The sequence below is a fragment of the Lichenostomus cassidix genome, chromosome 9, assembly GCF_008360975.1.
Source record: "Lichenostomus cassidix isolate B80296 chromosome 9, HeHo_3.0, whole genome shotgun sequence".
Lineage (NCBI taxonomy): Eukaryota > Metazoa > Chordata > Aves > Passeriformes > Meliphagidae > Lichenostomus > Lichenostomus cassidix.
The window spans coordinates 21,775,472-21,835,459 of NC_139490.1; the positions used below are offsets into that span (position 1 = coordinate 21,775,472).

The following is a 59,988-nucleotide window of genomic DNA, read 5'->3' on the forward strand; positions in this document are numbered from 1 at the left end:
CCCAACTCTGAAAGAACTTCAGACAGAGCTCTGTACTTGAAGGTATTACTGGAGGATCACTTTTCTGAGTGCTTACTATGAAGTATCAGTGTAAAACCAAATCAAATGAAGAAATGAAGCAAAGCTGACATAGAAACATCTTTTTTAAGTAGTAGTAGTAGGAGGTAGAGTTAAAAAAAAAAAAGGTAGATTTATATAAAATATTCATATTGTTTACCAGAAGTGCCTCAGTTTAGGGGTTACTCCAGTACCATGATTAACAAGACTGACCAGGAATGGGAACTCCTCCTTTTCCCTTCTAGCTTTTCAACAGGATCCCAACACCTGCATACAAGAAGTGAAAAATGCACTCCAAGAAGAGCATTAAAACCTCAGTTATCTGCCCCAAAGCAATCAACAGGAGAGACATGGGTAAAGGACAGCAGGGGTTTTATTACATTGGATCTTCTTGTTGCCACTGTACTGGGAAATTCACTGTAATCTCAGTAACATTCAGTAAAGAGAACTCCCAATACCTTGGGTCACTTTGATGCCACACAGAGTTTGGAATATTCTTGAACAGATTACAGAAGATTCAGGTAAAACCAGTTCATAATTTAAAAAATGTTTTGGTTTCTAAGACTGTGACTGGGTATTTACTGCTTTGTACATGTCCCTGTCATTTTCCTTATAACCCTACAGAGCTAAATGAAATCTTAGAGTCTTATTTCTTTGCTATTTGCTTTTTAGCAAGGCAGTGAAAGCTTCCTTTTGAGATAAAGTACAGGGCATTTCCCAAGTGTGAATTCCTCACCAAGAGGTCAAGCTGCTTGTTGCCAGAGATGGAAATAAATGTCATCACTTTGCCACAGAAGTGGTTTTCCTAGTCTGAGGGATCCAAAACTACATTGTGACCTCTGCAATCCCCATTTTCTAATGATCATCAGTCTCACTGGTTACAGGCCCAGGCCATCAGTGATATGATCAGCAGCAGCTCCATCTCATTAAGCAGCTCACTCTAAGATGCTTTCTAGATGGGAGTGTCAAACTCTTTGTCTTTCAAGGCCCCACTGAGCATCTAAGAGCAAACATATGCACAAATGCAAAATTAGTGATTATTCTTTTTGATTGTTATTCTTGGGTGGCAGTAAATAGTGGCTTCTCAGGAACAATGGGAGTAGTTCACATTCAGAATGATCAGGACCATGTGCATTTTGTATTGCACTTGAGAACAACTACAGGACTCTTATGAGTACTGCAAAGGTACAGAATCTCACAGGATGTTTCTGGCTTCTTTCTGTATCAGTTTTGAGTTAGATGAGTTTTATTTCTTTATAGGAACTGAAGAGAAGAGCATGGCCTCTGTTAACTAGAGGCAACAAAAATATCCTCCATAGCTAGCTAGATCTTATAATTTTATAAAGATACAGTGTGGTGGGTGTTCAAGTACATACATTAACTATCAGAATGAAGGAGCATAATTTTAAATTAAATGCCAGTTAAAAATTTTTTTTTTAAGTATTTTCTTACTGGGCTCTAAACAAGGCATTGTAAATGTGCTAAATTTAAGAGGTTGCTTTATTCTCAGTCTTGTGGCTCCTAATATAATTTGGGTAGAAAAATGAAGCCAAATATGGTTCTAGATAGGAAAGAGCCTTGTTTTGCAGGAAGCTGCTCTTGTTCTGAGGGCTTGGGCACATTCCTTCCCCATCCATCCCTGGAGGGAATGGTGGTGTTGAGCTGCTGCCCACTTCACCTTCACATGCTCCAGCAAGGCTGAAGTGGTTTGCAGCTGAGCACAGAAAGGACAGTCTACCCTGTGTTGTCTAAGCTGTTCAAAAAAGGTTAATTGACATAGTATGTAATTAATTTGTTGGGAGGCCCATTGTTTTCTACACTAAAGTCCTCCTACTGTAAGTCTGCTTTTCCTTAAGTGGATCACTTCTGAAGGGAAGCATAAGGCACCTCACCTGTAATTTCCAGAGCCACCAGACACACTATTTGAATTTAAAACCCCACCAAGTGGGGAATACCTAAGCTGATAAACTCTGTAAGGCTGCTCTCCAGCCCCCCATGTTTGCATAGCTTTCCCTCAGGAGAGAGGGGTTATAAACCATCCTCTCCCAAACCTTGCCAGAACTGCCCACTGATACCCACAAGTGCCTGGGCAGCACCACAGGCCAGCAAGGTGAGCTGAGGGACCCCAGGAATGGCTTTTTAAAGAGTCTGGAGTGGTGGTTTGGGCCTTTCCTTGAGCTGCCTGGAGAAGAGCTGCTTTTCTCTAAGTCACAATATTGAACAGTTAAACACTACAACTGGTGTCTTCTTTCAGATTCCTCCAAAACATGATAGGATTTATAACAATAATTCCAGAAGAGTATCTTAAGTCAGGATTATCATTGGGTTGATAATTCCAGAAGAATATCTTAAGTCAGGATAATCATTAGGTTAAACAGCACAAAACCTTTACCTGTATAAAAACAGGGGAGGCACAAAACCAAAAAAAGCTTGGATTTCTGAAGATGGATAAGTAACTATATTTCATACTAGATATCTCCTTTTAGTTCTTACATTTTAACTCTTCAACTCCTCAGTGTTACAGGGAGCAGACTATTAATCCTACAGAATGAGGGAAATGGGGTTTGAGGGTTTTCTTGAATTGGTATGTTCATGGCACAGAACTATGGCAGCATCATCTTTAAAAATGAAGGCATGAATATGAATGATAAAACTAGCCCAGGGTAATTAATCCTTGCAAGAAGGTATTTTCTTGTCTGTGCACAGAATGAAAGCACATGCAAGTGAAATATCCAGAAACCTCAAAACCAAAATAGGCCTGTAATGTGTGCAAGGCAAAAGGATGATCAAAGGACTGAGTGGGAACTAAAGCTTAAGACCTAAGAACTCCAAAGTTTTTATTGATGTGACAATATCTCTGTTTGAAGAAAAATAAAGTTAATGAAATTTACATGATGATAAACTTCCAAGCTTCCACAGATTTTTCATAAACAAAAAAACATTCATGAATCAGTGAACCACAGCAAGAGTAAGGCCCTACCACTTTTGCAGATTGATTTACACTTGGAGCAGGAGGAAGGGAGGGCACTTTGATTCAAGTCAGATAGGCTAGGACGAACTCAGCTGCCAAATTTCATCTTCTGCTCACTCTGTAAGCTTAGGCATTTGCATTTGGATGGGCATTCAAATAGATTGTGGTAGCTTTACATTAAGCCAAACCATCAAAAGTTGGGCAATAAATGAAGACAGGAAATACAAAATCAAAATAATGCTGGTTTTGTTACAAAATCAAGGGCAGAAGAAATCCAAGAAGTATTTTCAATCATTCGAAAACCTGCAGATGAAGCAGTGTCCCAAATCCAAGGCATAATTTAGAGCCTTATAATGTTACCTGGAAAAAGTATCTCCATCAGACGAGGTCACGATGTATGTCTGCCATTCCCAGACTCTCAAGGTAGATCTGAGGTCAACAGGAGCTTCATCAGTGGTGGAGGCAGCAACAGCTGAAGGAACAGGCTGGGGGCTTTTCCAGTGGATTTTGAAGTTTTGCTTCTGAAACACTAAATTCCATCATGGGGTCTTTCATCTCCACCACAGGTGCAAAAAACCAGCAATGCTAGTTCCAGCAATCCAGATTCTAATTCATATGCAGAAATTAACCCAAAGGCAAGTAACAGAAATGCATACATCATCCCATTCAATTATTCAGCAGTTTTGCAGACATACCGGAAAAAACCTAGCTTTCAATATAAAAATTGTCTATGAAAGAGTCTAACTTGACTTTGTCTCCATGGATCATAACTCCACATGTGCTGCTGGATCTGTAGAAGAGGAGAGAAAAATGAGCACTCAGTTTCAGCTGCCTCAATTGGTAGATTGATTTGAAAATCAGTACAGCCCTCTTTGCAAGGTACCAGAGACTGAAAAACAATTCTCAGCCACAGCATGGAGCAGCACTTCTTTAAGGGTTAAGATAAGGCCAAGCTCATAAAATGGCAGGAACAGTGAGGGGCTTTTACAGAACTGGAATAAGTCTGTTCTGTGGCTGTCAGAATTAGGTGAAGTTACACCAGCCTCGCTCAGCAAGGTCCTTCCATCCCATTACACTCCCTGATTATTTAACTGGCCCTCATTCAGCCCTGTGCATGGCACAAGCTCACAGTGAGGGAGGACACAGCACCAGACCAACAGGCACTGAGAAAGTCACAGGAGTACAGAAACAATTACCGTGTGTGTGTTGTCCTGGCATCTCAGCTGGTGTTCCCATTTCTTTTTCCTTCTGGAACTGACTCTGCAGCAGTTTGATTTCTTGATCATAGTCCTGCCATTCTGGAACTATCCGCATGGCTGCCTGCAGCTTGGGCTCTTTGGTCATTGGGTTGTTACACTGCAAACAGAACAGACAGGCTACAAGAGGTTTCTGCACTCAGCAGAGCTGTGCTTCCCTCTGCAGGGGTTCATCTGCTGCTGGGGAACAACAAATGCCTGTACTTTAGCTAGAGAACAGTGCAAAGTCTCTTTCCAAATTCATAACAATGCCACTGCTCCAGGTAAGAGAAATACAGAAGCTAATGGAAAAAACTTGAGTGCTGAAAACATGCAAATACAGGCTGAGGTAGGGAAGTGCCTCTAAACTGGCTGGTCACTGTATTTTAGTGTGATGTAAGAGGGAGGGAGTCATCCTGCACTCACCAGATCAATGGTTTTTGCTCTCTTCTTCGAGGAATCGTCACACCATGTTTCACACCACAGCCACTCCTGGGGCAGGGACTTGATTGGTACCTGGTGGATCATGTTGTTTGGCAAATCCTGTTGTGCAGAATAAGAGTTACTAGCTGTTCCCACAGGGTGCAGGATGGGAGGAGCAACCCCTCTCCCAAACCAACAGCATTGCAAAGGTCAACTTTTTTGGAGAGTTTTCTTTTTTCCCAATGCAAATATAAAGTGATGAATCAACATTTCATCCCATTCCAAACAAAGTCCTTTGGAAAAATCCTGCATACTGTAACTGTTAATCTTACTTTGTTGGATTTTTTTTATTTAGCAAACATTATTAAAGCAGTAATATGAGTCCAGTATCAAACCTGTACTGGACCAGTTTGGAAGACTAGTCTTAGCTGATGAAGCCACAGTGTTATTTTTTTCCATCTACTACAGTAAAAGGCTCATTTCCAGGTTATTAGTTAATGCACAGTAAAACACTCAGAGCTGGGCAGCTTGAGAAATAAGTGCCCAGCTGTGTTAGGTATTTGACTTGGGGTATACTGGAAAATCTGGCAGCCTTAGAAGGAGAAGATGCTGTTTCCACTCCCCAGTTATATTTGATGCTATCAATATCTGTCTGGGTGTAACAGGACTGCCACTAGTATCTGCCTGTGAGGGAAGTCTGGACAAGGAAGGACAGGTCCCAAGCTGTCACCATAGCCCAGTAAAACAAAACAAACACAATAAAACACACCTGATCAAGGTTGGACAGACTGTTTGGATCCTGACTAAGGCCCTGATATTGTCCTCTGAGTCGATCTCCAGCTGCTATCTTTCTGAATTTCTTCAGGTCCACAACATACAGAGCACTACATAGAGATGATGCAATTAGTAATGACATTTCACTGGTGGATAATTCACTGCAGCCCCAGCAGATCCCTGAGACACAATACACTAAAACAATCTCACAGTGGCAGCACATCAGATAATGTATTACAAGACAGGAAAGCAGTTCTAACAAGGAATTCTAAAAAGGAATTTTCAACAAATCTATCTTAGCTTTGCTGTCATGCACTCCCTTGTTCCAGCATTTGTTATTAACAAAGGAAGATGTCTGTTAGTTAACACTTCAGTTCTTCACCTGTAGCACACTGAAAATAACCTCAGTGTCCCTAGTGCTTCCAAGGGACCGTAGGCCATGGGACCTTAAAGAGGCAACAGTGAGCAAAAAGTGGTTCATGCAGAGCTGTATACCTCAGCTAGTCTTTTGCTAAGTCTAAGTAGCAGCAAAAACTTTATCCCTTTATTTTGAAAAAAAGAAAATAGAATTCTTCAGTACCTGATGTGGTATTTTCTTCCAGCTAAATGACTTGCCCAGTATCCTGATTTCCAGAACCTGTAGCCATCCATCTCTCTTCGGCTGTCACAGAATGGAGTATATCCATAAGGAGCACCATCGAGATTGAAATCTCTCAATTCTTTTAGGTCTGTGCGGACAATCTGAAGGGAAAGCACATTTTATTTTGATTTCTAGGAGCCTGCCATGGGCTACTTGGAAATGCTGTACAGGATTTAATTCAAACTGAGCAAACAGCTAAAGGAAGAATTGCTTGATATACATGGCAGTCTTTTGTATTATGTGTATTTTATACAAAAACACAAAAGGTGTTGTCTCCCCTGCCCTTAGAGCTGGAGCAAATAAAACACAGCTTGAAATAAGCTGATAGGGGCTGGTTTGACAGCTGAAGCGCAGAACAGTTTAATAAGCAGCAAGAAATCTCACTATACGTGAACTCTACTGGGACTCTTAGTATTCCTGGTATTCCTTCCTCTTCAGAGCTTGCAGACCCTTCAGGGATGAAAGCTTTTTAATGTCTTTTTGGCACAGATGTGGCAGTAGCACTACTTTAAAAATACCAATCTGATGGACAAAAGATGCCTTAATATCTCTCACAAACAGAGAAACAAACTGTCTAAAATAACAGCATAGCTGGAAATCTATCCTGACTGATACTTCAGCTCAAGTTTTACCTGGCATGGGATCACCCTGTCCAGATGCCAAAACCTCCAAGCCAGTTTACACTCACTTGTTGATAACCTGTACTTCTCAGTTTCACATGTATTTTTGAGAGAGTACTTTTGGCAGTTCTCACTGTGCAAGTTTCCTGCACTTTCCACCCATTCAGAAGTGGAACACAAAGCTTTCCAGTCCTGTTTGCCTTGCAGCAGGACATGGCTTCATGCACAAGGGATTTGTCCTCTCCCCCTCTGAAAGCCACTCAGATGTGGCCAGGTTAAAAGCAGGGGCCTGGAAGGGCAGGGTGGTTGGTGACTTAGGAAAATACTGCCTGTGGAAAGTGATCTGCAGGCTGGGAGAACAGACTGAACTGGAAAAATGGGAGGGTGAAATGAGAATCTATTTGGCAAACTAGCTGGAATCACAGTGAGCGAATGAGAAACCAGGTAACAGCAGAAGACAGGCCAACAAAACCAATCTTGTGGAAACAGGCACAAAATCCAGCCCTCACTGCAGCATGCAATAATTACAGAATCAACCTCCAGTCATGCCTGTGAAGGGCTCAAACTTGCAACCCTTCCAACAACATGGAAATTGTATTCAAGAACTTATCATAAAAAAAAAAGAAAGAATAAAAGAAAAGATCAAGTAACTCCAGCCTCTGTGTTACCTGATCAGCATCCACAAACAGGATTTTATCAACAGCTAATGGGAAGAGCACATCTAGAAAGAGGATCTTGTAACCCCAGATGATGCGCTGTTTCTCTGTTTGCTGGTGCAGCCAGCGTGGCCACTTATACTGGACAAGCTCATACTGGAAATTATACTTCTTGGCCATGTATGGGATGAACTCCTGCAGAGGGAGGGGAAAAAAGCAGCTTATCTCAGTTCTTTGTTCCTCTGCAGGAAAAAGAAAAGCACATTACAAGAGACAGATTTCAGTCTAAGGCACAGAACACATCAGAAAATGAAATACCACAAAGAAAATCAGTTTCATTGTTAACTCACACAAAAGATTGAGCCCTAAGCTGAACAATCAATACAAATTGTAAACCCAACTATCCTGAGACAACTAAATATTTCAGCTTTTTTGTCCACACAGTTCCTTATGAGCCACTTTATAGTGATCCACAGATCAGTTTAAAAGGATGCAATATTCAAATCATAAAAATTCACAGATGGGAGACTTATTAAGGGCTGTACAAAGCAGTGTAAGTGGGAGTATTTAGAATGAGAGAAGAGCATTTGGAGAATTTTACTAGAACAAGTTGTACCACTGTCACATCAGCTGACAGCCTCATAGATGAGAATTTCTCTAACACTGGGCAAGCACAGGTTTAGCCAAGTGATGCTGATACAGCATTGGGATGGGACAGGGAAGCAGCTTGTGGCATCTTGCCCCTACCACCAAAAAATTTCTAATTAGTAACAAACCTTGAATGTAGGTGATAAGTAGTTCTTCAGAAACCAAAACTTTAAAGGAGTCTTGGTATGTTTCAGCACAGACAACATCATTATGCTATCAAAAGAGAAAAAATAAAGCAGTTACAGGATCAAGTGCCACCCACTAAAGATGTGCTGTGTAATAGATTACAAACTGCTGAGTTAAACTATTTGCAGTTATGTGTCAGGTAACTGCACTTCACACATAAGGAAAAAGTTGGTAGCTTCAGCCTATTGTAAATTGCTTAATTTTATCTACAAATTTACTAAAGCCCCAACATCTATATATTTTAAATAGTCAGAGAATATACAGCCTGTTGGCTTTCACAGTCCTTTGAGAACAGAAGTTCTGATTCTTTTCCAAAGCAATATGACTTATTTGAGAACTTCTTAAAAATACATTGCTTATATCATAGTGAGAAAATTCAGGACAGCAACATACCATCTATTAAACTAAGTCTGTTTTTAACTCATGAATGCTATGCAGACAAAAGTTCCTATGACACAGCAGATGCAGATTCCAGTGGACTTCAGAAGCATTGAAAAAGTGGGGGCTTTTATATTCTTGCAAGTTGTAACCTTTTTCCTTGTGCAAAGCAGGACACTGACATGTGGCACACTGGGATTATAAACTCTCAACTAACCGTAGGAATCTCTCATATAGGTGTCCTGAAGCCACAGAGAATATATTCAGTACATCATCTTTATCCTGTTTTACATCTTCATTCTTTTGTCCTCCTGTGAATCCCCTAAAAGGAAAAAAAAGGACAAGATAGGGAAGGCCAGCTCTACGGGAAAGGCTGCAAATATAGATGATGGCTACAGCTTTGGTTTAATACAGTTGGGCTCTGGGCTTTTGGTGCCATTCCCTGCTGACCAGGGCACCCTGACCAGGGCAGAGTGCTGTGCACACAGACAGGGAAGATCCAAGAGCTCACACATGAACACCTTTTGACTGAGGGAGCACTGGCTGAGGTGCAGCTCCTGGGAAGGAACAGTGTTTCCAGTCCCCCAAGCAGAAGGGAGGGTACGGGAAGGTAAGAGAAGTGCAAAGAAGGAGCCCAGATTTCTGGAAAGAGAGGAGTCCAATGAATGACAACCCTAAATTCAAGCAGTCTTACTAGACAGCTATGGAATTTCACAGACATAACAGTATCACCAAATAGTTTCAAGAGACTTGCAGGTTATCATTGAATTAGTTTTACCATTTGAGTGATTCCCAAAATCCAGATTCATTCTCACTGGTGCCATCACTTAGTAGATCTTCATTCATCATATCAAATTTTTTCTGAACCTGTAAAACATAACACAGCTTTAGTGAGTGGAACCACATATTGGGCAAATAGCTATGGAGTGTTATCCTGACACTGGTTCTGTTTTTGCCTACTTGAACTACATCCCATGAGCTGACAGGTAATCTAAGCTGTCTGGGAAAACAGCTCATTAATGAACTGACTTTTTCCAAACAGATTCCAAAGGAGCTTTTAGACACTAAAGGCATGTTAGTCTGGATGGTTAAAATGCTTTTCTAGGATGTGTTTAGTGAGCAACCTTGATGATGGATACTAGCAAAGAAAAACCTTCAATGAAACCAACACCTCTAGTTCTTAAACTCACCTTCACTTTAATAATTTTGCTCTTGAAGTTATTGAGAACAACAATAACTTCATCAGCTTCAGGCGGAGAGTCTGTGCCATCGTGGCTGAAAATAGAGCAAGATACTGACTTTTACTACAAAGCAGAAATACATTCTTTATTTGCTCTGCTCATTTTTATACATATATTAAGCCTCAGCACTGCAAAACAGGTTTGAGATGTGACAGTGTAACAAATGCATCTATTTGAAAACATTTAATGGGGCTTTAAATTAATTAATTTCCCCTTGCATAACTTAGGTTCAGTATGAAATGTAATTTGCTGTTTATTTGCTGTTCAGGTCACCACACTTTGGCAAGGGAACCATTAGATTCACATGTTACAGTGCCTGCCTACTTTAGAAGTTTTATAAGAAAAGGACTGAAGTATTTCTTATCCTGTCCTACCTGTAAATCCTGTAAATATCTTCAGATCTGCCTTTTCTCAGTCTTAGAGTCCATGCACCAGGATTGGCTTTTAACTGGAAGTAGCCCTGTAAAGTAAAAAGAATATTTGGCAGTTTCCAGAAAATGCTAATGCAGAAAAACAAGCTTTTAAGTTATGTGCTTAAACTCACTTTTTTATATCTAAAATGTTATTTGTGAGCCAGTTGATTAACATAAACTTAAGGCTTGTTAAAAGAGAACAGGAGAAAAGTCCCAGAAATTATTCCATTCAAAACTCTTGGGTTTTGCCTAAGAAAGAGAAGCTTGAAAAGGTCTGGCATTATTTGTTAGATGAGAGAAAGTCTTCATTGTCCTGATTGGAACATTGCAAACCCAAAGACTTTTCCTGCAAAAGGTTGCTTTCATGAAGGAGTGAGGGAATTTCAAAACACTAATTTGTAACTTCACAACAAATCTAAAGGAATCTGAAGCTCTACAGACTGGTATTTCATCTACAGCAGGAAGCAGTAACATAATGTACATGGTACAAGATATCTCTTCTACAGAACTTAAATTACAATGTGAAATTCAAATGTTGTGTTCAAGTCTTGTTGAACCTTCAGATTCCAGATCAGAGTATTTTCTTCTGTGATTTAGATAATCACACCTATAGAAGATATATGCATCTGTAGAAATGCTTTGGTGTCCCAGCCAGTTTTGCACTGTGGCCCCCAATGCTTGCAGTTGCTATGTAACCCAGTCTGCTTTAAAAAGAAAATTTTAAAGTATTTTTTAAAAAGCACAGGTTCTGGTCTCCTCATGCCCATGCAGAGCACAGACTCTGAGCTGAGCAAGAGGACTCCCAGCCACAGCATCATTTCCTGTGGTACACTTTGGTATAGCTAATTAGGAAAAAGACAACTCTGAGCCATGAAGCTTTGCTCCCCAACATACACAATGTGATCACATGTAAAATAAGGGAAATCTTTCTTTCTGCAGTAAGAAATACTACATCATTCTAGGATATACTCTGGCTAAAAAAAGGCACAGACAAATTGCAAATGAGTAAGAATTTAAAAATAAATATTTAGCACCAGCGAATACTTTTTCCTTGCTTTTATTTTAATTCATTTAAATAAATGCAGTATATCCAATGAATTTTAATATTAAATAACAAAAAACCCATCCCCACAGCCATATGCTAGAAAATAGTCAGTGGTTAATGGAGTGGCTGTGCTGACTGGATGGAACACCAGTTAGCTGTTGGCAGTTTCAGCAGAACACTTACCAGGTTGGCCATAACAATGGTATCAACAATGACAGGGCTGGCTGAAGTCCCCAGGGTGAACTGGAGGCCCCGAGGTGGCTGTCCTGTTGTAATGTCATAGCAGTGTCCCTCCAGCAGCAGGTACTCCAGCTCATACTCTGCAGCTACAACACTGTCCACCTGCAAGGAACACACACTGCTGACTGCAGCTCTAGCTCTCAAGGGCCAACTTTTAGTCATTCAGTTACTCTCTAGAATAGCCACAGTAATTGAAAAACAATTTTACCAGAGTAATTTTATTATTAGACAAATACATAGAAAGCCTAAAGAGCTCAGCTCCTTCAAGTGGCAAACTTCACACAAATACTGTTAAGAGTGACCTGGACCAAAAGAATTTGAATCACAATGTATGCTAGGGTAAGAAAAGGGAAGTATTGTTGCTCTAGTCCAATTTTTTTTTTCTTATCATTTACTGGAGAATGTAGTGTGGTATCTCACAAAAACTATATTATGGGATCCAGCATTTTGACTGTAAATCTGTTTAAAGCTGGTCTCACCTAATATTAGCTATCTGAAATAAACATTTTGTTTTTCTCTGTGTTACTCTTAAAGTCCACTAAAATACTGTCAAGAAACACCCATTCCTTTGTTTTTCTACACTGAACAAAAGTGCCAAGAAAAGAGAAAAAATAAACAACCAAAAAAAAAAAAAAAGAAACCACAACCCCAAAAGATTTGGGTCCCTACCAGGCCAAAATCAGATGTAGCCTGAGGACAGTACATAAGCAGAATGTTAGTCTAATCCCACAAAGCATCTCCTCTCATTGCACATCCAAAATGACAGTTTAATTGCTACAGCACCATGAGACTGCACATTGGGAACTGGAAATGGTGCACCTGCAAAAGTAAAGCTGCTGTTTATTTGGAAGCTCAGGAATGCACTTTGAATGACTGAAGCATTTAATCCCCCTCTCTCTCAGGCTTTCAATTAATCTACAGGATGGGCAGGGAATCAGAGGCTTGAAATGTAGTATCAGTGGCTCATTTATGGCTTTACAGTTAGGTTAAGAGATGAAAAGCAAAAAACTCCTAAACCAAAACCCAAACCATAAAACATACATCCAAATTCCTAGATTTCTGAACAACTAGTGCAGGATTAGCAATGCCAGATATACCACAATACCATATCATAATCCCAAACAATATTAGAGAGATGCAGAAGTAAGAGGAGGCTAATAATATAGTGAGAAGGGAATCCACATTTGTAATGGGACCACAAGGCTGTAAATCCTGTCAGTTTTGCAGAGACCTGTTTGTAAAGGCTCTGATGGTCTCGTTACACATCCAGCAGTCAGGTTTTTCCTTCTTTATTCCTCTGTATGTGGGGCAGCACTGCCCAGATCCACAGTCTGACTCAAGGTCTGTTCCAGCAGCAGTAAACTCCTTAACCAACAGCAACTGAGTGAATTTCTGCTGCATGGCTTTACTGCTGCATTGATACTGCATGTCCTTTTGTGGACCACAGGAGTGGTCCACAATAAAAACAGGTGAAAATAAACAGGTAGCTAAGACCAGCTTGGTGGCTTCTAGAAGCAAGGAAAAGGATCTGATTCAAGCCTAGTGTATTTCTGAACCTCTGGTTCAGGCATCCAGGAGTAATTGAGAAGAGCAATCTCACTGTCAGGGAGCTTACACTTCTCCTCCTAGAAAATATTTAGAGGTCTGCAAATGCAGTAATATCCACAGCTCTATCTTTATTGGTGTTTTAAAAGTCTGCATTTCTTTTCCATAAAAAACCAAGCCCTAGAAAAACACCACCATTTAAATGCAGTGGTTGGAATATGATGATTTCTCTTACCTCCTCTAAGTAAATATTGTCAAGGTCATATGGGGTTCTAACAGATTCCACCATCCAGCTCTCAGGTGTATTTAGGTTCAGAGTGAACAGTGGAGACTGAGGCATATCAACAAACTTGGCAATTGGTCCTGGAGCAAAGTTATTCTCGGCTGTGAAAGAAATCTCTGGCTCCAAAACATAGCGATAAAAGCTGAAATTTCAGAAAGAAAATGTCAGTCAAACCTTGCTAATATTTCACTCTCATTGAATTTGCAGATGGCATCAGCTTTCCCTGACCTCCAAGGCTTTGTCCAAAGCAACACAGGTTGTGCTAACCTTAGAATAGGCCAGAATTCCTGTCTTGAAGGACCAAACAAGATTGTCCAAGATTCAACCATTAAGATTAGTAAATTATTTAATATGTACATACAAAAAAAAAAAAAGCACCCAACTTGTAAAACAGCAGAATTACCTCATGCTGTCCACAATTTCCCAGATTCTCTGTGGGAAACGATATAAATGAGCTCAAAGCAGTTATTGAGACTTCCAATAGGACATTTGACCATGATTTTGTGCTTGCACATTCCAACAGGTTTCTTTCTCTCTCTCCCCCCACACTCCTATCATGGAACTGCTTACCTTTTCAGTGGCATGTCAGAAAGTTTAGACTGACAGTTCATAAACACTCTCAGGTTCATATTTATCAATTGGTTCAAAACCTAAAGTAATGAGAAGGAGACATCCCTTAAAATGCTAACAAGGAGAGCTGAGCACTGCTTTTATAGACAGGACCTCAGGGTGACATGTTAGCTGCTCATTCCCAATCCTCCCTCCTTGTGATTTGCTTTATCACACCCCCTTTTTAACTGGTGGTTTTAAGAGCAGTTAACCTGCTCCTCATTTTGCAGGCATTCTTTTTGGCATGCTGAGACTTTCTTCCTCAAGAACAGAGTCACTGCAAACTAAGCTGTTAAAACAACGAAACTAAAAGCTCTCTGGACAATACCTTAGCATGTTCTTGTTAGTGTGCAGTGCTGCCTGATTAGTATTTCCACTGATTAATGTATTGTGAAACTCAGACACAGTATTAGAAGGACACTGGTCACCACACAGTCAAAGAGGAAGACAAACATTCCAAACTGACAATTGAGACAACCTTTTGGAGTTGCTCACAACCCTGCCTACGTACCAAAAGTAATGGAGCAAGTCTCTGAGCATCTCTGGTCACAGGATCAACAATAGCCACAACATCAAAGTATGTCTCCCCCTGCTTTGGTCTCAGTTTAACTGCACTAAACCAAAGAAAATAAAGTTTTAAAGTACGAAACATATGGATAAACACTTGAAATACATTACAAGCCACTGCCATCCATCTCATTCTGAACTCAAATTACTTCCTAAACCCTGTGCACCTTCTGAAACTAAATAGAGAAAAAATAGGCATATACATGTATGTTTATAGAGATAGGTAAAGAGATAGAATTAATTTCTGGGATCTTCCTGAAAACTGTTGGGGACTTTCCAATTGCTACTTAGATTTCTTTTTTTTAATTAAATGCAACATAAAACAATGGGAAAGTTAAAAGCCACAGAAAAGTATACAGTTCAGCAATTCTATACCTGTATCGCTCTTCAAAAAAATGATACTCAATCCTTGCCTCTCCTTTTGGCTGAGCAGACAGAAGAGCATCCACTTTCATTACCAAGTCACTTGCTCTGAAAAGAAGGAAAAGAAAAAGGCTTGCAGATATCCAAAAAATGCCTGTACTGATCACATTTCTGCCAGGCAGCAGCAAAAGAGAAGGCAAACAGAATCCAGATACCCAAACACTTCTAGTACCTCTCTACACAGGCTCTGATGAACTAAACATATTTAAGGGTTAATCCACCAGTAATTTAAAGAGGTTGCAGCCTTGTTACTGAGTGTACCAAAGTATTTAACAAATACAGAACAGCTGCATTTTAATGGTGTCAACCATGTCACAGCATTCCTGAACTTCACCAACCTCTCAGACATGAAAGCCATTCAGATCAAACCCTTGTTTCAGTGCTCTCCCCATTTTACACTGCAACTCTGTGCACTAGGAAGCAATCCTGTAAGTGGGGAAACTTCTGAGAGGGGTCCTATCATAAAAGATAATTACCTTTGACAGCTTCTTCCTTTTTAGTATTCCCATATACGTTCGGTCTAGTATTTTAAGAATATATTCAATCTTCAAGGTGTAAAACCTCTTGGAAATTCAATGAAAATTGGTTTGTACATCATACCTTTGCCAAAAAGCAAAACTGTAACCAAGAGGTCTGTCAGCTTTTCCTGAAATAACTCACTCAGACATTTACAGTGACAGCTGTTCAAATTGCTCATACCAAACTCACAAGCCTGGTGAATTCCACTAAGTTCCACCATGTTTTCCAATGCAGCAGGTAATTCCAGAGGTTTCTGAAAAACCTTAGCAGCATTCAAAAAAAACAAAAAGAAACCCCAAACCCACTGCTCTGTCCACAACTAGCATATGTTCAAACTATGCCCTCTTCTTCCACCCCAACACCCAATGGATGCAGAAATGCTTGGAATACTATTAAAACCTGTTCTGCTGGGATTCAGAATCACACAACATTTCTGCAGGACAGACCTCATGTTTAACTCACTTGAGCAGCCCTTAACAGCCAAGCAGCATCACAGAAAAACATGATGGTAAGTATGGTAGAAACTATCCACAGCTTTGTGCTTCAACACACAAACACACCCACGGGGAACTCCTGCTCCTCTGAACTTCATCATGACTTTCTTTTGATTAACTCACCTCTGTGCTTTGTGCAAGAACTGTCTAGAACTATGACTTCGCTATCCTGATCTCTATCTCTTTTCCTAGTGTTTCTCTTTGAAGTTAAAAGCAGTTTACAGGATTCCCATAGTGCTGGCAGGAAATGTATTACTAAAGTAATTTTTATGTAGATAGGCCAAGCAGCACTTAAATGAACTGCAAATCAGATTCAGAAAGTCATGTTATCAGAGTCTCAGCACTTCTTTGTAAGCCTCCTTATGTTTACTTACAGATCTTCTTCGAATCCCAGCTGCTGAATCTGAGATTTGATTTTCTGACCCGATGTCTTTAGTATGATATTTTCAAGGAGATGAAAATCATCCTGATTGAACATCTCTCCATCCTCTAATGGGCCAATAATCTACCCAGAAAAAAAGCAGAAGCAGCATTATTAGGTAAAGGCACCACTGAAACACAATTCAAAGATGTATTAAATGAATACTCCAGCAAACCAGTCTCAGTGGGAGCCAACCATTTAGGCTGGTATAAATGTCAATGTCAGCAGAGTTTAACAGGTAAATCTGGCTATTTAGAGCCAGGAGTCCCAGACTAAGGCATAAAACACATGCTTACAATTTTCACTGGATCAGGCACATTAAATTACACATGAAGTACTACATCTGGAAGGGGCAATAGAATACCAGGCCAATTCTAGTAGTCCAGCAAGACTCCAGCAAATCTCCCTCCTCTAGCCTTCAGAAGCCTAAAAGTTACCTAGACACCTCTTTGCTATTTTGCTAATAAGAATAGAATACCTCAACTCATCAGCTGAGATTTTTAACCCATTGAAATACACAGCAATCACTGAGACCTGCATGGGTTTTTTCCTAACTAGAAGCAGATGACAAAAGAAAACCTAATGCTGTACACAGCTGGGTTTCATTATTTGCAGTGAAATACCTCATTTACCTAATCTCAGATAAACTATAATAAAAACAGCTAGTAGAAGAGACCAAGGCACCCTGGTCAGGGCAACATACAAGCAGCATAATGTTGCAAATTTATCATCCCCTTCTACCCCTGGAGTCAATTCACTGCCAGCATTGAAGCAACTTTGTTATTGAGAGACCTGAATTTGTACCAAATGCCAGTAACTAACTGCACACAGTAAGAAGAAAAAGTCACACAGGCATGAATAAATCAAACTGGAAGTGGTCCTAAGGACTACTGAGACCTCAAAAAGGCTGACATTCCTCTGTCTGATGCCCAGACTCTGCTGCTCAAGATCTGCATCTTTCTCACACATGGAATAGCTCTTTTTTTGTGTCTGCTGATCATCTCACCCGTCCATTGCTGATCACAGCCCTCTGTCCCTTCTTCAGCTTAAGAACATCTCTGCAATATACAGCATGGGACAGAACAAAATCCATCTTGGGAGATTCAAAGGCTTCTTTGAAAATATTGGTATCCATACCCTGAAAGAAAAGAACATTTGACATTGAAATAGAAACAAAACTAGACCTCTGCACACTTTCTAAAATACACATTTTGTTTCCATTCAAGAACATCTTAATATCTTGCTAAAACTGATCCCTGGTCTCCTTTCCTTGTGGTCTTACACCTAGTTCTTGCTTGTCACCTTCAAACACTATCCCAACCTCTGCTGTGAAGCACCACAACTACTTAGACCAGCTCCATTTTTCCTGCCTAACTTTTTAAAATCTGCTTTGAGAAATGTATTTTTTCTCAGCTTTTTAAAAACATATTATTCTCTTAACCACCCAAGAAACAATGGACTCACTTAAATAGATCCCTGCACCCATGTTCCTTTTGACTTTTCAAAGTAACATAGCTTTGATGTGTATGAGGATTTACTTTCTGTTTAGATGGATTGTTATATTTATATAAGCCCTTCAGAGATTTTAAAAAACCAAACTAGCAAACCAAACAGTGCTACTTTTCTCTGTTACTGCACCTTCTACATATGAATATACTACACTATAAAGCTCATTTTAGGAACAAGCAAAGCATCCTCCCCATGCAAATGCCAACAGACATGCCTACCCCAACAGCAAATTCCAAGATGTCAGCTCCTCCCTCCAGTGCCTTCACAGTTTCTTCTTTTGCCATCTTGGTGATGAAGTTCTTGGCATTATTTGAGGTTTGTGTCTGCAAAGCTGCCCATATGGCTTTAGCCACAATGGTATTCTGGCTGTTGGGGTCTTCACTAGGATTATTGATCATGCTAATTCGAACATTATTGCTGGATTTCTGTGTTTAACAAAACAGGTAATGGGAAAGTTTAAAATTTCAGATGTAATAAATATATAATAAACATTCTAGCAAAAGCTTTGCATTTCTTAACCAGAATACCAGATTCCAAATTGGGTAAGTAACAGCACAAGGTTAAAATGAGGAATGAACTAATTTAACATCAAGCATTTAGCTTACATAAAGGCACCACCATGACAGCAATCTTCTAGAAAATATTACCTACCTGATGTTTAATGGCATCATACAACAATTGCCTCCCTGAAGGTTTATCAAAGTCACCAACAATCCAAAAAGTAACCGGTCTAACAAAGGAATCATCTGCAATTATTGGAAAAAAAATAGGAGAAATTGGAGGGTGAAGGGAAGGAAAGCTTCATTGTTTTCTTAATTTGGAGATAAACTACAATGCACATACAAAGACTTCCAAAGAAGTAAAATTCCACAGGAAAGCTATGGACGAACCTAAGCTATGAAGCCCAGCAAGACAAAATTAATAGCATTGGTATATTAGTCTTCATTAGGTCATTCAAAAAACCCATGTGGGACAGCATGCATTGCTCTTTCTAAGCTGGATTCTTTCAGCATTTTTGTTTGTTTGCTACCTTTTCAATTGCAAACTATAAAGAAATATAGAAATAACTTGCAGATTCCAACTGGGGGTGGAATCCAACAGACATACCACTTCTTTGTTTTGAAGCTGTTAGTTTACAAAATCAGTTTTGTATAAAGACAAAAATTCTGAAGCAAACATGCACTTCAACAGCTTCCTTCACTGCCTGCTGCTTCTAAAGCCAGTGTTACAAAGGAACCAGAAAATTCCCAAAACAATACAAGAAATGCCAAAGCATGAGTTACCATAGATCTCCTTGGAAGACATTCCTGGTCAAAAAGCAGAAAGGAAAGGGGAAAAGGAGAGACACATTAATAATCTGATGGTAATCCCAATGTGTATCAAGAAGCTGCAGCACTGTACTGGGCATAACTGAATCACTACAGTTCAGATCCAACAGCAACAAGTTTGTGCTAATTTTACTGGAATACGCTTTGACTTTTTCTTCCCCTTAAACAGATGGATGCTTGATTTTCATGCCACAGCATTAGTTATACTACACAGTACTGCTGTCACACCATAGGGTGAGGGCATCATTCTGAAGACTGTTTACAAACACTGCCATGCCACTGTGACTTGGCTGTGACCCTTTCTGTTGTCTTCCCTCTTTAAAAACCAGCATGGCAGTGCTGTATCAGTGCTGGTGCTGAGCCAGCAACATGTATAACTTCTCTATTACTTTAGAAAATAGACATGTTCCAGCATTACTGTAATGAGATAGCAGTTATTAAATATCCTAAGTGGCAGAAGAGGCAGTGACCAAAAAACATCAAGCCATGGAATTAATGCACTTTCCAACAAGCATGCCAAGATGTGGATTTAATTAATGCTCTACACAAGAAACTTGTTCAAATCCAAGTGAGTGAACATGAATGAAGAGCAAACACGAGACAGACAGAGCAATGGGAACATTTCAGGTAGTGCACATGGCAATGGCTGCAGGTAGTACCATGGCAACTTGGGACAGTCTAGTAAAGACAAGAGACAGGAACAAGAGGAATTGGGTCAAATGACAGCAGCTTATTTCAGGTACCTAACCAAAATGGATAAAGGAAACACCTGATGATGTCTGGCTAGGCCTGATTACGTTCTGTATTGTCTGTGCTTGCACTTCCTGCACTTGAGAGGTATGGCCAAGTTTCAACACTTTTATGTGCAACTGTGACAATACTGCCATTGGAAAAGCAGTGCATGCAGTGGAGCAATAAAAACAGCACTCACCACGTTAGGTGGTGTCTTATATAACAGGCAGTTCGAATTTTCTTCTGAATCCATGTAACTTTTAGCAATTTTGAATTATGAGACAGAGAGCTAAAACCCCTTTATATTTTTCTAGTCATTTGCTTACACTGCTGCCTTTCTGAGGGTCACTTGCAGTACAGCAAGAGCAGTTTGGGTAGGACTTCTTTACTCAGCAAAAGGTTGGACTGGGTTTGAAGAGGGGAACATTCTTGTTCCATGCAGATGTCATGTCTTACAAAAAAAGAAATCCTTAGCAGACTATGCTGCTACCCACAGGCCTGACAAGGCTCAGTCAGTGTCTTAAGAACTGCAAAATATGCTTGGAAACACACATAAAAGCAGATTTGGATTCAGAATCCACTGCAGATGTTACCTTTCTTTGTTAAGTAGGTCATGCTGTTTGCAACAGCAGCTGTCTTATCTTTTGAATCCAACGTAGTAAATCGAGCAAAGTCATCCACAAAATGGTTATCTGAGGAAGAGAACAAGTATTAGATGCCAAAGCAACTATTCCATGTAAAATGAAAATAAAATCACTACTATTACCAGAACATTGAGAACACATTCCATTTTGCTTCTTGTGATACTGCCTCTTCTGTCTCATTTTCACTGTTAATACAGAGGCTACGAAATGTATTTTGCTGTCTCACAAATTACATTATTAACTACATTGCATACTTGACTTTCAACAGAAATCTGTTGAAAGAATTGTCCGAGTCTCACTTAGAGATTATTTACATATACTCACTGGTATATGTATACAATATACATTGAAAAATCCACTGTGTCACTATTTTTTAAGCAACTCAAAAGAGGCAGGTGTAATGTCATTGTACTGCAGTCACTGGTTTGGGTGTTGAAACATTTAGCAATGGAATATTTTTCTAAATCTGAAGTAATTCCAGAGATGACTGTCAACCCTGCTCAAAAGAAGGTCAACTAAGAAACAATCTGCTGCTTTAGGCATTATATGACTGTTCTTGGCTTTTTGCAGCATTACTAATTTCTCAGCTTCATGAGTCATATTCCCCTTAAGGTCTGTATCAAATCAAAACAAATTCCCATTTTGAAAACCAGTAGACATTTAATGTTGTACATAACATCTGCCCTGCACCAGGGCTGGGACATCACTGAGGGTGCTGTTAATGCTTTGCCACTAGAGCTTTCCACTGGAACAGCAAGTCTTTCACTCATACTTCAGGTTTAACACAATTAAAAGAATCCCTTACTCATTCCTGTCAGATCTAGGTACTCTCTGTCAGACCTTAGGATTCTTGAGTTAATTCTTGGAACAACATTAGGCTGGTTCATGATATACTCAACCACATCTTGGTCATTAGATAGTTCACCCTGAAGGAAAGATGAAAGAAGCATTATTTGTTACTTCATATATATAATTGCCTTACATAACTTTAAAAAAAAAGATGGAAGTTGTCTTGTATAATGTGGAGCCAGGGACTTGTGAATCAGCTTTTCCAAATCTATTTTCTCTAAAGCCACAGATGACCTCAGCACTCACCAGGTACACAGCTCGCTGGAAGATGCTTGTGGTTTCCAGGATTTTGTGCATTGTCACAGTTTCCAGGTCATCAGGATCCAGCTGATCTTTTTGAAAAGGCATTCCATTGAACAGCACAACAGGCAGAGGGCCTACACCCGTTTGCTCATAGTAGGCTCTTGCTGCCTAAAGACAGGAAAAGAAACAGCTTTACCATGTCAGCCCTTTGCCACAAAGGCTCCTAACAAGCTGTGCAATATCCACAAGTCAATTCTGAACACACCAAGAGATCCTTACTGCTTTGGTTAGATATAGAGAATGCTGGATATAGAGAACTGGATCAAGAAATTGTATGTAATTATATTTTCAAAATTGGGGCAGCAAAAGAAGTGGGGGAAAAAAGCTGTTTCGTGAATTCTTACCTTTCTGTTTTGATCATAGGCAGAATCCATTCCCAGAACGCTGTTGACTTCCACATAAGGATACTGTTTCTCAAGAACACTAACAACATGTTCCACTTTCAGCAGATCTCCTGTTTTTACTTTGTTATATATCTGAAAGGGGAATACAAGTTTACAGCTGCAACTGTAAAGCCTCTGTCCTTATCAAAGGTAAACTGACCTGTCGCCTGTATTGCAGTAGTTATAATAAGGCATTAACAGCCAGACTGCAAAACTTATATTCATACTTATCAGCTGCAACAGCTCCTCAGCACTTGTAGCCATTGTAAGGATCTTGCTATATCTTGTAGTCATTCCAGTAAGATTGGACAAAGGTAAATACGTATTTCTTTAAATAACTTGCATCTTTATCTAGAAAAGGTATTTGAGGTGGGAAAATAGTGCTCTGGGGAAAAAAAGCTTCAAATAAAATATATCCAAGGAGCTACCCTTCCCTTCAGAACTTAGGATATACTTATGAACAATACAACAGACTTCACATGTAAAGCAGGTAATTCTTTCCCTCTTCAAGGCACAAGATTTTACTTTAAGCTACAAATACATACCCAAAATAAAAAGAATAAAAGTAACTGTCTTTAAGTAACCAGCAATTTAATGTCACAGTGTGTCCCAGCTTGCCAATTTGTACAAGTATCAAACCACAGGTGAAATTCATTTATCAGCACCTGTATTGCCCTTTACTGTGGCAAAGGTATGCAGCTGGAACTGTTCAAACCAAATTACAATATTGAAGGGATGTAGCAATTCCGAACTCACAGACAGAATGGGCAAAGGGACAGCATCAGAAAAACATGCAAAAGTGTTAAGTGTCACAAGGAAACCCAGGCTCACGTGTTAAAATTATGTCAGAAGCACATTACAAGGACACATGTGGTCCTAGTATTTGAAGATACTCTGCATATTAACCAAGCCAAAGAACAATTCCTTCCATTATCAACATATTAGACGATTAACATAATCTTACGTACATGGAAAATGTCAAAACATTAATTTCCCTTTTAAATTAATACTTACAGACATGACAGTCTGAAAAGCATAATTATTGTCCATTTCTTGTGCCACATAATTGTATGTCCTCAGGAGGGCAACACCAGCATCCTGAAGTCCATCCACATCCTCTGCATCATTAACCACAAAGACTAGTCCTATCCTGCAATAACACAAACCCCCAGGTCATCAATCTACTGCACTAATAAAGAATCAACTCTTCACACAGCTGCTGGCTACCATCATCTTAGACACAGGCTTTTTCTAGAATAGCCTGGTAAAATGTTGAGCAGAGAGGCCAGGAATCAAGTTTAGGACATATAATCTGTAACCAGTCCATCAGAATCTTGCTTTTCACCTCTCATTCAAAACTTGGAATTTCTTTTGGACTGTTAGAGAAACTGAACTCTGTTTTGCTTGTAGAGAAAGTTACATACAAAAAATATACACATACCTCGAATACAAGGTATGTAACATTTCTGCAGCGACCTAGCAATGAGAATTTTACAGCTGCAAAAGTCACATAAAACTCATGTAAAAAAACCCCCAAACATTAAAACAGAGCAATTACCTCAGTGGGATGTGGTTACTGAAAAACATTTCTGCCACGTTCAGTAATTCTGCTGTGGTCTCATGAGTAGGATCTACTATCAGCACCTGTATACAAATAGCAAGTGAAAAAGTTTCCATTCCCTTAAGAATTCAAGGGGTTTTGATCAAAGATAACTTTATTCATGTCGCAGCACAGAATTACCATCAGGCCTGCTTCATACACTGCCAGGGAGACAGCACTCATTAAATGGAAGTTTCTTCCAAAGTCTCCAGGTCCATTATCAACAGTACCCAGTCTACCCAGCTCCTTTAACCAGAAGAAACAGGACTCCTTACATCCTTGATACCTTCACCTCAGTATGCCCTGGCACCAGCTCCTGTCTCCTGCCTCTGCTTGCACACACATCCACCCATTCCCATGTGCCTGAGACAGGCATTTGTCACAAGTGAGCAACACTTAGTGCCCTGGAGAGCCAATGCTGCCAAGACATTCTCTACTGTCCCAACCCAGACAGAGCTGGGCCATTCAGGCTGCATGTAGAGCCCTTCATTCATGCAACTGCTGTCTTATAATTTAAAAATTTCTATGTTAAAAGTATTGAACTCCAGAAAAAAAGGTCACAACGTGCCCACCACTTCAGATGGTCAAGTCCCTATTTTTCCCTAATCAAAGGTTTTTTTCCACAGGACCACTTTGCCACATGGCAAGAGTTAGAGGGCACTATTTGCAAACTCTTCATCAGATCTAAGTTTAAGTAATTTACCTACAGACTAAAAGGACACCCAGGACTAAGCTGAGGGCTGTTGATTATTTGTTCAAGTCTTGGTGCATGAATGCTTTCTAACTCAAACAACTGAAGTGAGTCTTAACTCTGCTAAGACAACAGTTAACAAATTTGAGAGATTTCATTAACCAACTTCAGGTACAATCACAAAGTTAAAACACACCAAATTGTTATTTATCAGATGATAATTTCATCCATTGACAAAACAACTCCTGGCATCTATTAGATGCCAGAGAATCATGCTCAGTAATCTCTGAATCTCACCCATAACTTACTAATACAAGGAGAATGAAACCTTTTAGAAAAGCATCCTTTCTCTCAAGCTATTTAAGTGACAGTGCATGTGTGAGGTACACTGCAAAAGCTGATGTCCGTGCTCTTCACAAAACAAAATGCACATTTCATCTAGTCAGATTATTACTTACAAAATTATGGAAGTTTTTTCTAATTTGTCTGATCACTCCTGGAAATGTGGGACGTAGCAGTTCTTGCACACTGGAAGGCCAGGAATTGTACCGACTATCAACTTCAAGGTTGTTGATCCACTAAGAAAAAGTAAAGGCATTGAAATGATTGACAATCCTCTGGCTCTGCTCTGAGATTAAAATATTTTCAAATCAAACACTATGTTGAGAACTGCATAAATAAGAAACAAAGCTTTTTAAAAAGCACTGGTTACATTCATAACCATATTATCCTTCATACTTCGCTGCAGTTTCAGAGCTGATTGTGAGGTAAGGACAGAAGTTGCCCAGGACCACTTCAGAACACATTGCCCAACAGCAGCTCAAGTACTTCTATCTCAAACCACACTCACTGAAATGGCAGGGCTCCTGATGTCCACGGCATAGTCAGAATCTGATGGCTGGATGTTCAACTTCAGCACATTGTGCAAGGAAAGCCCCTCAATGCCTAGGCTGTGCAGACCTTCCATAACGCGGGCTTCATTGCGGAGCACATCGATCAAACTGCAAGGAAAAGGAAAATGGGTTGAATTTCAACCCCACAGCAAATAACTTGCTCTTACCCCAAGGGTTAACAGATAAAAGGTATGAACAAGTCTGCCATGCCTGGGCACTAGTTCTTATTTATCACCTATTTCTTACTGTCCTAAGAAACTTGAAATAACTTAAACCTATTCAATTAATATTGTATTTCTAGGAAAAGCTACGTTAAATCAGGATAACTAATCCATACTTTATATATATATATAAATATATATGTAATTTCAATTCCATGTTATTTAAACACATCTTGACAAATATATAGGGTGGTTTTCAGATGAAAAATATACAGTGGTTTATCCTTTGAGAATCAGTCTGCTGTCTGTAGGTCAGAATAAACCTAAATGCTGACAGCCTGAAACCCCAGAATTTTGCTAGTTACAGCACAGGTCAAAAGAACAGTACAAAGGTGACTTCCCATTCCAATCTTCAAAGGTATTCCACTTTTCACCTGAGATTTTTTGTAGGAAATGCACTTGAGTAAGACAAGGAACCATGATTTGCTTTTTATAGTACTTACCAATTAAACCTAATCTAGATTATGAACAAGGTTCAAAACTGTCTAAATAACTTCATGCACAAGCAGGATACAAGTTTCTAAACAGGACACAATTATGGGGAAAATAAAATATTCCTACCTAAATATGTCCTGAGTGTCTAAATCAATAAGTAGTCCATTGATGAACAGGGCAGAATCTCCCGGCTGCAATCCTAATGTTCCTTTGAAATACTGAAAAGAAGTAGGAAGCCATTAGAAGACTGCTGTGCACAGAAAATATTATTAAAGAGTTTCACTGTCAAAGCACCAACACTGGAACTGTTTCCTCCACACAGTATGAATCATTCTAAAGCCATGGCAGCTTTTGAATATATTCTGTGACTTCTTAGAGAACACTGATGTGTACAGACATCTATGTATCATCTCAAATTGGATAAGGAGAAGTGATTTTCTTCTGCATCCTTCAAACTGATTACAAAGATGCTTAATACAGCTGCTTTTCAAGCAATAAATTTCTAACAAGAGCAGTATTTTCATATTTAAGAAAAGAATCCTAATTATGTTCCTCATCCATGTTTGAAAATCCACCACATCTTCACTTGCCAGATGCATACTACAGAGTTGTGTGTGAAAATACTGGGTTATTATCTTGAGCAACATGTAAATGCAAGTGCAAAGGCACTATGTTACTTGCTAGAAGCATTACCTTTTGGTTCTCTTCAATTTCTGCTCTGAGTTCCGAAGAAACAACCGTTTTTGTTATGGCCCTACAAAAATAAAAACATCATGCTATGAATCATCTTTCTGTTTGTCTAGTGGAAAGGTATCTAGTTATCCTACTTTTTGTACCTCACATGTTAAGATAATTAACCTTCTAGTACAAAAAGATGCAGCAAGAAGCAGTTGCACTTGGTGATACCATTAAATAATAGGATGCAGCATTTTTCTTACATTGTATGAACCAGCAGCATAAAAATGTTAACCATATGCCAGCTCTCAGTGTCTTATTTCACATTAACCATAAAAAAAGTGTGCAGCTGCCAGAAATGTAAAGCTGGAGGCTGGCAACAGAAAATAGGGGATTTTTCTCCTCATGGTGGATTCCCATTCCTTTCCTTACTTTGCATCTAGTGATTGCATCATCACAGAATGGGCAACTACAGCCCATAGAGCAGAAACAGTAAAAAACACAGTAAAATGCAATACCTGCCTTAAGAAGCTCTAAACAGTACCTTAATATGAGGTAATAGGAAATAAGACCAGAATTCACTTTCTTTTTATTCTCATCTCAGCTCTATCTCCACCTGCCCAAAAAGGAGGAGTTTCTATAATATCATCTTTGCAATCCAGGCAAGACAATTCATCAAGAGAAGTGTATCTCTAGCCTGGCTGGCCATGCCAGATTATTACTGAATTTTTTGAAACTGATTTGAATATGTTCAAGACAGTCACTAAAAGAAGTGCAAAATCCAGTGAAATTCCACCTCTGACATGAGACTGACTGGGCTGTTTGGCAAAGTGGATCCCAGAGGAAGAGCGGGACCCTGTGAATAGATAAATGTTAAGGCCACCAAACAGAAAGCTCAGCCAATAAATTCTTGACTACTTGATGCAATAGGTTTAGACACATTTCACAATAAAACAGCACAGGCAATTCTGGCAAATTTTCTACCAGTCCACATCAGCTGCCATCCAAGAAAAACACTGTAAGATCCTCTTTGTAACCGCAGGCTGAAGAACTTCCCAGCATAAACATTCCCCAGTGCTTGCTTCCAGCTAAGTGAAAGCCAGACATTAACCCAACCAATGCTGCTTGTCTCAGGTCCTGCTCAGGAAAAGGAAAGTAAGAAAACTTTCTAGAAGTCATAATTAAAGTTACCTGGCCTTTGTAGGGAAGTTCTGACTAAGATCTTTCATGACCATCAGAGCATCCACAGGGGGAGCAGTCAAAATGCGAGCAGCAGTTTGAAAACTCAGATCTTGGAAGTGAAAAAATAGAAGTCAAGAACTCAAAACTGAAAGCAAGGCAATGCAGAGACATCTTAGCTTTAGATTTCAACTTGCATGTTACCTATGAAAATTCACTTTCTATCTGCACCTATAGATACTTCTTTTAAAATCATCTTAATAATAAAGGTGTTCAACTTCTATGAATTGCCTTGAAATAAGTAACCCTTTCAAACTGAAGCAGTGCATGCAGCCTACAAGTTGCTTCAGTGAGTCTAGACCAGCATTCTTTCTTTCTTTGGCTGAGGTGCAAGGATCTGCCCTTCCACTGGATATAGGTAGACACAAAATACATTTAGCCTTTTGCATTATTCTTTTTGGGGGGATGAAAAGCTTTTTCATGGGCCTTTACAGATGTTTTCCAGGGAATGAGGCCAGAGCAGCACGTAGTTGATTTTGAAATACAGTTTTCCCCTGGTCTTGAGAAATCTCAACATTCCACATCAAAAATGTGATCATGGAAAGAACCTTTACATTCCTTTCTTTTCTGCATTCAGCAGCCCATACAAGCAATCAGTTTAAGAGCAAGTGGCCTACTGTACTTGGCAATTGAGAAAACAATCCTCACGTCAGAAGTCCTGTGAAACAATCCTAAAAGCTATTTCCACAGGACTCTACCAAAAAAAGGCACTTTAAAAAAACAAGTATTTTCCAAGTGAGACTGAATGCAGGAATTTACAGTCAAACTCAGTCAACTGTACACAGCCACTAACAACCTTGATTGTGCAGAACACTAAAAAACATATTTACACTGAGTTTTTGTAGACCAATACTGAAAGCCTTTATCCAGATTACCTTGTAGCTGCCATACTTTCAAAGGTGCCATTTCATTGGTACTTTCCACAAGGTGTTTCCTGAGCTCTTTCAGCTCTTCTGACAAGTCAGGATACAGCTGCCTAAAAGGACACAAGAGACAAACAACTTCTGTGGTTTCCTATAAGAAAGTCTACTGCTAATTTAAAGAAACTACCACATAAAAAGGTATTCTGCTAACACATACAGGAAACTCAGACATGTAAAAAATAATAACAAAGCAAAATATCATCATCTCTGCAAAAAAGTTTTTGATACAACAAAGTCCAACTGAGTTTTACCTGAGTTTTCCAAATAGAAATCCTTGCACTTCATCAATAGGGTCATCTTCATCTATGACTGTGGCATTCACATCTGTGCCTATAAACACACAGAGAACACCACTAGCACCAAGCTATTCACAAGCAGAAAAGCAGGAAAATCTGGTGTTTATATGTGTATGTGCACATGTAAAGAGAAAGTTTACACACAGATTACACTATCAAAACAGTTTTGGCAGATGCATGGGAGTTTGTAGAACAGAGATCAGTGCTCTATAAAAGCAGCAAAAGGAAAAAGAAAAAAAAAAAAGAAAAAAAAAAAAAAGACATGCAAAACTCTGTCTTCCCAAAAAAAATCACCAAGAACAGGGAACACAATCTGCTCTGAGGATGGATAAGTTAAGGCAAATTCAAGTAGAGAATTTGCTTCACACCTGCAGAGAAGCTGACTATCTGCTAAAAGATTAGTTGCATAAGTAGTGCCATTACTAAGTCCAGGGCCACAACTCCAGCATTTCACAAAGACAGAAGACAAAAGCCATGGCAAAGCTATCCTTCATAAGAAACATGCTCCTAAATGGGATTTCAGAGCTAAGGAAATACAAATATCTGCAATTCAGATATTCATAGCAAAACAAACATAAAATTACCTTGGCAAAATTAAAATGTTCACATTAAAATATTTAAAATAATAATTCACCTTTCACCTGTGTATCATCCTTGGCCTTATACTCTGTACTCTTAATAGCCAGTTCTACACCATAGCCAGAGAGGTAGACCTTTTCTTTGCTGGGGTTCTGTAAGGAAAAGCCAACAGTATGATATTGCCATCTTTGTTTTGATGCATAGATTAAAAGCTGCCACTTCCCAAAGCTAAGAAATCCCAATCTGGTACACATTTCAGACATAACTGGTAGTGAGAAACAAACACCATGAGTGATTCTGCAGTAACATCCTAAAATATTATTTCCTACTGTATTTCAACACACTTCTTGAAGTTCAGCATGAAATAATTATCTCTATGAACCAAAAAACCATCAAAATCCACAAAGTAAAGAGGAAAAACGATGTTTTCAGGATTTAGTGTGTGAGCCAAGCACAGGGGGATAGACTCCTATCATCAAATCAGTTACAGGGTGGAAAGGAACTTCAGCTGGTGGTTCTGGAAAAAAATTGCTACAGAAACAATGCTTTTCTTTTGAAAATGTACCTTAATGTTAATCCTTGTTTTTCATATCAAGTAACTAAAGTAACTAAATGGCCTGACTCTGAAATGTCTGACTATTTCCTATGATCTAACATAGGTAAAGAAACAGGTTTTTTTTTACATTAAAATCTCTAATTAATCTGGAATTTAGGCCTGGATTTGTGAAATCCAACAATTTCATTAAAACAATCAGGAGATTTAAAATAGTCTGTATTACTCAGCTACACACAATAAAAAATTAGAACTTTTGAGTATTCAAAGTAAATGAATAACAACGGTAGGCAAATGTCAATTTAAAGGAAACAAACTTGGGTCAGTTTTCATTTTTATAACCAAGGCAAATTACTCTATTTTCAAACACATCTCTAACACTGCACTAATATACTTACAGCAATGTAGTGCCTGAGGACATAAGTGATTTCTCCTGCCTCAGCCTTTGCCACAAGCCTCCTGTGGTGTCTGTAGAACTCCTCTGAGCCAATCTCAGCATAAAGGATGACCACAGGGCTGTCGGGGTTTGACGCTGGGTACTTGTGGTCCCCTTTGAACAAAAATGGCTTTGGCCTAAGAGGAAACAGTGAAAAATGCCACAGTGTGATTCACAGCATCTCCTCACTCAGTGCAAGATGCACATTTTTTGTCCTGTTTAATCACTGTTCCTTTCTCACTGAATACATATGGCAAGCTATTCCCACAGATTATATCAAGGCTGGCAGCACTTGATAAAAGCTTTGTGAAAAATGAACACATGAAGAGGAAACAAGTGACTAAGAGCTATTTTGAATCTAATACGATACTAATTTTAAAAATTAACAACTTCTCTTAAATTTCCAATTAACTTTCTCTCCCCACGGTGATTCATAAATTCTGTATGAAAAACTAAAAAGGCTGATAGAACAGATGTGCCAAGGGCACAAATTCATTTGAACCCAGTCCTGGGCTTAGTATACAAACAAGAAAGTGACTAAGTCTATTTTCAACTTATTTGTTTACATTTTGTCTAAAGTGCAATGAAACATTTAAAATATTCCCAGTAAGTGAGAAGAATAGCATGAAAGCTATAGATGCCATATGCCTGCATATTGACAAAAAACTCTTTATGTGTTCAAGAATCAATATTACCAAGATTACAAAAATAATATTGAAAATAAAAATGTTTTCATATTATGAAAACAAACTGAAATGTAAGAGTTTGGGTTCGTTTTCATTTGGTTTTTGTCTTTTTTTTATAGGTATTATATTTTATACCTTCTTTTTGTTATTAGCAGTTACAATCAAGTTCTGTTCTTGTAGAGAAATCTGAATTTTAAATATATTGTGTGGTAATAGTTTTCTTTTTCAAATGCTGAGAAAATTATACAGAGAAAAAAATACTTGCATGCTTTCAGCCATTCATGAAACACTTTGTTACATTAACTCTCATTTGAATTTGCAGCTTCTATTTTCCCTACATACTGAAGGTTTTATACACTCCTGAGAATTCCTACTATCCTTCAACAGTTTCCAGCTATTTCCAGAATTTGTTTCCAACTTTTCCTGTGCACATTCCTCTTCCTAGCAGAATTATCAAACAGCAAGGGATAAGAAAACAACCACTGCAATCTGACTTAAGACAAAATAAGAGCCTGTCACTCCTGTGCAAACAATGGACAGGAGAAATCAATACTGAAGAACATAGAAACAACAGGTCTATTACAAGCTCTTCACAGCAGTAAATCTAACAGAGTAAATCTTAAGAGCTAATCCAGTAATAGGAAATTAAGCAAATACCTGTCTGAAGCCGCCTGTAAAAGGTTTCCAAGAGAGTCAAATTCACATGTTTTCTCCCCGTGCACAACATAAAACAGGGTGCAGCCCTTTGGTGGAGACTCATCTGCTGCTATCTGTATAAAATATTGGTAATAATGTAGGTTGAATGTTTGCTCTCAGAACAAGTGAAAATTGTAACAGTGTAGCTGTGCAGCAAAGTGTTATTTCCTACATTCCAAATTAGTACTTCTATCATGTTTGTGACATAATTTAAATGCAAGGTGAAATTGCAAGATGGAGAGTTAAGCCTTAACTTGTTTCTCAGTCTGCTACTATTAACTGTAAAGTTAGTTGCAGGTACAGAAAGCAACACTCGCAATTGTAGGGGTTTTGGTTGAGGGTTTTTTTTTTTGCCTTAGGTATCACAAATATCTGTATTTGTTAAATATCAAGTGACAAAATGACTCCAGATGAACAAGGAAGTTTTATAGTATTACTTAAATAAAGCACATCCTAATGTGAGACACTTTGCAATGAATTATATGATACCCCGAGATTGAAAAAGAACAGAGAACACAATGAACTTTCATTTATGAGTTCTAATCACTTTATACACACACACATATATATGTGGATTACTATCTTCAGGTAAGTTCAACTGAGCAACAAGAACAGCAGCAGCATCACAAGTACCACTGGAGCCATAGGGATGGTCCTCATCAAAATCTTCACACAACTATCAGTACAGCAGGCAAAACACATGCAGACATGCCAAAATGACAATTCTTTAGTCTACTCTAGACAAATATTCATCACCTCATGAAATTCATATACACATCTGCTCTGTGGGTCAGGTGTACAGAGCAGTTAATCAGTCTAAGTTTTCTACACTCTCAAATGTTTCCTTCCACAGCTCACTCCTTCCTGAGCCTTAGTAAAATGCTCTGCACATCATCTGGGCATCTCCTGTACTAACCTGTTGAAAAGCTTGAACTGTTGCAGAATAAGAGCGTAAAGACAAGGAAAACTTCAACAAATTCTGCTGCAAAGGTGACAGAGTCTGGCAGGCTACTTTCAGCATTTCCTGGTAAGAGGAATAATCACTACCTGCAAAGTCAAAGGAGAAGCAGTTATCTTTCTATACCATAGTCTCATTGAAGAGGGGCTTCTCATCTTAAATGTGATTTACACCAACAGAAACCCAAGACATTAATTCTAAGTAAGCACATGACCATTTCTCCTCCATTTTTGTTACAGCCAATTCTACAGCTGGATTAGAGTGAACTTCAACAGAGTTCCATGAGAGTACACTGGAATACATTCTAGAGGATACAAACATGGGCTGGGGAGAAGGGAAACAGTTAACAGTCCCCATTTCATTTCAGTTGAGAAATAGTAACACAGAGAAAAGGCATTTAAAATATTTCATACTTCACATTGAAAAAGAAACCAGCAAGCAAAATGTTTCAGACTCATCCACTACAGCTTTTGTCAAATGGATATCCAAAAGCCTTGAGCACATTACAGCAAAAAATATGACTTAAATTAGTATTTTAGAAGTCAAATGAGGACTAACACAATGGAACACAAAGCATTGTGATATATTTTTCAACTATCAGTCAGCATCAAGAAAAAGACTATAAAAACTTACCATCATGCTCAGCTGTCTTAATACTCTCACTGGCTCCAACAAAATTCCAGAATTTTTCTTGACCTTCTTCTGATAAAAATTCACTAAGTAAGATGAGAAGAGTGAGCTTAGATCTATGAATCTTCTCTCAAGTTACAAATCTAATACCTTGTAATGATTTACAGAAAGTTAGCACCTACCATTTATTTACCTATATCAGAAAACTGTGTTACCACAAAGAGCACTCCAGGAAAACTAAAAACAAACCCAAACAAATAGTAGTTGCAGACCAGGACAAACACACAGTCCATGAAAGCAGCTTGTAAGGCACCTATTGTTCCTTTAAAGACTTCTAACAGGCAGAAGTGTCCATCCTGCTAGCTCTCCTCCCTAATGCATTTCTTTGCTATCTTTCTTTTATGAGAAACACATGTTTTTATTTTGCTGAAATAAACTGTATATTACTGTAATTATGAACTTTGGTGGAGGTTTTCTGTTTGCTTGTTCTTAAACAAGCAAAAGGAGAAGTCACAGCTTCAAATCACATATAGTAGCAAATCTCATATAGTAGCAAATCTCATATAGTTCAAATCTCATATAGTAGCATATAGTTGGGTCCAGATACAAGGTTAGATAACGAAATTAGTTCTCTAAACCTTACTACCCACAAATACTGTATCCTGTCTACACATGTAACATACCTTATGCTAAAGGCTGCTACAGCAGAAGGTTTGGAGCCTGCTCACTGCCACAGTAACTTGTGTGCTCTGATCCAAGGTGGTAAGAGCTGCTTGAACACGTGGGTAACAAACTGCAGTGCTGGGCTAAGTACATTGAACAGCAGGAGTGATTCTACACTGCAGTGCTGCATCATGCTGCAGTTCATCCCAGGTGAACAATGCTTATCTATCCAAAGTCTTTGATGGATCAAGTCTTTGGCACATGATTTTGATTATTTGCTTACTGTTTCACACTCTCCTGGGTTGAGTTTTGCCCCAGTAGTGTCACACAGTCTCACGGTATTTAAATCATGGCTTAACACCTGTGCTTTGCATTTTACTGCTTAAGGAATTTTCAGTCTTCAACTTCTCCAGAGAAGGTTACAGAAAAGTAATTTCACCTAGGACACACCTGTCCTCTGAATGAAAGCCATGCTCAACTATTTTCATGTGAAACAATCTGCAGTAAAACAGACAAAATTCCACATTTGGCAATACCCTTAAGTGATACAAAATTAAGCACACACACTCTTAAAATTCCAGAAGTACTACTGACATCTCCAAACTAAAACATGACAAAATGAAACAATGGGGACTTCAAAAGTGCTGAGCAGACTGGCAGTGAAAAGAAGGCATTTCACTTTCTTTTTACATAACATCTTAAAAAAAAAAAAAGTCTATAATAGCATTGAAGGAATGTTCCCAGGGTGACTTGCACAACTCTTAACAAAGCAATTGACTTTAATCAATGCACAACTCACATGACCAAAATTAAACCCAAGCTTTACTGAGCTAGACATGCAAGAACAGCAGAAATGTATCAAAACCTACAAAACCTACAAAACACTCAAGTAAAACACATTTTGCCATGTAGAAGACCATGCTAAACTCCTCTATCTAATGCTTTGAGTAAAACTTCATAAGGCAAAAAATACCCACTACGTAATTGTTTATGGTTATTCATCTTTGTTGTAATGCACAATGAAAGAATTTATCACACAAAAACCTACTACTGTCTCCTCTAACATACTTCTTCATCTCCCCATGCACAGCAGTGATCACATTCATGTTATTACTGTGAGTTAGTAGTGACCAGAAACCAAAGTGCCACATAACAAAGAGAACACTTTACCCTCTAAGCATAGTCTGATTTGACAGTTAAAAAAATCACAATGCAATTACCTTATTTCAAGGAGTAAAGGAGTTGAAGACCACTTTGTAGTTAGAGATGTTGTCACAGCCTTAGAATCTCCTTTTACAAGTGAAGAGCTGAACCAGATTCCAAGGACTGCAATAAGTATTCCCATTTTATAAAAGGCTGAAAATGATAAAGGAAAAAAAAAAGTTTTGCATTTTTTCTCACAAACACAGGACCTCACATATCCAAATATCCATATATATTGAGATGCATTTTAAGACAGCATTTAATGCAATACATTAATGAGATTATTATCATCTCACCTGGGCTTACAAAATCAGAAATACTATGAAAACTTGAGGAGAGGCAAGGAATTTACAATCTTATTACTGAGACGCAATTAAACCAAAACCAATTCCAGCTTCCTCTGTGTTCATGCTTTCAAATAAGCTTGCTTGTGTTCTGTGACACCACTACCACATACTTCTTGCTTTAAGAGCTATTACAAACCACACATGTTTCAGATTGGGTGAGAAAACAACCTGCCATTCATTTGATGGGAGCTAAAGTCCCACCTTGTGTTATCACAGATCCAGCAGCTGTGGCCTAATCAGTGTCAGATGAAGCTCCCTAGTTAGTCCTTTAGGTTCTGCTAGGTACAGCCGACTGCTTCTTTGGGGAATGAGAAACAAGTATTTCCTGGATGCACTAAGCACCACCAAATTTAAAAGCTGAAAAATGAATGAAATAATGCAAACAGACTCAAATATGTGAGATATACTCAAACCTATTGTGAGAAATGAGCCCAAAAAAAATCTGCCATTTTCTTATTGTCCTTCATGTATATTTTCAAGCCTTTGTGTTCTCTGGCCTACACACTAAAACAAAGCTGAGTGGAATTTCCTTGCCCACAACTCCTAACCTTATGGAAGACCTGAATTTTTCTGTTGGCTTTCCATTACAGTCTCCAAAAGTTCAAACTTTTTTGCTCCTCTCTCACTATAGTACATTTATATTTACTATACCCCCAATGTGCACCCATGTACTCTTTCATTTCTTTATCCTTATTTTTCTGGATAACTCATTTTCCACGTGCCCCCTGCAACTGAACAAACAACCCACTCCAGTTCCACATATATCACACCCAACAACCTGCCAGGATCTAACTTCTGTCTCTTTTTTATTACCATCTCAATGTAAAGAATAGGATTATATATCTGTAGCTCTAAGCTACCTGTATATACACACAGAGACAAAAGAACCAAATCCTACTCCCTTTAAAAGTTTACAGTCCTCCAGCCAAAGGTTTCCCAACAATAACTCAGATATTGTCCTTTCTCTTGAGATAAAACCAGAAATTCCTGCTGTGATATCCAAAGAGCAGCTTGCTCAGCTGCACACGACATTTGCTTTATGCCACACCTGGGAAGCAGACAGATGGCATCACAGAATGGTCACAGCCATCACTCCCTGTGTGCACAGGGGGAAGTTCAGCCAATATCTGCTGAGTGAAACATTGGCTTTTGCCAAGTGCCACAAAAAACTACAGTTCCTCCCAGAGACATGTCCTTCTTATTCTCCGCAAATCATACACTGGGGTTCAGAACACGTAAGTTAATATACCGAATAGCATTCTCATGACTAAAGCTCCTATACTGCTCTCTTGTGCTTGCTTTTCCTCTCTGGGAAGACTGTAATAAAAGCCTTTTTCTGTATGAAATAGGAAAGAAACCAAAGGACACATCTGTCACCCTCCACAGATCGGCCAACTGAAAACCTGCAGTTTAGAAATATCTACAAGCCCTCAATAGGAACAGCCATAAAAGAAAGGGATGACCAGTATCTCAAACAAAATACACCATGGAAAAAGAAGTAAGAGGCACGGGAATGAACATAAGTGACACAAGGAGATCCAGCTGTGCTCTGCGCCAGGTAACAAAGCAAAACCCATTCTGAATTATGACACTGCAAAGCGGATTTTTCACACTTCCGTTGTAAATATTTTTCCTCCTTATTTTCCTTCCAATTACTCCATTCAAAATACTTCTGGAAACTTGCACATGCAGCCTCGGGGCAAGGAATAAATCAGCGCACAGTCACAGCCAGTGCCCTCTGGCAAGTGCAGTGAGGTCAGTGAGGCAGCAGCGGGTGAAGCTGCACGGCACGGCAGGGCAAAGGAAAGCAGCAGCTGCCGGGAGCGAGGGGTAAGTGCTGAACGCACATCGTGCACGGCTCACATCACTGATAACAGCGATCAGCGAGAGCTCGGAACTCTGGAGAAGCACGTCCTTCACAGGGCTCACGCTGCCGTGCTACGGACACTGAAACCAAACGGTGGCGATTCCCTGGCTAGCCCAGGGCCAGAAAGCCTGGCTGCAGCTGCCGGTGGCTTGCAGCGCCCTGTCACTGAAGCGCCGAGCAGCCACACGGCAGCTCCGGGCCGCCCGGGGCTCAGAACACACATTAAACCCGGGCCGTCATGTCGCTCATGGTGCGGGGCATTAACCCGAGCACAGCCTCCGCCGCTCCCCGGTCCCGCTGCACTCGTGCGCCCGCCGACCGGCCGACGGAGCCCCGCGGGACGCGGAAGCCGCTCGAGGGACCCCGCCGGTGTCGGCCCCTCAGCGAGGCTCCTCTCCGCGGGGCTGCGGCGCCCTCCCCGGCCGCCCGCCGCCGCCCAGGCCGCCGCCACGGACCCGCCCCGCCGCCGCCGCCTCACGGCCCGCCGCTCCCCGCGGCAGCGATAGCGCACCTGCGAACGGCCGCGCGCCGCCCGGCTCCCGCCGCTCCCAGCGCTTCCGCTTCCGCTGCCGGCGAGCGGCGCGGCGCCGCACAGTGACGGGGGCCGGGCCGCAGCCATGGCGGGGCCGCGCCGGGTACGGCCGGGGCACAGCGCGGGCTTTGCCAGCACTCCTGGCAGCTTCGGTTTAGGGAGGTAACGCCAGAAGCACAGGTGGAACTTGTGTTTCTTTTGTTCTTAACTGGTCCATTGGCCAGCCTGTGCTGCTGGAAGGGGACCTTGTGCAAACAACTGCTTCCTGCACTTGCTCGTTTATTCGTAAAGACAGCGGAAAACTGAAAGCAGCATATGGCAGATTAAAAACCAGTCATTCTTCATTTATCTTCTCGGTACCTTTCACACGTTCTCCGTCAGAACTGCCCTGCACTGTCGCTTGTTCATCGCGAAGCTGCTGACCCCGCTTAGGCACGGTGCGCTCTGTGCCCAGCTGTCCTGCCGCGCCCTCCGAGCCACCTGCAGTGTCACTGGGCCTTTCTGAGCACTGCTGGGGCTCAGGCCATGTAAAGCCAGAAGAAAGCTGTGAGTCCAGCCAGGCAAAGTGACTGCGGCAGATGTAAGGGAGTGTCTGGAGAGCTGAGCTGTACGCAGGACAGGTTCAGGTCGGTGGGTGTCCTGGAGAGAGGCATCCCACCGAAGCGAACTGCTGCTCACGGCCAGAGCTTCCTCAGCAGCTGTTTGCAGGGCTGTTCACAACACAAACACTAGGGCTGGCGAGGCAGACCTAGGGATAACGTATGTGCGATCCCGACATTTCAAAGGTTTTCTTTCTGGTTTCATTTTAAAACATTATTAAAACTCTGAAAGTGGCAGGTGGCTGGCAGACTTCATCTCTGAGCCTCAAGACACGAGAACAATGTCATGACAAACGGTGTTGTTCTGATGTGTGTGTAACCAAACGCCAGGCAGCCCTGCACGGGTCTCTCGGGGCTGTGATGTGCGTCACCTCCAAGGTTTGTGGCTTTTTTAAAAAATCATTTATTTTTTTCCCCTCTACCCCAGTGACAGAGGAGGGCAGGGTGCCCCGCCCATATCCCCTTGTCCCTTCCCAGCATGGGGGTTGGGGACTAAGGGGAATCCCCGGGATGCTTTGGGGATCCCCCGAATTTTACGAGGGTCGGGGTGCAAACCCCATCTGTGCCTCCGCCAGAGACCCCCAGTGTCCCGCCCTCATGTCCTCTGGTCACTTCCCAGCACGGGGTTTGGGGATTTAGCGGTGGGGGTGCGTTTGGCGGGCTGCGGCGGTCAGCAGTCCGGCGGCAGCACTGGGCGGCACGGCGCGAGGCGCGGCCCGGGCTGAGGCCGCAGCATGCCCCGCCCACCCCGCGTTTCCTCGGAAACCCCGCGGCGTGCGGCCAATGGCGCGCTCAGGCGCAGCACCGCCCCTCCCGCGCCTCGCGAGATCTGTGCCCGCCAGAACCCGAGCGTGGACTACACCTCCCGGCGGTCCCGCGGGGCGGGCTCGGCAGCCAATGGGACGCGGGAGCCCGGGGCGGGCGGGGCTGGCCGGGGCCAATCGGATGCGGGCAGCTGCAGCGGCGGAAGCGGCGCTCGGAGCTCGGCAGCGGCGGAGACGCGGGGCGACCGGGCTCAGGGACCGGCGCGCGGCACCGCCCCGGGCACAGGTACTGTCGCGGCCGGCGCACGGCATCGCCCCGATCTGCGGGCCGGGGGCGGCTCCGAGGAAGGGCTGCGGGTAGGGGGCGGCGGCCGCCGCTTCAGAGCCCGTCGGCGGCAGGGGGGGAACGAGCCTGCGGCCGGCGGGAGCGCTGCGGAGCGGGAATCGCGAAGGGGCGACAGCGGGGCAGAGCGGCGCGGCCCAGCCCGAGGCGGCGGGGCCGTCGCGCTGCCGGGCACATCCGGGCCCTGCGGCCCATCAGGGCGGCGGGGCGGGGCGGGCAGGGCGAGCGCTGATTGGCCGGTGCCGCCCCGCCGCCATTGGCCGAGCGCCGCGCGAGCCCGCCCGCGTGGGCGCGCCGGGGTGGGTGTGGCCGCGGGGCCGCGCCCGGCGAGCGGCAGGGAGGGAGGGCGGGAGGGGGCGGCGCTGCCGGGCCGAGCTGTCGCGACATAACGGCCGCGCTGCCCCTAGGTGACATGAGCTCGCAGCAGTTTCCCCGTTCGGGCGCGCCTCCCGCCGCCCTGGGACCAGCGCCGCCGCCCATCCCCACCAGCGGCTCCGCCGGGATCATCGCCCCCGCGGCCACAGGTAAGCGCGATCCCGACCCCGCGTCTGTCGGCTCCCGGTGACCCCGCCCCGTCCGTCACCCTCCTCCGCCTCGGGCGGGAGGAGCGGTGCGGCCCCGCGGGCAGTGGCAGGCGACCCGAAAGCTGCCGTGGTTACGCGTGGGGAGAACATCGTGGGGATCAGTAAACTGCTTTCCAGAGCTGCTGACTCCAGAAAGCGCCGTCAGAACGGCGATGTGCCTTTGCTGCCAAGTGTCTTGGCGCAGTTGGCTGTGCCTCTCAGCTCGTCCACTGTGTGTTGTTAGAAGTGATGAGTCGACATGGGAACGAACATCTCATGGAGCTGGCAATGGGGTGGGAACCCTGATCCCTAGCACGGTGACAGGTTTTCAGCAGGCCACCAGAAGTAACTGGGGGAGCAGCTTCATTTTCAGGAGGGTTTATACTTGTTTTTCAGCTTGGTATTCAGATATGTATTGCATTAAATGCTACCTGTTCGATGTGGGACTTAATGGCAGTTACTAGATAATTAAGCATTTTCCACTTGAAAGAAAAGTTTGTTACTCTGTGTTTAAAGAAGGTGTTTAGATGGACTTCTCAGAGTTGACCCCAGGTTGCCCAACCTTACAGGCCCGTCAGTTCTGAGGGGAACAGACAGAAGCAGTGCCAGAGTTTCCAGTTCTTTCATCACTGGAATATGTTTAAGAGTGAATTTCATTAATTTAGACATTTTTGACATCTCATCTCTGACCTAGTGGGTGACCAAGGCGGACTTTTTTACAATTTTTACGTTTTTCTCTTTGTTCACTAGTGAGTGACGAATCTGGTCGTGAGTCAGAAGTTGCTCCCAGGGAGCACATGGGCCCCAGTGGCTCCATACAGCCTCGGGAGGAGAAGCAGGAGCCTGTGGTGGTTCGGCCATATCCACAGGTCCAGATGCTGACACAGCACCACCCTGTCCAGTCTGGTGCCCCAGTAACAGTCACAGCACCACCAGCACATTTGACTCCAGCTGTGCCACTGTCCTTTTCAGATGGACTTATGAAGGTAATGAGGAGGGTCATGATTCATCAGGGAGAAAATAAAATGTGTATGAGTCAGTGTTGAGAAAAGTAAATTACACCAAATCCTTCCCTACTTTTGTTTCTAAAGCTTTCCTTGCAAGCTTCTGCTAACTGTAGAGGGCCTCATGAGTTTGGCTGTTCCAGATGATTCACTGAGGACTTCCTAGTATTTCAGCATTATTTTTGAGGGGGGTGTATTTTGTTTAGTTTTTAAGAGAACAGAGATTTCAGTCAGTTTCTGAAGTCTTCCATTTTCTCTGCTGGATATAAAATAAACTGTTAATATCCAGTGTCTGGAGAGCAATACCATAGCCCTGACAGATTCCACTGATGATTCATGATGTATGTTAAAACCTGCATATTTCCAGGACAAAATGTACCTTTTCTTTGTTTGGAATAACTAAATGTTCAGTATCTTTCCTCTCCAAATATTTAGCCATACTTGCATAAACTTTCTCCTCAGGCTTTTACCCCTCAGAATGATTGCTGCTTCAACACTGACCTCTCATTTGAAGTTGCCAATGTTTCTGTGTTTCCATTTCTTGTAGCCTCCCCTGAAGCCCACCATGCCCAGCCGGCCCATTGCTCCTGCTCCACCCTCTACTCTCTCAGCTCCCACAAAGGTCCCTGGGCAAGTGACTGTGACCATGGAAAGCAACATACCACAGGCTCCAACAATTCCTGTGGCAACAATCAGTGGCCAGCAGGTCTGTTTTTTTGGTGGCTTTTCTGTTCCATCTCACTGCATGGCCAGATCAATACAAGTACAAGTGAGGTGGGCTTTTGCAGCAGGAGGGAAGGTAAAGAGAGTAGGTTTCCCTATTCAGTGCTACTGGTTGTTGGATCAGTTCTGCTTGGATCATTAAACTTCAGCCTCAGTTATCACTACCTCTTTACAAATCTGCTGATTTGTTGTAATCCAACTGAGATAGCACAGCCAGGCTCTGATGGCAGAGCCATACCCAAAAGCTGGGTGTTTCCTTAAAAACTCCTGCTATGTCTGTGTCACTTGGAGAATTTCTACTATAGGGAAGCTGCTGGGATTCATCATTGCAGTATTCTTCAGCTTCCCTTGGAGGAGATCAGAGGAAACGACTGAACGGTTCATTGGTTTGCAGTGTGTTCTTAGTGAATTAGGAAAATTTGAGGGAGCCTGCGTAGATAACACTTTTGAAAATTTTTTCTCCTCTAACTTGATTGCAGAGCCAGTCCTGGTGGTTTGAAAATAGTCTGTCAGAGCACTTATCACTAAACCTGTGAAGGCTCACGGCTTTGATGTCAAGTGCCTTTAAATGGATTTAATGCCTTCAGTTAGGCTCGCTAAGGATGTGCAGCAATTTCAGTGGATTTATCTTGTATTGATATCCCCAGAAGGTCTAGAATTATAAAAAAATTGAATTTGTTCCAGCATTTGCCAGGTTGCCACCATTCTCTCAACTTTATTGAAGAGGTGGTATGAAACCATGTCTTAATGGCACCAATGCTAGAAGGGGCAGCTCTGTGGTTGTTTGTGGGTGACTGCTGGGTGACTGTCACCCAAGTACCAACCACAAAAACAGACCAGTGAAACAGATAAGTGTTTACATTTCCAGTGTCAGCAGGCTCTGTAACTTTATCCTGCACAAATACCTGCTTCTTTCTCCACTCAACTTTTAGTGCATTCAACCTTGGTACACCAACTATTTCTCCAAGATCCCTTTTCTGTCTTTGAGGCTTAGATATGGTAATTCTGTGGCCATTAGTTTTTGTCAACACATCTAACTTGTTTTGTTCTTGAAACTCTGCAGGGGCATCCCAGTAACTTGCATCATATCATGGCCACCAACGTGCAGATGTCCATCATCAGGAGTAGTGCTCCTGGGCCTCCGCTGCACATTGGAGCTTCTCATCTGCCCCGAGGTAAAGATCCAGCTGTGCTGTCCCTGCTTGCTGTTCACACTCTTTCAGCTGCTGCATTTAGCCCTCACCTCTGAAACTCTCCTTGCTGCTAATGCAACTGTTTGTTCAGATGTTAAAACTGCTATCAGGGTTGAGTGACTGCTGGCCTTTTAGGAATTATGTTGCCTTCAGCCTTTTAGGGGAGGACCATGTGACAGTGTTTAAAAATGCTGGCAGATATCAGCACATCTGTTACTCTAATTCTTTGCTGTTAAAACAGTCAACACTTTAAAGAAAAAATATCCACTGGTAGAGACTCACCTGCCCTGCTAAATGTCATGTTCATTCTTGGTAGCAAGTATTGCTCACCTATGGCAGGAGCACCTGGGCAGTTGTGAGGCACATTCTTGTATCCCACTCTCACAGGACCACTCATGCATTTTTATGCAAGCTAACACATCATATTGTGTGCATTTGCATTTACCCATGAGTAAAATGCTGGTGATAACTACAGGCTCTTGTTTCTCAGGATTTTGGATGCTACAGCTTGTAAAACAGGAGATCAGCCTCTTAATGCAGCCCTGTGCTCAATACAGCCTGTCAGATTTTTGACTGCGGCTTTACTTTCAAGGTCTTTAGGGTTAGGTTTGTAGTTCTGCTTTAAACTGATCTGAATTCCGAGTACCATTTGTTACTTTTATTTCTTTTATGTTCAGTGTTATTTGCTCACTCAAGAAAAATAAGTTGATGCAAGCAAAGAAATAATCTTCTTTAACCAGAGCAGGTGGAAGGACTGTGAAGGTTTATCTGTAGCAAAAGTACTGTTGTTCACCTGATTCTTGGTGACATTACTGACATTTGGACTATCAGTACACATTTTCTTTTTTCCCTGCTCTTTTTCTCTTGGTTTGAATATTAACTTTAGAAGTAGTAATTTAAACAGAGGACATGTGCAGAAGGTATGCAGTCCAGTCTGTCAACTGATTGCAAGGCCATTTGCCTGCTACTGTGATTTACAGGAGTCATCAAATAGTAGACAAATTAATCAAATGCAGGTTTAAATGGTGTGGAGTTTTGGTTTTGCTTTTTTGGGGGGAGGTGTGTCGGTTTGGTTTGGTGTTTCCTTGTTGTTTTGGTTTTCTTTTGCAAGTGTATTTTTCTACTGAACTTCATCAGGTGCAGTGAGATCATTGCTGCTTTCAGGTGACTTATTTACACATTGGCCCAGTAATCAGACTGAATTATTTCTACTGACTTCCATAGCTTGGAATAAGAAAACATGGGATTTGCAATACAAGGCTATTATAGGGGAATAAGAAATACCTCTAAAGCAAGTTGATTTAAAACAGTGCCTACCCCTCCACACATGCTTTTGTAAACCTTATGTATACACCAACAACACCTGAACTGACATGCATGTGAAATGCATCAGAACTGAAATACCAGCTGATGTCAGGGTCTGTGTGTGGTTGTGACAGAGCTGTTGGGTGCACAGAATTTTAACACGCTTGGTTTGTTCCCTAGGTGCAGCAGCTGCTGCAGTGATGTCCAGTTCTAAAGTAACTACAGTCCTGAGACCAGCTTCCCAGTTGCCAAATGCAGCCGCAGCTCAGCCAGCAGTTCAGCACATCATTCACCAGCCAATCCAGGCAGGTAGCAGCCAGGCAGCTCTGCACATCACTGACTGCCAGCTCCAAACTCTTCCTGGCATCCATCTGTAATGTATAACCTCTAATTGCCTGTTTACTGGGCTGAAGCTACTGTCAGCTCTCTTGTAGGTCTATTTGCTTTGTTTCCTTGATAGACTTGGTGCCAGAAGTTGGGGTTTATCTGTCTCTAAAGGGCTTAGAAACTGGGAAGACAATTCAGTTCAGACTTTTCAGTCTGAAAAGTCCAGTACAGTGTGCTGGTGTTGATTTATTATGTAATATATGAATTGATGGAGAATTTCTGAAATCTCACTTTAATATGTTTCTGTATATCTCAGCTTTTGTACGTGTATAGGAGAAGACTGTAAATACCATCTCCCTGCAGCAGTGCTAGTGTTCAGCATTAGGATAGAGGGTAAACATCTTCCCATTGTGCTTTCAGTTAGGATCCCAATGTAATCACCTCTGACTTCATGAGTACACTTGGATTGGAATTCCTTTTTGTTCTGTAGGGAACTGACCTTTGGGTTTTTTTCTAAAGACCTTCAAGAGATACAGTCTTGTTAATTTTGTTGGTTACTGGTTCCTGTGCTGAATGTGTGTTGAAAACCAGTACAGATCTGCTTAGGAGCTTGCAGATCAATTCAGAAAGGCTTGGAAGTGTCTCAGAAGACCAGAACTTGGTGACGAGGTGTAGGGAAGGGAAGCCAGTTTTAACCAATTTTAACCAAGTAATTCCTAGTTGTTCTCTAGAAGGCAGAATTTCCTTTCTGAATGTTCCCTCTTTGACTCTTCTTTGTTTTTTTGGGTTTTTTTTAATAGTCTCGTCCTCCTGTGACAACTTCAAGCACTATTCCTCCTGCAGTGGTGGCTACAGTCTCAGCCACGAGAGCTCAGTCCCCTGTTATAACCACAACAGCAGCACATGCCACAGAGTCAACCCTCAGGTAAAACCTACAGTGCTCTAACTTGACAGAAATTGCAGCAAGGGGAAATGTTAATATATCAAGAGCTGATAATCCTCTACATGTGGGATGCTATAAAACAAAAATAGTAATGCTTGCATAGTGCAAATCCTTGCAGTTCTGTGAATAAAAATAGGTATAAGATGAACTACTGCTCTGTGTTACGAGAAGGAAAGACCTTAATGAATCACTTTTGAAGTCCTGCTCCCTGGACAGCAGAGTTTCTGTTGCAGGAACTTGTGGATATTTGGCCCATATTTTTATGAAGGCACAGTGAAAAGTGGCATGTGAATGTTGAAAAGCATCACTGACAGGAAGTTTCCTTTACAAACTGATAAGAGTTATGATAACACTGCCCTCCTGGCTGGGTACATAGGGCAGGTGAGGACAGAACAGTGTAGTTCAAATTCCTTATGTTGCTTTGCTATGTGATCGACAGCAGTGCTGCTGTCACTGTGGAGGAGACTGAGGCCTGATGTGTGTCCCTGTGTTGTATCTTTCCTATTTAGTATCCACACGGTTATCTTGATGCTTCCTTTTCTTTCTCTCCAGTCGTCCCACGCTGTCCATCCAGCAGCACCCACCCTCGGCAGCCATCAGCATCCAGCGGCCAGCGCAGCCCAGGGACACAGCCACACGGATCACCCTGCCCTCACACCCAGCCATAGGCACACAGAAGCCCCAGCTCCACACCATGGCTCAGGTAAACTGCAAGAATCAAAAAACCCTTTTGCTGCTTCTAGAGATTTTTTTTATAGCTTACAGGCTAAGAGTAAATTTGGGAAAATAGTTAGTATGATGTTAGTAATGTTCTTTACAGTCAGTGCAACATGATTCCATACTAAGTGTAGATTTTAAATGTAGGAGTCTTCTAACTTTGAGAATTTCTTTTCACAGAAAACCATTTTCAGTACTGGTACTCCAGTGGCAGCAGCAACTGTGGCACCTATTTTGGCAACGAATACCATTGCTTCAGCAACCACAGCTGGTGAGTATTCATAGTGCTGTTGTGGGAGCATCGTGATGGGTGAGGTTTGTTGTTGCTTTTTGTTGGCTTTCTTCTTTGAATTCAAAACCTGATAATTTCTGATCAAATCTTTTTTCATGGTAAAGACTGCATTTGGAGGTGTGTGAGTAGGCTTCAGGAGAGAAATTGAGTTCTTCAGGGAGGTTGTGTGGTTTTGGGGGTTTGCCCTCTTTATTTGGCTGTAGATACACTGGCATGGTGGGGCTCCAAAGACAGATCTGCTATTAAGTTTGATTTTTTTTCTTTAGGTTCTGTATGTCACACCCAAGCGCCTACAAGCACCATTGTTACCATGACAATGCCCTCACATTCTTCCCATGCTACAGCTGTCACGACCTCAAACATCCCAGTTGGTGAGTGATTTCAGTTTCCATAAAGTGTGTAACTGATGCTTCAATTTTTCTCTTTATGCTGGAAGTGTTTGTGCATGTTAGCAAATTAAGGAGGGAAAGAAAATCAGTTAAAGCTGGCGATTAACAGGTCTGCTGTTCTAATTTTTTTTAATATCAGGAAGAAATAGATATTCAAGGAGGAGTAAGTAATAAAATGGGTCATTTACTTCCTCTATTGCATTTTTAGACAAACTGGGCCTTTTGACATTTCAAAACCTGCATTGGATACACTAAAAGTTGTAACTGCTTGGTGATAGCCTATGGCTTTCATAGTTGATTTTGTAAGTTACTCCATGTGCTTGTTGAGGTGTTAGGTGTAGCCTAGCTGAGTTTGATTAGTGTGTTCGCTTGAATGTAAAACACTAAGGTGTAAAGGTGGGAACTTTATGTGCCTGGATGTGGAATGTGCCTGAGATGTTTCCTACAGAGCTGCATAAGTTTCCTTTTGTTCGTCTGTTTTCCTGCTGACCTCTTTGATGAGATCTTGCAATCTCTTTTCCAACCATAAATTTCCAGGGAGTGAAATTATATTTCCATACATCAGTGTTTCTTGTGAAGCTTTTGTAGGTGTATTCTTTCTTTTCATGGCCTCTGTCCCCATACACTTGTCTGCCTTGGTCTCATTTCCCTTGATCTCTGCTTTCGAAACTCAGATAACTTGATCTTGACAGCAGAAAGGTTTGGGCTGATCCTAAAAAAAATTAACCTCATTTTCATTTCATCAGAAGTGATTTTGTTAGCAAGTATAATTTATGTCTGTATTTAGAATACCCATCCATTCTGTTCTAAATTGATGAGAAGTGCTTTGTTCTCCTTTTTCTTTTGGCATGTTGGGGATAGGAAATCATCTGTGGATGGGTGGGTTGTTTTGGGTTGAGAGGGAAGGGAGTAGTGTTGGTTGTTTTGTTTGACAAGATTATTTGTTTGACAAGCCTTTGCAGTGTTTAGTAGCTTTTCCTTTTAACTGCTTATTGATTACATGTTTGTCTTTATGTAGCTAAAGTGGTTCCCCAGCAGATCACACACACTTCTCCCCGGATCCAGTCTGATTACACCACAGAGAGGAGTAACCTCATACCTCTGTCCAGCCACCGGGCATCTCCCAACCCAGTAGCGATGGAAACCAGGAATGACAACAGGTGGGCAGAGAGCTCACAGCTCTAGCAATGAGAGTGTGTGTGAGGAGGGTTTGAGTGCCCTGCTGCTTTTCCTCATTCTGATATGGTGGAAATAATGTTGTAAAAACCTAAGGGGGATGGGATTTGGTAATTCTGAGTTAATTATGATAGTTGGGGTAATTGCTAGCTTATGACAGATGAGATTGCAAAGCGCAGGGAGTGCTAAAGGGCAGGGGCTGAAGGTTAACTGTTGAACTCACATGTGTAACTCTTGCTCTCTTTGATGCCTGTAGGCAGTCGGTGCCTGTCCAGTTCCAGTATTTCTTACCTACATACCCCCCCTCTGCCTACCCTCTGACTGCACACACCTACACCCCCATCACCAGCTCCGTGTCCACCATCCGCCAGTATCCAGGTAAGACCAGCTTGGGGCAGGCATGCTTGGATGCTTTGTTGAGCTCTTAGCTTATGGCTGTGCTTTAGGGATGGAAGGAACTAAAAGGCTTTTGTGCTTGATTCTGAAAATTTGTCACAAAAAGTCTCTGATGACTTGTTGACAGAGAGGAAAACTCATGGATAAGGGGTGCTGAAGTACTTCAGAGCCTACTAAATCCAGCTAATAACAGTTTACTCAGGAGTTTCATATTTGATATCCCAGGGGTTGTGTGTCTGTAAGTAAAAAGTTTTTGATGCTAAAAATCACAACAGTTCATCTCCTCTAAACCAAACCAACTCTTTGATGCATCTTCATTTCCTGGTCTTCTGACAAGCTCTTTTAATATCTCTTCACATGAATGTACAGTTTGAGAGAGAAATCTGAACCAAAAGGTGAAAAAATAATCTGCCTTGCATACTTGCATTAGTGTTCTGATTAGAAGAATGGAGCAATTAATGTATTTGAACTGTTGCAGTAATTTGCAGTCAAAAAACTGATGCACAACCCAAGCTTAAGTCATTCTGTGACAAAATTTGGAGCACTTTTACCTTGCTGGGTCATTTAGGGCTGTTCTCTATAATGTGATCATTTCCACTATCCAAGCTGTAAGAACATGCATGATTTGGATTTTTGTGGCATATCTGTGTCTGCTGGGAGCATGTTACCTATGAGCAGTGTAGAAGGAATTCAGAAGGACTGGGAGGTGGCAAAGCCCATTTACTGAATGGGAAAATATAGAATCATAAGGTTCTTTAGGTTGAGAAAGACCTTTAAGACCATAAAGTCCAACCATTAACCCAGCACTTCTAAGGCCACCACTAAACCATTTTCACAAGTCACACATCCACATGTCTTTCAAGTCCCACCAGGGATGGAGACTCCACCACTTCCCTGAGCAGCCTGTGCCAGGGCTTGACAACCCTTTTGGTGAAAATTTTTTTCCTAATATCCAGTCTAAACCTTCCCTGACAGAACATAATTGCACGCAGTCAAGGGTTCCAGTTCTGGAGGCATACTGGGGTGGTGGCAGGCTAATGGTAATTTGTATAAAAGCAGATGTAGGTTCTTCATGAGGAGCTTATTGACAGAGACATTTTACTTGTTAAATTGACTTGAAGAATCCATGGAAGAAGGCATTAATTATGGCAGCTGGTAGTGACAGCTGAAAGCAGGGGATTTAAGGTACAAGGAGGGACATGCACCTCTGCTAGGCACAGCTGGGTGAGGGCACAGAGGAAGTACAGAGGAGACTTCTAAAAAGATCACTGAGATAAGGAGAGTTAATGCAGAATTTTGGAGGAAGAATGTTTGCTTTGGTTTTCAAAATGCTGCTTGTGTTTTTCATAATATCCCGAAAAGATTTTGCTAGGTAGAAAGTTCTGCAACAACAGTGTTTTGACTAAGAGACTAAATGTGCCATACTTTATACAGAGCCATTTTCAGGGACCTGGTTTCAGTTTTTGACGCCTGTTTTTAGAGTGTCTTGTCAGCACAAGAACTTGATGGAAATCCTGTGACAATGATAAAACCAGCTTGTTCTGCATTGTTGGCAAGCAATGCCATTGTTGGCAAGTTCACACGTGCATTCTGTGTGTGGCTGCAGAAATCCGGGTGCAGCTCTGTAGAGACTGGAAATCTGGAGATGCAGGGTCTGCAAGTGGTCCAAAAGTATTGTTAAATGCTGTTTGGGAGAACTGTAATATGCTGTGTAGTGGATCTGAAAAGATGGAATCAGTTGTTCAGAGCTGTGAATTTATTTAAATGAATTGAACTGCTTAGAGAAGGTGTATTGTTGGGAACATTGCCCTGCCACTAAATGATAATTGTGTTCATTTGAGCTGTGAGATCCAGCCTATAATTGTGAACCCTGTTTTGAGACCAGATGAGGTTGTGTTCAACTTCAGAGCACAAGAAATTACTTAGGCTTCTGATTGCTTTTAATCTATTTTTAAAGAAGAAAAAATGCCAAGTGTTGGTACTTAGAAGCATTGTAAAATAAGATAGTTAGCAAAAATAGAGCACAGCTTTCTGAGACTGTAGTTTGAGTCTACCTAGAAGCAGAGTTAAACTTGATCTTGTCTCTCTTGCTGCAATTTGAAATAAAAACTGGAATGAAAATCATCAGTAATATTTAATTCCTCTGGCAGGCAATCTTCCCTCTCTGCTCTCAAATTTACTACCGCAAGAAGCAGAGTGGCAAATTAATCTTTCAAAGCAGAAAAAGATCTTAGAAAAGTTAGTATTTGAGTGAGGGGGAAACTGAGGCCACCTGCTGGGTAGGTGTGGTGAGGTGTCTGTGTTGCTGCTCCCAGTTTCAGCCCAGGCGCCCAACTCGGCCATCACAGCTCAGACCGGTGTCGGAGTGGCCTCCACTGTGCACCTGAACCCCATGCAGCTGATGACAGTCGATGCATCTCACGCCCGGCACATCCAGGGCATCCAGCCGGCTCCCATCAGTGCCCAGGGCATCCAGCCTGCACCCATCAGTGCCCAGGGCATCCAGCCCGCGCCGATCGGCACGCAAGGACTCCACCCTGCCGCCCCGATGGGCGCGCAGGGGCTGCAGCCAGCACCCATCGGTGCCCAGCAGCCACCGGGCGACACCAAGACCTCGGGTAAGAGCAACCAGCCGAGTCCTCCCTCAGAGCGACACAGGGCAGCTCGGCTGCTGCCCTGCACATTTGGCTCTGATTGATTATCTTGTTACAGTCTCTGTGGTCCAGAGGTGGACACTGAGTACATCTATGCACACATTCTCCCAGCAAATATCTGTTGACTATTTCTGAGCTGATTTATTTTTAAAGCCTACTAGGTGGAGTGTGTGGGTAGCCTTGGATGGGTTACTTCAGTAGAAAAGACTGGTCATGCCTGAGCTTAAACAAATGCCTTCAGTAAGGCCTTGTGGGAAAAGTAACTTACAAGTGAGCAATGTTGTCGAGCTGTGCATTTAGATCCCAGGAGCAATTAGAATACAGCCAGGTACCTTCTGCTGTTGGTGACCTGATGTTGAGCTGTGACACAAACAATCTTCCATTAAAAATGATTGGTCTGATGAAGCCCACACAACTTACTGAAGGAATGGAATATGGCATCCAAGAGAAAACGCTGTTGCATAGCTGGCAGGCATTGCATTGTGACTTCCTGGCTGTCCAAATGCTCTGCATCCCTTAGTTGGCCAAACAGGCTCTGGCAGGAAGTCAGAATGCAAACACAGCTGATGGAGTTTACATACAACTGGCATGTGTTGCCATGTGGGCTCTACCAGAAGTGTTACTGTGTTGACCCAACTGTGTTGGTGATCGCCCTAATGATTTGTGCATTTTGCATGTCTTCTGGAAAATATTCTTTCCCTAGAAGTGGTTGTTAGGCAGGAGAAGTTTCCATCTTCCCTGCAGAAGGTTCAGATTGCTTGTGGCAAAGCTATTGCTTACAAAAGAGTCTGAAAATCCTGCAGTTAGAGACTGGGGGACTCAGTGAATGGACAGCATATGTTCTGCAAACATTTGCTTTGTCATAAGCTTTGGTTAAGTAACTGCTGCTTTCCCCTCTCTGTCTCTCTTTTCCTCTCTGCTGTGTTCATGTCCATCCTTCCCAGCAGTAGTCTTGGCAGATGGAGCCACCATTGTAGCCAATCCTATTAGCAACACATTCAACACTGCTTCTGCAGCAACTACAGTTGTGCAAACCCACAACCAGAGTGCCAGTGCCAGTGCTCCAGCCCAGGGCTCCTCCCCACGCCCAAGCATCCTTCGCAAGAAACCAGCCACCGATGGGTGAGTAGAACTGAAGGTGACATGGGAGTGACACTTCTGTGCAATCCAGCCCAGCCACATGGAGTCATTTCAGTGGAGATAAGGAATATTGTGGCAGATTATTCCGTCAGCAGTGGTTGTGAGTAACCTGCTGAGCGGTGAAACAGTTCTTTTCCTCCCCCAGGGCAGGATACAGTTTTCTGTACTGTCAGTAATAAAATGAGAAGAAGGACAGTTTGTCTCTTACGTCTTGAAAGTGACCTTTTGAGGAAAAGTGGATTTGAGGCTTTCTTGCTTAGTGTGATAAAAAGAAAGAGTTCAAAATCTACTAAAATTAGAATTGGGTGCTTTGTCTTCAGTGCTTTTCTTGGAAGAATATGTGGATGAGTGGAAAGGATAGGATTAGTACCCTGCTGTGAAATCTGATTAGGAAGGAAGGGAGGGAGTAACTTAAACTCTTAAAATATTTTATGTTGCCTATTTTTAAATGCCTTAATAAAGAGGCAAGAGACAGCTTTAGAATTAACAATGCGTTTCCTCCCGACTAGCAACTGAAAACGTTTGGAACTAATGTGCCTTGTGAGATTAAAATTGCATATTTTTTATGTGGGTGGAAACCTTTTTTAAGGCAGAGAAGCTGCAGGCTATAAAACTGAAAGAGAAGTTAAAGAGTGAAAGTTAGAACACTAAAGGGTTTCCATTTGAGAGGTTGATTTCGGACAACAATTTGACTTTTGGTCCCACAGAAGACTAATAATCTCTAAAATAGCTTAATCAGCCTTATCCTAACATCCACACTCAGGCCTTGAGGTCCTGGTCAGGCTCTGACAGTCTAGTCCAGCTAAAGGGAGCAAGTGCCTGTATGAGCACTGTTTAGTTCCAGATGATTTGCTCAGTCTTGAAGCAGGAGTGCTGGACAGCGGCATGGCCAGACCTCTTTGTCCACTGCTGGAGCCTGGCAGTTGCAGCAAAATGTTCTCACTGACAGGATGAAAATAAAGCTGGTGTTCTTGGAGAAGCCCTACATTGGGTGAGACTAGGCCAGAGCAACTAATCTTTTATTTTAAAAGAAAATACAATACCTGATTTGAAAGGTAAAATGAGAGTCTTTGTGTAGTGAATTGGTTATACTGGAGACAGAGAACAGTGTTACAGCCATAACTCCTGTCTTGGTTTGTGTAAGAGAGCTGATTTCTTTGCTCTCAGGGGTGTTTGTCTTTGCACCAGGAGGTGGGAATCCTAGATGCATCTGTCTCTTGCAGGCTGGCAGTCCGGAAAAGCTTAATTCCCCCTCAGCCACCAGAAGTGGCCAGCACACGTGTTGAGAGCACCATGCGAAGCACGTCTGGATCACCAAGGCCTGCTGGGTAAGACTTTAGGAAAGAGCCAACTGCATCATAATTGAGTTGAGTTCTTTGGCTATTGGAGCATTTTTCTTTCTTCTGGGAAACAATCTGTTTTGAATTTGTGACAAACTTAAACACCCTTGACAAGTTCCACTGTTTGTGGAGCTGAGGAAATTACCTTTAAAAACTGTGGTGATGAGCTTTCACAGAAACAAACAAAACCCCTCTACTATTGTAAGGGGATAAGCCTCAAAACTTTTTATACAGTACTTGAAAAATAATACTGAGGAAAGGTAAATGCAGCTTCTGCCCTGCTTCAGTTGAGTTCAGTGGCTTTACAGTTTGTTGGTTTATAACTGTAAGCCACAGTGGGAGCTTCTGCAGAGGATGGGGCAGTACAGTTTTGGGTAAAAGTTCCCCTTAGCTGCATTGGGAAACTGTTTTGATCCTTTTACAAGTATTTTGGAGTTACCTGGAATTAGTAATGAGATTTTCTTTCATGGTGAATGGAAAAAAGTAGTATCTATAATAAATCCAAATGATCAGAAAGCGAGAGGAGGAGGAAATACAACTGACATTAAGCCTTCTCCTGTTGTTAAAACACTTTACTGAGCCAGGTGGATGCAGGAAAAGCTGAATAGTCTGACTCCTGTTTGGCTCATTCACTTTGTGCTGGATGCTCATGACCAAGATACAGTTCACTTCACTTTGTTTTGCTTTTATTTGTGCTACAGTGGCAAGCCAAAGCCTGAAATCCATGTGTCCATGGCCACTCCAGTCCCTGTGTCTATGGAGGCAGTGTCTAACCAAGGTGGTGAGCAGCCCACCATCGCAGTGCCCCCCACCTCCCAGCAGCCCCCCTCTGCCATTCCAACCATCATCGCGGCCGCCAGTCCCACCTCTCAGCCTGCAGCAGCGCTGGCCACCATTCCAGGAGCTGTTCCAGCTGCTCCACCCACTTCCACCACCATCGTGTCAGCACCTGCTCCCCCATCCACCATGAGCGGTGCTCTGTCAGCGGTGCTGGGCCCGGTGGTACCAGAGATCAAAATCAAAGAGGAAATGGAGCCTATGGACATCATGCGACCTGTATCTGGTAGGTGGCTGGTGATCATCAGGTTGCTTTTTTTGTTTTTGAGACAGTGGAGGAATTAGGAGGATTTCAACACTTCCCTCTTGAAAATAAAAGGCCATCTCTGCCATGGTAGCACAGAACACCAGAGTTCCCATATGCCTTATGTTCATAAAGATCTTCTTTGCATTTTCCCTAGTTTCCCATGAAATCACTTGTTATTGTGGCTGCTTTGTTCATGTTCAAATGATCAGACTCCAAAGAGTCTGTGTGAATTCCTGGCCTAAAATGCACATGCTCAGCACTGGTACCGGTGTGTTATGGAACAGCTCAGTTAAATTCAGTTTGCTCACAAATCCTACTGTTCAGGTCCAGTGGCCTTTCTTGTATGTGAAAGATTTGTGGCCAGAGTAGGACTTCCTAGGGCCCTCCTGTGACTCATGCCTATTTTTCTCTAGAACTTTTCAAAATGTTCATTATATTGCCTTACTTATCCAGCTTGGCCATAGTTGCTATCAGGTGGCATGATCAGTAAATTCAGATCCTTACAGATCTTATCGGGCACTATATAGTGGCAAAATGATAGGAATGCATCCCATGGTCATGAGTTTCAGTGTTGGTTTTATCACTCTCCTTGAAGCTGTGTGTTGTCCTCTGAGAAGGCAGTGCCTTGATGCAGATGTGTCTGGAGCAGAGGCAAATAGCATTAAGCTCTTTGGAGTTCTTCTGTCTCTTCCTGGTATTTGTGGGTATGTCAAATTGGCATGAGATCCCATCTCATAAATCTTGTGCTGCAGCCTTGGTCATGGCTGATGGAAATTTTCCCTCACAAGAGGATAAGGACTTGCTTACTATGACAGTGACCTGTGCTGGTGTACATACAGAGGCATTTGGTTTTTTTTAAAGTAACACAGATGTTAGCATGGTTCCTTTTTGTAATATTAAACTAACATAAGCTTCAAATATGAAGCAACTGAGAGACAATTGGCTCTATTCTCATTCTTTATGTATGTGAGACACTAAAGATTTTAGCTTATAGGCTTGTCCTAGCAATTACTGGCTTAATATCTGGCCTGTTGGTACACATCACACATTCCTCACACTGTGCTGAAACAGAAGCTACTGTTGGAGGTAGAGTTCAAACAATACATTACCTTCTCACTGCTGATGGTTTGGGTTCTTCTCTTTCCTTCCTTTCAGCAGTCCCTCCTTTGACTACAAGTACTGTGTCTCCATCTTTGGCACTGCTGGCCAACAATCTTTCCATGCCTCCAAGTGACTTGCCACCGGGTGCCTCACCGAGGAAGAAACCCCGTAAGCAGCAGCACGTCATCTCCACAGAGGAAGGGGACATGATGGAAACAAACAGCACTGATGATGAGAAATCCACTGCCAAAAGTTTGCTAGTGAAGGCAGAGAAGCGAAAGTCTCCTCCAAAGGAGTATATAGGTAATGACATCTCTGATGTCTTTTTTCTTATTCAGGTGTCTATTTTCTCTTCTCTGAGAAACAAACAGAAGGTGCTCTGTCATGTTTCCACTTCCTATATACAATAAAGAATCCAAGTGTCTGTTCCTCACCACTTTTTGTATAGGGCTGTTCAGGGAAAATGAGTTTTCTCAACACACATTTTGTATGAGTTAGCACTTACTGATCTGCTTTCACTACTTGATGCTAATGCACTTCTGGATCCTTTTGTAGATGAGGAAGGTGTCAGATACGTCCCTGTGCGCCCCCGGCCACCAATCACACTGCTCCGGCATTACCGCAACCCTTGGAAAGCTGCTTACCACCACTTCCAGAGATACAGCGATGTCCGCGTCAAAGGTCAGTCTGGGCACACAGCAGAAAAGAAGGGAAGGAGGCTACCCAGAATGTGCTGTAGTTTTGTAAATCAAAAAATGGGGTGGTTACTGGTGAATCTATGTACAGTGATAGATACTTGCTCACAAAAGGTACCCTCATAAAGGGGACTTGCTGTGGTGATAGGCTGCAGTTGAGTTTTCTCATTTGCTACCTAACATTTGCCAGTTAATACACTAAAATTCTAGATTTAGTATAACTAGTCTTGTCAAGACTAGTCTTTTAAAAGAAGCCTTTTTTTCCCTAATACAAGGAAAACAGGGATCAAATTCTGTTTTTCAGACTTATTAGCTAGTATTTTAGAATTTTTAAGCAGGCTGGGTTTTCACAACTGTGTAAACATATCTAGGAGAGAGTACAAGATGGACCTTTTACTTCTTTGTGCAAGGCGTTTGAAACATTCAGCACTACATTCTTTAAATGAGAAAAAAATGTATTATGATACAATCTTTATGGAAACACAGATAACGTGCTAGTAAATGAGAGCAGCAGTCAGGTACATGGCAGATAGGAAGTCACTTTGCTGTCTGAATCAAAACATTGCTCATTGTCATTTATCGGAATGTAGGGGGAGCAGAACTTGGGTTATTGTTGTTAGAGAAGAGAGGCCTGGCCAACTCCTGAAATTTGACTACTGTATTCTTGTATTTCCTGGTGACAGAAGAGAAGAAGGCCATGCTGCAAGAGATTGCCAATCAGAAGGGTGTATCCTGTCGTGCACAAGGGTGGAAGGTCCATCTCTGTGCAGCGCAGCTACTACAGCTGGTAGGTGCATGGGGCTTGGAGCTTCCTGCAGTAGGGGGGAACATGAAGCTGTGTAAGACAGGAAGATGCTCTTACAAACTCAGTACATCGGGATACACTAAAGGAGCTGGTGTGTAGAGCCCAAAGGGAGTGGGACATGCTTTCCCCTTTCTCAGGAATGTGGCATAAGTGGCTTGGAAACTTGGAGTGTTGGTTTTGATCCAGACATAAGAGCTGATGTATTTTGTACAGATGATCAAAACTGGCAACTCCCTCCTGCTGATGCACAGGTCTGAAGAAGCGTCTGTTTGGGATGGTGCGGCTGATCTGAGGAGGCAGCACTGATCCACATTCCTGGATGCTTCTGTTTCAGGTTGGGGGTGAGGTAGGTGCTCTGCATTTTAGCACCAAACTCCCCAAAACCTCTGCATTCCTGGAATAGTATTGTGAGAAGTAGGGGAAGCAGTTGTGGTCAGGATCCATGTTTCTTCAGAAGAGGAGCAATCCTGTAAATAGGATGTTAAAAGGAATGATAGTGCCACATTTTGTCAGAGGCTCCATCTTCTGAATCACTGTTAGGAGCAGCTGAGAGGGGAATGGAATATCACTGTTTCTGTGTAGCTTTGTTAACATGGGCGAATGCTTGCCAGCTTGGCAGTGACCCTTCTCATGAAGGGCTGATGTCTTTTAGACAAACCTGGAGCACGATGTGTATGAGAGACTGACTGCCCTGCAGGAGGGACTCATTCCTAAGAAAAAGGCGGCAACAGATGATGACTTGCATCGAATCAACGAACTGATACAGGTAGGTATCAATCTCAACCCAAAATTCCTTCATTCCAAAACATCTACTGCTGTTAGTAAAAGCTAAAGCTGACCTAAAAAAAACCCATGTGGGTTTACTTCCCATGTCATCAGTTACAAGGGGCATTGTAGGAAAAGGGAAAGGGATTGCTTAGACCAGACATTCTGTGGTTAATGAAAAGTGTTTCCTTTCAGGGGAACATGCAGAGGTGTAAACTCGTGATGGATCAAATCAATGAGGCTCGAGACTCCATGCTAAAGGTCTTGGATCACAAGGATCGTGTTTTGAAGCTTCTAAACAAGAATGGAACTGTCAAGAAAGTGTCCAAATTAAAGAGAAAGGAGAAAGTCTGAACACAGACTAATGACTTTGGAAATGGAGAACGTGTACAGAATGGAGCTGAACCTTTTTGTAGTTTGGGTTTATTTTTAAGCAGAGCATCTGAATAAAAAAGGATGAGTTTAGGGAACAGATGGACACGTGAAGCCTGGTGACCTGAAGGGATTGTCCTTGATCTTGTTACAATGAACAAAGATTTCTCTCAGGCTCATCCCTTTTTAAAGTCTTTCCAGTCCCACTGTTTAACTCTTCTGATGTGTCAGGTATGGGCACACCTGTGAGGCAGGAGATTGTGCAGGGGACTCCAGGAAGCTGACATGCAGGTATGGACCCAGCCAGCAGCCAAGCGTCCGAGCAATGGAAATGGCACCTTTCAGTTACCCCATTCAGTTCTCATTCTGACCTTCCAGTATCTAAAGCAGCCTTCTTACACCAGTGCCACTGCACTAGGGGATCTGCCACAAAGAATCTCCAACAGCTCAGAAGTCCTAGCTGTCAAGATTAAATAAAAAAAAGGAAAAAAATTGGGCGGGGGGGAATCATTTCAAAGTGATATTGTAGTGTCTGTGTGTGTGTCTGTGTTGGTGCTCTGGGATACTTGTGTTGAGGTACCTCTTGCAACAGAGGTACTGTAGCTAGTGTAATGTTAATTGTACGTACCACATACATCCTGAAAACATGAATAAAGCAATTGGAGGGTTTTGTATGTGAGCAGTTTGTGTACCTTTGTACCAGTGAAACTCTTCAAGATGTAAACTTGAAAACAAAGCTCTGGAAGAAGCCTGAGGGGAGAAGAAACAGCATGTTGGGATGCAGCCAGCACCCTGTGCTGTGGAAGGTGAGTAATGCAGTTCCCAGTTCAGATCCTAAAGATGAAATATGGATTATCCCCCATATACTTGTGCAATTAACCCTAATATTTTAGAACAATTGCCAAATCAGTTCATTTTTAGTCTCCTCAGCAGGAAACTTCAGTTTCATGAACTAACTCTTTTAACTCTACATTCTTTTTCTCATCCAGTTACAGTGCTGTTATCTTGCCTTTATTCAGAACTGAGTTATTTCAGAACT

At 41.9% G+C, this 59,988-nt stretch overlaps 2 protein-coding genes across 8 annotated transcripts; one reads left to right on the plus strand and one right to left on the minus strand.

Moving 5' to 3' along the window:
- Nucleotides 1-412: 412 nt before the first annotated feature.
- UGGT1 (UDP-glucose glycoprotein glucosyltransferase 1) lies at nucleotides 413-38,356 on the minus strand. 4 transcript variants are annotated; one of them, XM_085069785.1, is made up of 41 exons: nucleotides 38,239-38,356; nucleotides 35,531-35,666; nucleotides 33,651-33,733; nucleotides 32,976-33,106; nucleotides 32,021-32,133; nucleotides 30,640-30,814; nucleotides 29,744-29,840; nucleotides 29,065-29,143; nucleotides 28,766-28,866; nucleotides 27,843-27,942; nucleotides 26,670-26,730; nucleotides 26,103-26,194; nucleotides 25,278-25,428; nucleotides 24,886-25,005; nucleotides 23,695-23,780; nucleotides 23,151-23,286; nucleotides 22,098-22,229; nucleotides 21,697-21,861; nucleotides 21,407-21,527; nucleotides 20,551-20,649; nucleotides 19,181-19,204; nucleotides 18,549-18,643; nucleotides 18,116-18,322; nucleotides 17,395-17,526; nucleotides 16,342-16,472; nucleotides 14,907-15,002; nucleotides 14,476-14,578; nucleotides 13,926-14,005; nucleotides 13,308-13,497; nucleotides 11,471-11,629; nucleotides 10,204-10,289; nucleotides 9,779-9,863; nucleotides 9,367-9,455; nucleotides 8,806-8,910; nucleotides 8,153-8,237; nucleotides 7,389-7,571; nucleotides 6,041-6,201; nucleotides 5,456-5,570; nucleotides 4,690-4,806; nucleotides 4,225-4,384; nucleotides 413-3,818 (listed from the first exon to the last, which is right to left on the minus strand). In XM_085069785.1, the coding sequence occupies exons 2-41, from the start codon at nucleotides 35,653-35,655 to the stop codon at nucleotides 3,793-3,795; spliced, it is 4,596 nt and encodes a 1,531-aa protein (XP_084925911.1). In that variant the 5' UTR covers nucleotides 35,656-35,666; nucleotides 38,239-38,356; the 3' UTR covers nucleotides 413-3,792. The 4 variants fall into 4 exon arrangements, with proteins under 4 accessions (XP_084925911.1, XP_084925912.1, XP_084925910.1 ...); XM_085069786.1 differs by lacking the exon at nucleotides 38,239-38,356 and adding an exon at nucleotides 35,810-36,245; XM_085069784.1 differs by lacking the exons at nucleotides 19,181-19,204; nucleotides 38,239-38,356.
- Nucleotides 38,357-39,757: 1,401 nt separating this feature from the next.
- On the plus strand, nucleotides 39,758-59,623 carry SAP130 (Sin3A associated protein 130). 4 transcript variants are annotated; one of them, XR_014854124.1, is made up of 22 exons: nucleotides 39,758-39,908; nucleotides 40,373-40,489; nucleotides 41,279-41,514; nucleotides 42,080-42,238; nucleotides 43,319-43,430; nucleotides 44,934-45,058; nucleotides 45,881-46,005; nucleotides 46,576-46,726; nucleotides 46,921-47,011; nucleotides 47,299-47,403; nucleotides 48,440-48,581; nucleotides 48,854-48,975; nucleotides 51,309-51,611; nucleotides 52,592-52,769; nucleotides 54,011-54,115; nucleotides 54,829-55,190; nucleotides 56,367-56,615; nucleotides 56,868-56,993; nucleotides 57,691-57,794; nucleotides 58,026-58,158; nucleotides 58,465-58,578; nucleotides 58,773-58,794. XR_014854124.1 is itself a non-coding variant. In XM_085069788.1 (21 exons), exons 2-21 carry the CDS (start codon nucleotides 40,378-40,380, stop codon nucleotides 58,929-58,931), a joined length of 3,180 nt encoding a protein of 1,059 aa, XP_084925914.1. In that variant the 5' UTR covers nucleotides 39,758-39,908; nucleotides 40,373-40,377; the 3' UTR covers nucleotides 58,932-59,623. The 4 variants fall into 4 exon arrangements, 3 of the variants coding, with proteins under 3 accessions (XP_084925914.1, XP_084925916.1, XP_084925915.1); XM_085069788.1 differs by lacking the exon at nucleotides 58,026-58,158 and having other exon boundaries at nucleotides 58,773-59,623; XM_085069790.1 differs by lacking the exon at nucleotides 58,026-58,158 and having other exon boundaries at nucleotides 56,370-56,615; nucleotides 58,773-59,623.
- Nucleotides 59,624-59,988: the final 365 nt, after the last annotated feature.

Coding starts and splice junctions, on each gene's coding strand:
- UGGT1 (XM_085069785.1), bottom strand. CDS start 35,655: ATGGGAATACTTATTGCAGTCCTTGGAATCTGGTTCAGCTCTTCACTT. Junction 32,134..32,975: donor CAGTTCAAGCTTTTCAACAG/GTTAGTACAGGA, acceptor TATTTTATACAG/ATAGCAGCAGATGAGTCTCC. Junction 26,731..27,842: donor AACTTCCCTACAAAGGCCAG/GTAACTTTAATT, acceptor TTATTTTTGTAG/GGCCATAACAAAAACGGTTG.
- SAP130 (XM_085069788.1), top strand. CDS start 40,378: ATGAGCTCGCAGCAGTTTCCCCGTTCGGGCGCGCCTCCCGCCGCCCTG. Junction 41,515..42,079: donor TTTCAGATGGACTTATGAAG/GTAATGAGGAGG, acceptor CATTTCTTGTAG/CCTCCCCTGAAGCCCACCAT. Junction 46,727..46,920: donor AGCTCCACACCATGGCTCAG/GTAAACTGCAAG, acceptor TTCTTTTCACAG/AAAACCATTTTCAGTACTGG.